Source organism: Colletotrichum navitas (assembly GCF_030913465.1).
Source record: "Colletotrichum navitas strain CBS 125086 chromosome Unknown LY79scaffold_174, whole genome shotgun sequence".
Lineage (NCBI taxonomy): Eukaryota > Fungi > Ascomycota > Sordariomycetes > Glomerellales > Glomerellaceae > Colletotrichum > Colletotrichum navitas.
Genome location: NW_026850720.1, coordinates 1 through 52979, shown reverse-complemented (window position 1 = coordinate 52979; position 52979 = coordinate 1). Strand labels below are relative to the sequence as shown.

Sequence of the window (52979 nt, the reverse complement as noted above, 5' to 3'; positions counted from 1 at the left end):
GATATTATAATTCTATATCTTATACTTTATAATTATATTTTATATAAGTGTAAACTAGCCTTATATAATTATAGGATCCTTAGCTAAGGCCCTCTAATAGTTAATCTAACGTTAAAATTATATTTTTAATTAAGGTTATTATTATATAAAGTTCTTTACTTATTAGGGTCTAATATATGTCCTATTATATACATTAAGGAGTTAATTAGCTATATCTTGTATATCTTCTTGTTGTAAAGGAAATCCTTGATTAATTAGGTTAATAACCCTTTTAAGAATTACCTCCTCTTTAGATATAGTCATCTTTATTAATTTTAAATATGTCTTAGCTTATGCAACTTTTCTAGCGCGTTAATAACAGAGTGTAGTTTTAGGCATATTATAGATAAAGGCTGCCTTTTATACAGATAGATTTTGGTCTTTTTAGATAGCTGTAATTACAAGGATGATTTAGCTTTCTTAAGAAGAGGATTCTATTGTTGTACATAGAAAAAGGTTAATGTAAGGATAAAGCTAGTAGAAATAAGGTGGACGTGCGCTACTCACTATAATGCACTACTTACTATACATATACATTAAGTCTATATTAAATATATAGGCCTATTCTTTATATTCTCTTAGTACTATAGCCTTTATATTACTAGCCTTACTAGCTTTTTTATTCTTCTTTAGTATATAAGTAAGTATCTTTAGTGCTTTCTCTAGTGTCCTATACCCTAGGTAATAAATTATAGAGAGGTCTATAAAGACTACTTTAGTATTTTTTAAGGCCCTCTTAACTACCTTTTAGCCTTATATAAGTTAAATATAGTTTTTATTTAGTAAATAAGTCTAGCTAATTATTTTTTACTTAAGGTTAAGCCTTATTACTTACCTCTAGGAGATCCCTAGGATAATATTATATCCTCTTATATTATTTACTTATAAAGTATAGCTTTATATCTTTAATATTTTAATATTATCTTTTACTTTTAATACTATCTTTTTTAAACTATAGTCTAGGGCTTTATTTCTCTATATACCTTATAGTAGTAGTCTCTCCTTATAGACTACTAGTAGCCTCTTTATATATAATATTCTTTAGTATATAAGGTTTTTATTTACCTTTAAGTTAATTAATATCTTTTTTTTTCTTTATATACTATTTATTTTAGTATAAAAGTCTACCTTAAATTAGTAGTATAGCCTTTTTTTCTAAAGTAATTAAATAGTATTAACCTTTATTACCTTTATTATATACTATTTACTTAAGTGTCTAGGCTAACTATACCTATAGTACTTTTTTTTAGTATAACTAGTTAATAAATACTTTAGCTTACTATAGTTAAAGTAAGTTAAAAAGTACTATAGCCTAGTTAAAAGTAAATAGTTACTTTTTTTTTTTTTATCCTTAAGGCCTTTAATATTAATATTAATATACCTTAGGTTATTATAAGTATAAATATAAAGTATATAGACTAAGGCTTTATTATAAGGACCTTTATATTAGAACTTAGTAGTATAGCTAAGGCCTACTAGTCCTTTTACTTTTAATTTTACCTCTACTAGTCTACTAGTTTATTCTTAGTATAGGCTTTAGCTAGTGTCTTAGCCTATTATATAGTATTATTAAAGGCTTATTATATCTTTAGTATCCCTTAGGCTAATATATAGCTCTTTAGATTAAGTAATAACTAGTTAAGTATATAAACTACCTATTACTTTTTAGCTTATAAGTTAAAGTACTTTACTTTAATAGTCTTATACTTATTAATAAATTACTAGTATAACTAGTTAACCTTTTACTTTATATTATTAAGCTTTATTATTATACTAAAGGCCTATATATTAGTATTAGTAATATTATTTTTAACTAAGTCTTTATTACCTCTTAGGTTACTTTTTTTATTTAGCTATTATAGTAGGCTTTAATATACCTTTATTACTTATATACTAGGTTACTTTTTAGTATAAAGCTAGTATATTATACTTTACTTTAGTTATTTTTAAATTCTTTTTTTATAACTTTAAACTATCCTTTTAGCTTAAATAAAAAGTCCTAAAGGTTATTTTATATATTTTTTTTATATTAGATTAAAGTAATTACTTTAATAGTATATTAATATAGTAGTACTTATACTTTAGCTAAAGAGTAATAGCTAAGCCTAGTATATTATATACCTTTTTAATAAAAGCCTTATTTATTAAAGCTAAAATTTAGTTAACTATTTTTCTTTTTTTAGCTTTTTTTATTTATTTCTTTAAGAAGTACTTAAGCTTTTTTTTTATTATTTTTTTAAAGTTACTTTAGAGCTAATATTATACTAATAGGCCTTTGTTCTTTACCTATGCCTAGGTATTACTACTATCTAAGGTTAATTACCTAGAGGTAATACTTATACTTTACTAAGTAATAGCTTAAGTATTAAAAGATAATATTATAGCTTTAATAGTTAGTACACCTAGAGATAAATAAAGATTAAAATATATTAAAAAGGTTATAGTACTAAGTAAAGAAGTCTATAAATAGTATAGTTAAGGGTTAATTATAACTATTTTTTAATTTACTTTCTCCTAATTCTTTTGTTTTTATAAACTCTGCTTTTATATAACCCTTAGATAATAGTTTTCCTAGTTATAGCCCTACAGCTGGTGGTCCCCTGGTGCCCCCTACCTTAGGCACCTGACAGTAAAGCCTTGCTATACTTACTATAGCTCTAGCCTATAATACTATAGAAGCAGTAAGGTAAGGCAATATTTGTTAATATTAGTAATAACTATAATATAAAGCTAACTAGGAGTAGGCTGCCTATAGTAGGCAGAGGCTGGCCGAGAAGGAGGTAGAGGTGGGTCACGTGACCTATGGGCTTCTCTACTAACATACTTAGTCTAAGGAGGGTTATGGTCATGTAGACAGCGCTTGACTGATCTTCTAAGGGACAAAATCAGATGTTGTTAACTTTTTAATGGACAATAAAGATTACAGTGCGCTTCTAAATATAGTAGGCCTAACAGTATAAGTAGTAGGCCTTGTGTTGCCATGGTGGAGATGCTGATTTTAGGGTCAAGAGGTGAAAGAAGAGAACAGAAAGGAAGGACTAGTAGGAAGGGGGCAATCAATGGCTTTGCAGCTACTCTCTTGGTATGAGCAAGATTGTTGGTGGTTTGGCCGCGTTGGAAACGCTGTTGGACCAACCAATCATTCGTGGGCAATGAGGAAAGGGAACAGGGGTTCATTCGGTGGTGTACAGCGGGTGTGAAGTTAACAAATAACGGAGACTAGCGGGAGATCGTGGGTAACGTTTGGGGAAGACGCCATCTGATATACCTATACCGGTACCTTGGCACCTAACTTTATAATTTCAAGGTCGGGCCCCAGCTTAATTATAACTTATACAGGATACATTTGTCCCTTCCATACTATGTTGCACACCGTAACAGCTTAACTGGTGCTGATTGCTGGCTGCCTCCCCCTCCTCCAGGCCAAAGGCCATAATCTTACACATGCATCTAAGGTTCGGATCACGCGATGCGTCGTTCAGTACACGAAATCCAGGTTCGAGCCACGCCATCGGCCTAGCTCTTTCCATTTCGCCGTCCTCTCAATGGATACCGCCCGCACGCAAGCGTTGTCCGTTCGTCCTTTCTGGACCAGACTCTACATAGGTTATGCCTAAAACTGCCAAGAGGATTTAGGTGACTGGATGGCAGGACAGCTCGGGAATTCTTTTAGGACTTCTCAGCTATGAACTTTTATGGAACTTTAGACAAGCAATAACCTTATATAACTTATACTATAGTTCTTCTGTTCTAAGGAGTTATCTATCTATTAACCCTAGTTATTCTATCTATATAAAGACTATACTACCTGTGGTTCTAGCTTCTACTAAGGCTTATATTACCTATAGCTTGTCAGGTTACAATGTAGAATCTTTGTAGTCTTACTAATGTATATGTAAAGTAAGTTGTCTACTTCCTTATTATACCTTAGAGGATACTTGCTTAACTATTTTTAGTAGTCTAAACCTTATTTAGAATAGACATAAATTTATATATAGATACTAACAAAAGTAAGAAAGTAATTTAGGCTATAATAGTAATAGTTATAAAGTAGAAAAAGTAGTATTATTATTATTATCATTAGAATTATTATAAAGAACTTACTCTAGTAGTGGCCTTAGTTAAGAAAAAGAGAGGGGATAAATCTACTTGCTCTAATTAGCTGGATTTAATAATGGTGGGTCCGGCGGTCTTGGCATTATGGGCAGGGTCTTTTGTTAGCTCCCTCTGTACCGGTACTACTACTCTACCCCCTAACTTAGGGCCAAATTGACCTCGCAGTGTCGGGCCCTATCCAAATATGACCGCTGCCGACCAAGCTACTTAAATTGTCGCGCCACTCCTCATTGTCCGCTAGCATTGACTTGCATCCGCTTCTTGTGTTAGCACTATCTGTGCCGCTAGAGTTTAACCAGCAACTGTCAGGGTACCCGCCGATGACCCAGTTCACAGCCGCCGCCCGCCGCAATGCCAGATGCCATGAGAAGGTTGAATCCCTGACGCCGATGAAGTAGCCTGAGTGCTCCAGGATCAGCATGTCCACGAGCGCCTGCTGGTCCCAGGTCATGTTGCGCAGCGACGCGCCGGCAAAGGTGTCCTCAGGTAGCAGCTCATTCTTGGTCACGACGGTGATTGGCGCAACATCCTTGGCGAGACGGGCGATACTGTTGGCGTCGCCGCATGCGACGTAGAGCACCGACTTCTCCGTGTCCGGCAGAGTCATGTCGGGAGGGTGCGTGGCGTTACCATTGCGCTCCCTTAGCCGCTGATTGAGGTAGTCCAATTGATTCTCGTACGACAAGTAGTGGTAGTCGGTGGCGTCCTTCTCGACACGCAGGTGAACGCCGATAAAGGCGTTGTCGCGGACCCTCGGCTCGTCGCTAGTCCGGAAGTCGACATGCGCGTTGTACTGGTCCTGCATCCGCTGGAGCGCTGCGGCGGCCAGAAGCTTGATTTCGTCGCGAGGGCGTACAAGCCCACTGAAGTGACGCGCCATGGAGGGCGGGTCATACGCCACCGGCCAGCCGAACATGATGGAATGAATTCCGAAAATCACCGGGGACTCGGCCGACGGCGGCTTCCCTTCTGTTGATGATTCTAGCCACTTATCAAGGGCCGGAGGCCATTGTTCGGGCTTTGCAAGCATGTTTTTGCCGGGAACCTGCCACGGCTCAAGGTAGCTTTCGAGTTGCAGATCACCGACTGGGTAAACGTTGGGGAGACGGCGGATTCGCGCGTCCTCGTACTCCGGAGGGTGTATGACGAGGTTGGGGCAGTGTTTTCCTAGAGTCTTCAGGAAGCGCGATTTATCAATCAAATATTCAAGTCCGACACGATCGCTTGTTCGAAAGTCTGATACATCGTCGGCGTTTCGACGAGCAACTTGTGACAGCTTCATAGATACTGGATGAGAACGTAGATTACTTTAGTACTTTGGTTGTTGTAATAGGGAGAGTATAATGGTGGGAAAGAAGGTTACCTCTGGCCTCGATAACGTACCGAAGACACTGCAAGATGTCTAGGCGAACATTACCAAAACCTCCCTCAAGTGCGGAGCACTCGATGATGATATTGGGATTCCACGGTCTACTCCCCTGATTGCATAGCGTAGCGAGATCGGCGCCGGTGTCAATGCCGGTGATTTCTTGACGGGACCATTCTGGATGGCAGCAGGTCTTTATTAGCCAACATCCAAGCTCAAATGTCCGTTCCTTGCCCGGTGGCCACGGTTTCTGTTTCCATACCTTGCAACTGGCTCTCATCCAAGTTTAAGTCAGGCTTTTTGTCAAGTTCTCCCGCCAAAGACAGCCCCTGTCCTGGCTCGGGCGCAAGCAAGCTTTCACTAGTGTAGCTACTCGGGATACCCACGTTCTGCTCTTCTGGTGTTGTGCTAAGGTCTCGTACTGAAAGGCCGTAGGATTTCAATACGAAGGCAATGATGACAGTTGCGACGATCGCCTGGATGAGAATAGTGCGACATTGGCGTTGGGATATTGATCGCGTTGTTGACACGATGGCTGGTGAGACCATCTTGCCGAGGGGCTGAGGGGAAGGGAAGTACACGAGAAACTTTAGAGGAACTGCGTTGAGAGAATTATTGAGAGGGGGAAAATGATTGGAATAATAAGGAGCAAAGCCGGGAGTAAAAACGTGCAGTAAAAGAGAGGGTTACCTAGGCACTGGCAAGGTGTTAAGTAGTGGTGGATGAGGCATTGAGACCTCCTCTCTTGGTTATTAATGTGCATTCCACTGGACTGGCCCCTGTCTGAGGAGTGCCGGGAATAAACCCGTCAAGTCCCCTTACTCAGGGTAAGGACTACCGAATCCGGGAAAACGTCCCATGAGACCCCTTATCCCTAAGACAGGCCTCACAAATTGTAGCAAGAGCCATGAGAGAGCAATCACTTACCATAATGTAAGGACTATGGCGTCCTAGAAAAGTACCCTTGATCCGTTCCCTACTCTAGTAAGTTCTCTTGTATAACTTATGCAGAAAGAGTTTAATCTAAAGAGTAATATATAAACATGTACCTAGTTAAATAAAGTCCTAATTGCCCTAGTATCTATTGTCTAAAGTGGTGAAGGCATAGTGTTCATATAGAACATAGGGTAAAAAAGTTCACATTAGGAAAGAAAGACAAGCTAAGAAAACTTACACAACTGAGGTACTGATACAAGGCGGTCCCTCTTGAGGTTGCACAGGTGCTCAATAGTGACCATACGCAGTGGGAAAAAACACTGTAAAGGTACTATGCTTGGTTCTCAACACAAATTCACAAAACCACTTAACATGTCACCCTAAATATAAGGGATATATTCCACTCAGTTATTCCAGATAATCCCTAGTATACATACTAGTCAATAAGCTAAGCGATTTCTGGCGGCCAGCTAACGCAAGCAGGCTGTTTATCACATGCCTCACTGGAAACCGCTTAGGGTACACTAAATATACTAGTTAACCTACCAAGCTTAGACGTGTCTTACACCAGCCATACCTAACATCACTAAAAATATTTTAATAGCTGGAATTCTAAACTTTATACTCAAAAGTATCTTAAACAGGGCCTACTTGTGCTTAATGCTACCATAAGAGGCATTTTAGTATAATGTTATTAAAATTACCTTAAAGTAGCTGAGAGAAGATTAGACTGTTTAGTCTGCGTCTTTAATATTTGAGAAGCTGTCACGCAGGATATTGCCGCCCGATACCGCCTTCCGGAACGAGGTCGCTTATCAATCCAACCCTCTCTTCTGAATACAGGTACTCCGTACTCGCGGCGGAATCCACCAAGCGAGGCAATATTTAACAAACGCGTACTATAGTATTATAGCTAGAAGAAATAAGCCACTTTCAACTACATGAATTGCCCCCCAAGCGCCACTACTTGATGATAGAAGCACCTACACAGAAAAGTCGTAGAAAAAGGCTATAGAAAGAAGACTTTGCAAGAAATAAGGCCAATTGCCTTCCGGAGGCGACCATAAGGAAGAGGGCTATTACGCAATTTTCGGCTAGGAATACTCTCCAAGTCTTCTTCCACACAAATAAGAGACTCCTCCTAGTGCGAATGCACTTCAAATACCGTCCTGGAAGAGAGACTTGGGGGACTTTCTGTTGTTTAGTTATTCCGGTCACAAGCGGGCACGCAAAGGTAGCAGCTAAGAAGTTGCACAAGAAACTCAATGGCTAGAGACGGATTGATATTCTAAGTACTGAACTATGTGGGAAGAAACAGTCGCGAAAGATCTTTTTGATAAGTTAATCATCCAGGTCTTGGCAGAGGCCGTCGAGGCTCCCGCACAGCCTCTGGCGCGCTCTTCCAAACCGCTCTGAGATTCGATTTTGAATCTTTCATCATTTCCTCCGGATTCTGATCGCCTGAGGCTTTTATTCACCCCATTGTTTGACTTGTGGTGCTCTTGTAAGCGACATTCCGTTTTAGGTAGCTAGTCCGGAAGGCAAGATCTAAAGGTGTAATGTTGGCGACATGAGGTTGGAAAACCCCTCTGGGCTCGCAGCCAGTCGGAACATGGCCAGATGTCAAGGGCCACTATTCGATAGTGAGCTTGGAAGTAACAAGTCGGATCTTTTAAAAGAAAGCCAAGAATCCGACCCTACTCGTCGCTTGCCAAGCACAGGACGAAGCTAAGAGCGGCACAATGATCTAAGGAAAGGGTTTTTTCTTTCCTAATTTGTTTCCGTTTTTTATAAAAATTTATCTGCTCGCTATGAGGGGTCTACCCAAGAGTATTTTCAGAGGGAAAAGAATGCCTCTTTGTATACTCATTGAACTCTACTTCATTTCTTTAACAATCTGTAGCTTTTGCCTACACAAAGGAGGCATGCGACCTCTTACTTCAAGATACTTGTTAGTAGCTAATCCAGACGACCATGAACTGGCGTCCGGATTTGAAAGCGAAGGCAGACCGACGGAGTTTGAGCCAGCTGTTCCAGAAAAGCGGTGTAACCTGAGAAGCATTAGGTTGCTTCGAGTTCTTCTAATCGGCATGGACATCGCAACCGCAGTGATTTCAGCTGTTAGCTTGGATAGAGCTTGATACCTTGAGCATTGCTAGAGCAGCAAGAGCCGCAGTGATTACTGCCGACCGGATCTTAACGGTGTTTTGAAGATGCGTTCAGCTTTCTCTAAAAAAAAAAAAAGAACACCTCTTTTTTCCCCCTCTCTGAATATTAGGCCAACTTGCAAAGGACTGATCCTTGACGCCCTTGATTTTCACTTAGTCTTCTGAACCTTAAACAGGAAGCTCTGAGACAACTCTTCTATCTAGAGGCAGCCTCTGTTAAAAGAGGTCTACAAAGCTTAGAACTAACGTACATGTATTATTATAGGCTTGGCTATAGAAGAAGGTATAAGCAGAGCCCTGTCAAAGCGTGTTAATTAGCAATAGGTAATTGGCCAGCAGTCATTGCATACACATACCGCTTCAAAATATCATTTGTATAGCTGACGTTGGCATTATATCTCACAATTGGGTTTACAACGAGCGTATTCCTGAACTAAGACAAGGCTAATGCCTGATTTGACTTGGTGAATAACCCTAAGACTTTGACGCTATCTAGGAATGGGCTCGGGAAAACAGCATTAAAGACCTTCCAGCGATGTGGAACCAGTTCAAATGTTCTCCTAAAATGAAAATTGTCTCGGGTGATGGCTATGCCTGACTTGATATGAACTAACTTTAGCTTAGGCTGAAGTAGAGTACAACACCAGACATCGTAACAGCTCTTTAGCACAATCGCCTTTTAGCGAGCTTGATTACCGTTGACTGCTTAAAATATGCATGAGTTGAAGCAGCACGAAGTCCGATCTGACTTCTGTCAATCGTTGGAGGGCGATAGAGCGACGGTGACGAACGCGAGCCGGCCCAGCTCGCCACTAAACAAACAGGAAGACGCGACCCTTGCGCACAAAAAGAAGACGGTTGCGCCGCCAGGGACCAGGACTGGCCCAGTAGGCCTCTTCCATTGTCTTTGACAAGTTGACCAATGACAGGTGGAGATACTTGTCAGGAAAGGGAGGCCCTCTAGTCGAGGTAGACCACCAATGCTTTTCTCCCTTCCCTCGTCCGGGACAAGGGTCGGCCGATTTAGAGCAACTCTACAACCGCCCGGACTTCCGTACCGCTAGCCAAAGGTCCTTACCAAGATGCTAAGTGGTAGTTTTTACCTATTACACACAGCATTAAGGGTGAACAACGGAGTCACGCATGTGTCGCATCTCGCCTTTATTAACCACTACTTTACACGAAGCGCCTGCGACAGTATCAAGTCGTATTAGCTGCTTGGATGGTGTAGTTAATTAGTAGACTTGCTATCAAAACACCGAAACCAATACTCGGCTTTTGCACGTGCCCAAATAGTAGTATCTCTACTCTTGTAGAGCCTCACGCATCTTCGCTTTCATTTCGGCCATCTGAGTCGTGACATTCTTACGCACATACTCTCTCAGCCGTCCACCCAGATTCCCGTCACTCTCTTTGCCCATGTACTCGCTAAATAAATTTTCAATATGCTCTTTCACCAAGTCGCCCAAATGCTCCATCGAGTCGCCCATGTATTCTCCCCACATGTCGCTCATTTTGACCCTCACCAAGTCTTCCAATTCGTCCGAGACATTTGGAATTTGCTGGTCCAGTTTGCCGCAAAACCCTTCCAGCTCACCAAAGTGAACGTCGAGGCTCTCCAAGGCCCCCTCAGCCTGATCTTGTCGTTGTGCAAGATCATCATACATCTCCTCTAGCGCACGATAACGTCCCTCAAGGTCCGTATTATACCGCCGCAATTTTTCGACGTCATCCTGTAGTTGCTTGATGATTTTTTCTTGTCGTCTTTGCTTGCTCTGTTGGTCCTGCCGTAGGTACTTTATCTGTTCTTCTTGCTGTTTAATCTGACGCATCAAGTTACGAAGCAGTATATGATCATTGATGTCCGCATCGTCTGATTCAGGTCTCAGCTTTGTTTCAAGGCGTCGAGCGTTTCCCATCGCAGCCGGTGCAGATATCGTGGTAAATGAATCCTGTGAAAGCACTCTTTTGGGGCTTGGGTGCAGGAGCACGTCCTCATTTCCACATTGCCATACGCGTTTGGAAGCACCTGACACATTGCGCGACTGCTCGGTCTCGCTGTACTTCGGCGGTGCACAGTCAACAATGGACTTTTCGACGAAATTGGCTGCATCATTTGAGATCGTCCGGGATTTCTTTCCCTCGGTGACGCATTCGCCGTACTCAGGGGGTGAGCCCTGATGACGCGGGACGGTGTCGAAGTCGACTGTCGTGGCACATGACTCAGTAGTCACTGGTGAAGTAGATCTGTTCCGCTGCTTATCTGCCCGGGCGCTACGATTGTAATCACCAGTGGCGAGCACCTTGCCACCAGTACCACGGTATAGTCTATGCAGATCCACCGCTCGTTGATATGACGAAAGCTCTTTGCCTGTCAAGGTCGGAAAATTCTTAACAGCATTGACGCAACTATTGAGCAGCTGCTTCGACAGTTTGTTGGCCGGAAGATACAAGGAGAACGACGGAGAGACCGCGAGCGAGGCGACGATATCAAAGGTGCATCGAGCCGGACTGTCGAGAGCCTCATAGTCAGGGAAATTCTTCGGCACGATAAACTGTGCGTGAATACTATCACGCAGCTGGAACCGAAGACGAGCCAGGTCGCCCTTGCAGCCCTGTTGACGACGCACACTGTCCAAGTGTGGTAGTCTTGCATCATTCGATCTGCAAAACTCAAAGCTCATCGAATCGAGATGTTCGGGTGTGATTTGCAGGTAGATAACAGTGTCATCGCAGTCACCACCACTGACAGTATCGCTGAGACGGAGACAAAATGATTTTGGCGCTAGATGCGCACTGCTGAACTTAAATGCCCGGTCGATGAATTCATGCTGTCGTCCGTCTTTGTCTTCGCACACCGCGACGACGTCGAGAGGCGGTATTCGTAACACAATGCTGGATGACATGTCGCGTTCGCTTGCAATCGATCTCCTAGACGTCCACAGACTGGGAGTAGCAAGCAGGAACCAGGTGGGTTGGTACTTGTACTTACCGTGATTATAGCGCTGTGCTTCCCTGCCATTTGACTCAGTCCTTCACGCGTTGCTGTAGACAAGACGGGTCCTGGCGTGATCACGATCCAACTCGAGGTGCATTGGGGACTCTTCTACAAGTAGTAGAATGACCAGAGCGACGGGTGACAGATCCAAGCCGGACGCTATACGAAGGTCATGGCTTGGATGGGTTCCGGCGGGTTCTAGTCCTGCTCGCGCAAAGAGTCAGGCAAGCAGTCAAGAGCAGTCGAACGACCGGGACGCCAGGGACAGGTCAGTCAGTCGACTGTGAGCGTGTGCGCGCAGGACGAGGCGGACAGAAATGGAAAACGAAACGCTGGCGTAAATGGAGATGGGGAAAACGGCGAAACATAGAAGGCAAAGGAGAGAAAAATACAGGCAACAACGGGGGCTGGCAAGCGGAGTTGGGTGGTAATCGGCAATACATTATTCCGTTAATGAAACCGCAACGCATACTGTAGGACGAAGGGCCAACCAAATCTTGCTTGATGAGGCTATCGGGCCCCATAATGGATGATTGGCCCTGAAAGGAGAAACCGACCAGCAACGGAGATCCGACATATCTATGCTTTAGCGACATACCATCAAAACCCCCGTTGTTGTATGGTATGATCAGGCATGTTTTCCACGTTTGATAACACTCCTTGGGGCCAAAGGGATTGAATCCTGCATGTCGGTTTAGGGCTGTTGGAATTGACTGCAAGGCTCTCTCACTAAAACGTGCCAAGAATCAATTTGGTTTGAACCAGCACCGATGCAGGTAGGCGGGCACTGCAAGCAAGTATAAGCAGGACTATGTACCTCCAGGTAGAGGTTGGCGAATTGTTCCTAACTGAACTGATAATACTGGTTTGTAGTACCTAGTGAGCGAAGAACGCCTGCTCCGCCACGATTCAATACAGCGAAGGAAACCACGGCACCCGATTGATTTTCAGATCTCTCTAGGGGCGTGATCCTGAAATGTGTGAGTAGCGTAACGCCCAGGCCGCCCTTGATCTTCATTCTGGCCAGGACATGTCGGGTAAAAGCTATAAGTTGGTGTAGCGACTCGGAATGCATCTAGGTGTATAGGTCTCAGGAGTCTGGACGCTTCGTAGACCCTTGCAATCATGAGGGTGCATGCCCCTGCGCTGCACAGTTGTCGTGATGCCTTCACCGGCCTCACGAGCCGTTCGTTTCGGAACGGGTTTTCTTCGGCACAGAAACCCAATTTCTCCAGATGGGTTCGTCCCAACACGAAGGACCCACTTGAACAAATCTATTTCTTCGTGCCACAGACCCTGTTTAAGTCACAGAAAACTAAGTCGTTTTCTTATGCCTTTTCCTACCCCAAAAGTACCTCTACGACAACAGGACTGTTGCCCAGCGTTGTAATACATCGCACAGCGCATGCTCCCGCTACACAACCGCTCGGCTTAGATGGCTTGTTAATGAAGCGATCCCGGCCAAGCAAGCAGTGAATATTTGATTATTGCAACACAATGACACAGAAGCTGCAGCCAAGCCAATGGTTAGCTTATGATTCCACTACCTGTTGGTGAGGATGATCGCAGCTGCAAAGAAGTCTAGCTATTCTCGTCGAAGAAGGCGATATGTGAAGGGCTGATTGGCTCTGAACTGAGGCTGTTGGCATATGGGTGATGCGGCCGGAGGCGGTAGGTCACGTGACACACCGCCTACCGGCAGAATCCCCCACCCTTGCCTATACGCAAGGGTGCTGCTACACTTGTGCTCCTACTTTACCTTGTTAACTAGTTAACTATTAATAACTATAAATTTAACTACCTTTTCTTAACCTTTGTAATATTACAAGATATAGGATCCTATTAATTAACTAGTAAAAACCAACATTAATTAATAGTTAATTATTACTAATAACTAGTAATTAATAAGGCTTACTATTATAGAAGTTTACTTAGCCTACTATAACCTAGTAGACTACTAACTAAGTTAAGTATTATTAAGGCTACTTTACCTCTACAAGAAACACTATAGTATCTATTACGCTATTAGAACCTCTTTAATAAGCAAGAATCTCTTCTATACTAACTATAGCGCTATTAAGAAGAGACACTTAAGTAGTAATAATTACTACCTTATTTAACTTTCCCCTTTATTTTTATATTTACCCCTTTAGAAAATCTATCCTTATTTACCTTATATATATAAAACTAACTAGGCACTATCTAGACTTATAAGTGTAAGTTATATTAAGAAGAAACTTACTACTTAATTACTACTATAAAAGTTATATAGTAATTACTACTAATTAACCTTAATAACTAACCTTATAATAAGTTAATCTAGTAGTACCTTACACCCTAAGGTGCCTACCTTTATAGTAAAATATATTAACTATAAGAAGTATAGCTAAGAAATCCTTCTTAATAAGTAAACCTTTCTACTATTTACTTCTACTTTACTTATTATATAGCTAAATAGGCTAAATATACCTTTATAAGTTATAAACTTTAAAGGGACTTTTAATATTACTTTAATAAATAAGATAAAGCCCTCTTTAGTGCTACTAGTAAAACACTACTATTAATTTTTTATAACTTCTTTCTTAATTAAGGCGTCTATATACCTAAAGACTATTAATAAATTACCTTATACCTTATTACTATTATTAATAATAATAAGTTTTATATTTAAATAAATAAAGAAGTTAAGAAGGTATAGTATAAGTTAGTAATATTTAATAGGCTTATTAAAATATATAATAGCTTCCTAAATAATATCTAACGTAGTTATATTAGCCTAGAGTAGTATAAGTAAAAACAGTAATAGTAACCTATTACCTATATAACTAAATAAAGCCTAGTAATATTTATAAACCTTAAGTAATAACTAGTAATAATATAGGCCTAACTTAATAAATAAGTGTAAAAGTTATAGTAGTAAGAGCAGTAAACCTAGTATTACTACAGTAGACTTAATTTATATAAGATTTACTACTTCCCTTATATAATATAATATAAGGACTATCTTAATAAGGTAATAGTCTATTATCTTTCTTTGCCTATTATTAATTATAGTAAGAACCTTTTACTTACTTATACACTAATCCTATAGAACCCTAAGGATAGGATAGCTACTACTAATTAAGAGTAATACTATTAGTAACTATCTTTCTCCTTAGTAATTAGGCACCTTAACTAAGATTATTACTAATAAATCTAAGTATACTAGTAAGATATATAATATACTTAATATTAAGTTAAACTTATTCTATAATAACTATAGTAAAATTAGTATTAAAAGACACTAGATAGTATTAGCCTTCTTATTAATACTTAAAGGCAAGGCTTTTACCTTTTATTTTACCTAAATTAGTAGTAGAATATCTAAGACCTTACTACTATAGTTACCTAAATAAGAGCTTACTTTAAGAGCCCTAAAGCTATTTAGATATACTTACTAAGTAGTAAATACTACCTTTTACTATATTATATATAATAACCCTAAGAAGAGTAAGCTTAAGTGCTTAAGAACTTATTAATAAACTTACCTTATCTAGTAAGTGTTACTTAATAGCTACTAAATAATAAAGTCCTTTAATCCTAGCTATTAAATACTTACTCTAGAGTTTATAAGTGTAAATTATACCTATTTAATCTAGCGCCTATATTAGAAGAAGTCTATAACTAACTATAGTTATTAGTAAGTACTATAATAAAATATAATAATAAGGTTAGCTAGTACTAGGTAGACCTTAATAATTAATACTAGGTTAACTATACTTACTATAGCTAAGGGTATAACTAAAGTTTAGTAATAACTATAGTAATAGTAACTATTAAGTAATAATAATAGTAACTATAATACTAAGAAGTACTATATCTACTATAAGCCTAGTTATTAGTTAATAAAATATACTACTAATAAGTAATATAAGGTATATTAATAATTTAAAAATAACTACTAGGTAAAAGACTCTTTACTAACTATATATTAAACCTTTCTTACTAGCTATAAAGTAGTTACCTATAGGAAGAAGAAGGTAATAAAGATAATAATAAGGACCTTAGTTACTACCTTTAAGGTAACTATACTCTTAAAAGCAGTAAAGATAAACTAGAAGGTAATACCTTTTATACCTCTACTATATTCTTTAGTAGTACTACCTTTAGTAGTAATAAGCTTACCTTTAGCCTAGCTAACTAAGCTATCTATTACTATTAATAAAGGATAACCCTAGTGTAGTATTATTAGATCTAGCTACCTCTTTTATATTAGATTATTACTTATTAGGTACCTTTTAAGGTATTTTGCCTAATATAGGTGTAGTAACCTTCTCTACTACTAGTTACCTATAAGTAACTATATTATATAGATCTAACTATTAGTAACTATTAATATAGCTACTACTAGCTAAGTAAAGATCTAGTTTAGTAGTAGTAACACTATTTACTTAAAGGGCACTATTATAGTTAGTATACTATTTAGGCCTATTACCTTTTATATAATGCTTATAAATATACTCTTCTTACTTTACCTAGTAAATATAGATTAACTACTTATTTACTTTAATAACCTTATAAATATACTTTAATAAGGTAATATTATAGTACTAGTTATATAAAAATAAAGGTATCTATAAATACTTCTTAGCCTACCTAAACATAGCCTTACTAGTTACTACTTAACTAATATAGAGTTATAATAACTTTACTAATAATTTAGGCACCTATTAGTCTACTGTCTTTATAAGGTTTTTATAAGGCTAGTTATAAGGTTAAGGTTAAGGCTATTAAGCACTTAACTAAATACTACTATTACTACTAGCTCTATAAGAAGGCACCTTTATAATTTAAATTTACCTTATATAATAACTATTCTTTTAACTATAAGGTTATTATTAATATTATATACCTTAAAGATAACTAACTAGTTCTTTATATTATTAATACTATAACTACCTTTAATATAGTGTACTTTCTTTATAATATTTCTATAAAGACTATATAGGAGGCACTTTATTACTGCTAGATTAACGTCTACTAAGGACCTCTAGACTAGATTATTACTAACGTAGGCAAGAACTTTACTATAACTAAATTTTTATATAAAGCCTATATAATAGGCATTAAAGTTAAGATTATCCTTATTAAGGTGTACTATAGCATTAAAAAGGTTAAATAATACTATGTAGTACTTTAATAGGCCTATAAAATTATATATAAAGAGTGCCTAACTACTAACTATAAATCTATCCTTTAAAGTGTAGTTAAAGTAGTTAATAACACTATAGGCCCTAATAGCCTTATACTAACCCTCTTAGTATTTAGCGCTTACCTCTATATAACTACTAACTTTACTTCTTTACCTAATATTATTTAATAGGTAACTACTATCTAAAAGGCTACTAATAACCTCTACAAGAGCTATATAACACACTAAGTCTATAAGGCACTTAAGATATATAATAGCCTAGATACCTCTGCTGTTAAGGACCTACTGTTAGGCAGCAAGGTATAAGTATAGTGTAAGAAGGGCAAATAGTTTAGCCTACACTGCCTACTATTTATTAATAGTAAGGATTACACTATTAATATTAATAGCCTATATAACTTCTATTCTACCTTAGTTAAACCTTACTACACTAAGAAGGAAATAAATAAGCCTACTAATATAAATCCTTAACCTAACTAACCTATAGATACTAACTATACTAGTAAATATATAAAGAATACTATTATTATTACTACAAGAACAAGAAAACCTATCTAAACAGTAACCTCTCCTCCTCTATAGTATACCTATAGGTAACTACACAAGACCTTAGTTAATATACTACTATAGGAAATAGATAAACCCTCTAGCGCCTTTCTCTTAGCTAAAGAGGAAGTAGACCTAGCACTTATATAACAACTATATAACTAAGGCATTATTACTACACCTAGTAAGCCCTTTAAATAGTTAGGCAAAAGCAAGATCTAAGGCCTTATTAACTATAGTATATTTAAGATTATTATATATAATCCTTCTATTTACTAAGGCTATATCTTTAAATCTTACCTTATTAATAAAGTTAAAGGCAAAAATAACAAGCTATATAAGAAATTATAACTTATAGTATAAGGTTATAGTAATAATAGTAAAGAAACCTTACTAGTTTAGTTACCTATAATTTAGAAAGCTAGCTAGTGTATAATTCTTACACTTACCTTTTCCCTTATAGCTAATAGTAAGGTAATATAGCTATAAGACATAACATAGGCCTATATATAGTTAACTTTATAACTTAACTACACTATCTATATATAACTTCCCCTTTAAATCTATAATTACTACCCTTAAGGCACTATTATAAAGGTAGTAAAGCTATTATATAGCCTTACTAAAGCAAGTACCTATTAGTAGGCAACCTATAACTACTACTACTATAAAAAGCTTAATATAGTTACTACTTTATATAACCTATGCCTACTCCTTTTATCTATAAAAAACCCTAACTTTATAATAATTAAGATATAAATAGATAATATAATTAGCCTAACTAGTATTAATTTCTTTAACTATAAGGATAATAAGCTTACTAAAGTAAAGCTTTTTATAAAAAAGAAAATTTTACTTATAGAGAATAAACCTCTAGTATTTAATAAAGAATTATCTTATTAACTTTAGCTAAAAACACCTCTATTACACTTTACTAGAAGGGCTAAGGCATAAAGCTAAGACTTATTAACAAGAAATTACCTATAGCCTAGTAAGACTACATCTAGTAGTAAGCTTAAGGCGTATATATTACTTCTATCTACTAGCCTAAAGCGTACTTTAACCTATCTACTGTAGCTTAGTATAAGGAGCTAGACAGTAAAGCTATTTAATAACTTAACTAAAGAATCTAGTAGTAAATAAATATACTTAACTATAGCTTTACCTTTATTCTCTTAACCTACCTAATATAAAGCTCTTTATATTTATTAATAGATCTTTTATTAATAATTATAACTTAACTTTATAGTTAAGATTTATTATCCTTTTTACTAATAAAGAGGTTAATAACTAGTAAGGTAAGTTTACTCTCTATAGTAATATCCTCTATTTCTTATTAACTAAATCTAAACAAGTAATATAAAGTGTTCTTACGTTAAAAGTCTATAGTATAGTTATAGGCGTTAATATAGTATATACTCTCTCTATAACTATTATAATAGTAGTAAATAAGCTTAGTAACCTATTAATCCCTACTATTACTTACACTAACTTATACTTACTATATAAGTGCTTAGTAAAGTTAGGTACTACCTATAAAAAGCACTTAATAATTAATATTATAGCACTATAATAATTATATAAGTAACATAAGCTCTTTAAGGTATAATAGATCTATAGTAATAATAACTTTACTAATAGGTTTATAAAGTTCTTACTAAACTAAGCACTTAAGAGTCTTATCTCTTATAATAAAGTAAAGATATAAATAAAAGGATAAGTTATATAAATATAACAGGAAATAATAAAAACAATAGGATATAAGATAATAAGCACTTAGAGAAAGAAATAGGTTATATAAACTATATAAATTAATAGTAGTTAAATCTATTTAACGTAGGTATATACCTCTAATAGCTATAGCTAAAGAGAAAATATACCTAAATAAGATAGTATAAGCCTACCTTTACTAAGTAATAGATAAATAAATTTATAGCAGTATATAACTATAAAAAGTATAATACTTTTGCTCTTCTTGTTTTTATTATGTTTTTAGGCTTTTTAGGAGGAATAGAAGTACTAGTAACTTTTATTACACAAGAAAGTTACTAGTGTTAGTATATAAGTAATATAGCTAGAGGCAGTAGGTTATATAATACACTGCCTACTAGTAGAATCCTTTACCCTTGCCTATACGCAAGGGTGCTACTACACTTGTGCTCTTACTTCACCTTGTTAACTAGTTAACTATTAACAACTACAAATTTAACCACCTTTTCCTAACCTTCGTGATATCACAAGATACAGGATCCCATTAATTAACCAGTGAAAACCAACAGAGGCAATTGTCATTCAGGAGTAGTTTATATTTCAGAGCACCGCTTAGAAATCCTACCAGGGATAAGTGATGTGTTGTGATGCTTAGAGAGCAAAGTAAGTAAAGAAGGCAAAGAGCGTCTAAGATTCTACTTCATGTCAAGAGTCAGAGCGCATTAGTGGCAAGCCTTTCGTAGACCTACGCCGAGGCATGATTCTCAATCGCTGCTTAGGGCTGTAGCGTCAACACAAAGGCCGTGTGCAGCATGGCTTTGAGGATGGCCAGAATGTCACCAAATGAATATAACGTAACATGATATACCTAATCTCTAGAAATATATTATCTGGATGGTTCTTCTCAATCGTGATGTGAAGCTGCTGGTGAGGCTGATCTGCATTGGTTTTTGGAACATGGTATTTTCTCCTTGTTCTGACGTCTCTTCTTCACCACTCGAATGAGAAATATCGCGGGCCTGGTTCAACCAAAGATTACAGCAACAGGGGGAGCAATGGCCTTTGTTGACGACTTTGCCGTAAGTGTGACCAGAGAGGCGGCTGGAGTCAACCGCAAAGACATCAGACCATTATCAACGGCAATCTTGGTTTGGAAAGAAGCAACCGGACCACATTCAAGGCTGAAAAGTTGGCGAGCATTTGCTTTATCTAAAAAAGTGAATGTTAGAACCACAAGCTTACACCATAAAAGGACAAGTCGTTCAACCTTAGGAACACCAAGATTCTTGACTTGAATATGAACTCAGAACTCATGTATAAAGAGCACATCGCGACATTGTCCAAGGGGCCGAAAGTGGCAATGGAGTTGCAACGACTCAAGAGCCTTTAACCAGCGACAACAAGGTAACTCTTCAAAGCTACAATTACGCCAGTGGTGGACAACACTTTCAAAGTATGGGATGCACGCGCACAAGGGCAGACTGGTAGCACCTGTCAACAGGATACAGAGGGTATCCGCAAAGTCGATTCATCCCTTACGGTTGCAATGAGCATGGCAGAAGTGGAAGCACAGGTACGCACTACAAAGGAGCGCTTCTGGAGGAAATCAATCAGCATGTGGACGGACATTCCGCACTGCCGAAGACCAGGTCTTTCCGCAGAATTATGACCCGCATACGACAGTTTAAGAAATACGGTTCAGCACTCACTCAAGTAGCAGAGGTACTAAAGGCGATGCCGATAAAACAGCTCAAAACCAGTAATCCGCCTACTCCATCACCCTACGGGGAGAGAATCAAGATTGCAGTGGACGGGGCGAGAGTTTGTAGCTACTATACTGCCATTTTATCACAGTATTAATACCTAAACCTACCTAGGGGTGTTGATTGTACTACAAAGATTTACATAAGACAGGGGTTCGGAATCAATAGTGGGAAACGCCATTTTTTGGTGTCTGTTATACAAAACGTCTATGTGGGGAAACGTTATAAGAATTATTGTACTGGTAAAAACTAGAAGATATTTAATTGCTCGCTCTATTAGCTTACATAGGACCAAAGAAGAAGTGACTAATTCTGAACACCTAACGCGATAGAATCCATTTAGGTTACTAGGTCATACTAGCAAAACAATGTCTTATCGAACATGATCTAATAGGCCGATGATAAGAGTCTATATAAACACAAGCAATGCTTGCTTCATATGAAGCGAATTAAACCTTGTCCATTTCCACTACTCACCAGCTAAGGCCCAATCCTGGGTTTAAGATGAATACCTGAGGTAGCTGACGTCTACGTAACCGGCATTTGACCGCTTGTTGCCACACTTCAATAAGTTTTGGGCCATTACTAATAAATACGTGATTATTCGATCAAATATTGTATTGGGTTGAAGTGCATTCTGGACCGATCAAATGTCGCATTGGTAAGTATTCGATTCTTTATCGTGTACTGTCTTTTCAACTTGGCTCACCTACGTAGGTCATATCCATTTTGCCCTCGTAATAATTCATCCACGCCACACAATCTTAATCGTGGCAAAGAACGTCAGGGGGTCAGCGTCGACCTTGATCACCTCGAAACGCTGGTCCGCATTCTTTACGATGCTCCTGTACGCCTCGACCGGGCGCTCCTTGGCGTTGAACAGGGCCATCATGCGGAGGTCGGTGGCCGTGCCCATCTGCTGGACGGACCGCGGCAGCGGCGGGCCCGCCTTCTTTTCCTCCTCCTTTTCCGGGTCGCGCGTCGCGTCCTCGTCGACCTTGCCAATGTACTCGATCACAAGAACACGGTTGCCCGGTCGGAGCTTGGGCACTAGGTTGCGCAGAAGCTGCGACGCTACAGCCTCCGGGTAGTCGTGCATGATCAACTTGAGAATGTAGATGTCGGCCTCGACTGGCTGCGGCTGGAGGATGTCGTGCTCGACATACGACACGCGGTCCGCGAGCTCGGCCGGGAGGTTCGCCTCGAAGATGGGCTTGACCTTGGGCATGTCCTCAACGACGAACGTCAGGTCGGGGAAGTTGCGCGCCAGATTAAATGCGTCGTTACCGGCTGACCCGCCGATCTATGAGAGGCTTAGAAGTGCAATCATTCAATCAGGGGTGCGTGTCTCAACTCACATCGACGACCTTGGCCTTGCCGGCCGCCTCCCAGTCTGTAGCCTTCAGCACGATGCCCTCAAGGCGGAAGATGTCCTTTATGAAGGTCATGAACTCGACAAAGTATTTCTGGCGCCAGCCGCGCCGCTCGCCCTCGCCGTGGTTCTCGAGAAAATCCCACGAGTTGGCGTGGCGACCGTCGAACTGGCCCCCCTGGTGCAACAGTGCAAAGGCCGTCTCCTCCATCTTGTCCGTCAGGGCGGGCTTACCGGCGCTGTAGCGCTCGAGTGCCTCGTTCAGCAGGAGCAGCGGCGCGCTCGACGTGTCTAGCACAGAGTGCACAAGAGCCTTGAGACCAGGCTTCCGCGCTAGCGCCGCCGACCGCGATGTGTGCCGTACGCGTGACGTCGCGAGCCCGGGCTCCGTCTCAGCGAAAAAGCGCAGCGTAAAGGCATGCTGCAACACGCGGTATGCCACGTCGAGTGGCAGGTTCGTGCGCTCCGCGATTTCGGCGTACGATGCCAAGCCGTCGATCGGTACCGCCGCCCAGAAGTCAAAGTGGTTCAGTACATTGAGACAGGAGGCGTCGGGCATGGCCTGGAGTGGGTCCGTCAGCACCTCGGCCGGTCTTTGCAGAGAAGGAGAGTGAGGAGGGAGGTCGCACGTTGTGGACGTAGTTGTAGACACTCTCCGTAGGGCCTTGGGAAAGAATATACATGTCGTTCAACGCATCGTTGAGCGTCTGACGCGTGATGAACATCTCGCCGGTGATGCCCTCATAGCTAGATACGCTGTCGGCGGCAAAGGTCGCCTGCGGGATATTGTTTGCTTGAAGCTGTTTAGTGAAGGCTGCCGCCAGCTCGGTGATCTTGGCAGCGAGCTCCTTGAGGGTGGGCTGTGTGTCGACCATCTTGACAGACAAAGATCAGAGTTCGGTCGCAAGTCCGTAGAACAGTAGCGTGCTTGTCAAGTCTCAAAACGGGCGCGACACACGAGAGGGGCAGCCAATCTATTTGAGGCCTGTTCAAGGCAACGTCCAACCGAAGAGGAGGCCGCCGCTGAGTGCTCTCATCCACTCCGGGTGCGAGCCAAGGCCGCTATCGGCCAGCCCTCATCCACTTCTGGTACGAGCCAAGGCCGACAATGCTTTCTCTCTCTGTGATATCGGGAAGGTGTGGAGGATGATGATCTAATCTGATAAGATCATCTGATTAGATCAATCGCCCCTTGGCGTGTAGGCCAATTGACAGACGTTGCTCGAAACTGGACAAAGCATGCCAAGTGTCAGTTGCAGTTGGCCAGATATTGATGGTGTTGTAACACTATGCCTACTGGCTAAGTAGCCCTATTGTTAACTTCTTCACATTGACCAGACCCTGACGCCAAGCGACTAGCCATGCCAAGCCATCTTGGCCCGGCTGGATTCAAGTGTGGCCAAGAAATAGATTTCCGCTGTTCGCGCGGCAATTGCTTCTTGTGGGGAGGGAATCTAGCACAGGTTGGAGAATGTGAGAGAAATGGTCTATACACAATACAGTGGGCTAGGTGCGCATGGATAGATCTTCACCATCGGCTACACTTCGACGCGGGCCAACCTGGAGCTGGCGTGGCGACGCACATCCCAGTCAATGTCAGAATAGCCGCAAGCTGCAAAACGTCCCACTTAGTGGTCTTGGGTAACACCTCCCTGACCATTGCTCAACAATGCAACATCATTGTAGCCCAATTCGATATTTCCTGAAACCTGGCTTTGTACTGGTTTGTGGGTTAACACCTATGCCTGCGTGGCTGCATCGTATCTCAAACTCAATAAACTGCCATGCTTTATTTTTATTATGTACCATGCTAGGCCAGTATTTGATGATATAAATTGGACTCTGCACAATCTTGAAACATCCAGCCGACCTACAGCTCAGGCTTTCTTCCCCTCGCAAGCAAGATGGTCCTCTCAATCTCGAGGGGCTGCCCCTGGTACTTCTTCTCTAGAAACGCCCTCAGTGTCGGCATCAACTTCCCTTGCAACTTGTCCCTCTGCTCTCTTGTCCAGAACCTCTCTATAACGCCGTGCATAAATGCTTGGAAAACCAAACACCACTCATCAACTCCGCTGTACCGCACCCACTTGGTCACGACGTTCACCTCAACGTCCACAAATCCGGCGGCCGTGAACATGGACTTTACGAATGTCGGTGACTCCCACGCGCCAGGGCCCCAGAGGCTTGTAAGCTCTATAGAGGACTGCGGCCAGGAGACTGGAGGCTGACCAGGCAGGCAGAGGGAAGCGACGGCATCGCGTGTATCGGGAATCCAGCCTTCCGTTACCCAGGTCGAGGTCGCGAGAGTACCGCCGGGCTTGGTGACGCGGTAGCATTCTACTTGGGTGTTAGCACAAGATGTCTATACTTGATTGAGATCGCGCCTCACCATTCAACGAAGTGTAAGGGTCCGCAACGAGCATCAGCGCCATAGCAACAATGATAACATCAAAGTGATCCGAGGGAAACGCCATATTCTACCGCCGCGTTGGCAAAATCCTCAAGCCATTCAGTCGGCGAGTGCGCACGTACCATGATATCAGCCTGAACAACCTTACTTCCAAGCCACCCCTCCTTCGTAATCTTCTCCTTCACAATCTTTAACTGCGCCTCGCTCGAGTCCGCGCTCGTGAGCCTCACCTTCTCCCGTTCCGCGGGGTTCATCTCCCGCATCATGGATTGTATGTAAGACGACACGACGCCTGTCCCACAGCACATATCCATCACCTCCAGCGGCTTCCTCGCCGCAGTCACGGCTTCGGACAGCCGCGCGTGCTGCACTAGACATGGCGTTATAGGAAAGGTGCCAATCTCCGTGTGTTTGTAGATACTGCCTGCATCTGGGTTTCGCCAAAACTCGACAAGGTTCGCCTTGTCGCCTGGCGAATTTAAGGGTTTTCTGAGCAATGGTTTCTTTGTTGCACCGCTACCGGGCGACGAGTCAGCTGCCAGCTTGTTGGTGATCTCGGGGCCCATCGGGAGGGGTATCGGAGTCCTTAGCGTAGAAGACATTGTTGAAGACCTTGAGGAGGTGGTAACGAACAGTGAATAACTTGATGACTATTGTGGCGTTGTAGAAGATGATAATAGAATAAAGCGATGATTTAAGTCTTGTGCTTATCTACAAGAAAAGAGGAGTTATTCTATAGTCTATTTATACCGTAACCTCTCAACATTGAAACTCTGTTAAATTCATCGCAAGTGGTTACTCGCGATTTTTTTATGCTTTAGATTATGCTCAGATATTGAAACAGGATTTCATCTACTTAGCGAAACCTAATTGTCCTAATGCAGTCTACGTGTGCCCAAAGCGGTAGGATAGGTAGCAGTTAACAGGCAGACACTTTGCGGGGAGTGATCAGACAAGCTGATATTGTCCCCCCCCTGTCAACCTGAGAGTACCGTGCGTTCTAGCCTATGCAGAGTCCAGTAGACAGTGGATTCAGGTGATAACACAACTATCTTAGAGGCAAAAGGGATAGTCTTGGCCCATCCCAACCCAGAGCGCAGCATAGGAAGCAAGGTAGGTTAGTACTATTCTAACCCTCCCCGGCGGAGCCGTTTTAGAACTTAAAAAATCTAAGAAAACTAGATTTAAACTAGATTTAAACCTGCAGCCTTTAGGATATAAGGTTTATTGCTGTTATTGCTGTTGTTGTGCATAGTACTCTTGGGTTAACAGGGGGGGGACAATATCAGCTTGTCTATAGACTCCTTTGTGGGGCAGTATTTAAATCATCAAAGTATCTCTTAAAGTATCTCGCTTATTCTACATAGACTTACGTATAGACTAGCTTTCCCTTCTACTAAGAAAAAAAAAAGAAGAAAATAGAGATATCTATAAGCTTAAAGTGTATCTAGAATATAGTAGTATAAATTAACTTTCTAGAGAAATTTACCTCTAGAAATACTACCTTAAATTAAAGGTAACTAGGCTATGGTCTATACTATTAGAGAAGCTTTTTTTCTCTTTTTATTAACTTAGGAGTTAAGGATTTAGAGTTAAGGATTTAAAGTTAGTGGTGTAGGGACAGAAGTGACTTAAGAGGAGGTAGGTCAGTACTTTAAAATAGTCTGAAATGCTAAGGTTTGACCTACAAAGTGTCTGCCTGTTAACTGCTACTAATATTCTAACTGCGAGGACGGAGGAGAGCCTTTTCTGGGTATTCCGGAGTTCAGTCTAGTTGTGATATCACCCAGAGACCATGTGGGATTTCAGGGAACGACGGCGTGATCCTAAATTTGAGTAAGACGCATAATTCCGAAAAAGGTAACCTAGCGCCTGCAACCCGATTCGGCGACGATGAAGAGAGACCGTGGCCATCATGACACCTGATGAGTCTTCATAGCCCGTCTCGTGCCTCGCCGCATCTCTTTCTCCCCCTCCGCTCCCATCCTCTCGCCACGAGTGACCGACCTCCTGGCAGTCTTCCTGTCTATAAGCCTCCAGTGCGGCACAAGTCACTGTCCAGTCTCTTCCTCATCGCTCGGTCTCGGGCGTCTTTAGTCCTGAGACATGCGGCCCTCTTTGATCGGCCTATTGGCCTGGCCCGCCCTCTCTGTTGCGGCCAACTCCAACTCTTCCCTCGTTTCGTCCAATAGAACAGACGCCTTCAACGTCAGCGAGGCCGTCGAACGCGTCAAGGCAGAGAAAGACGCCGAACCCAGCTTTCTCCTCAACTCTGCCTTTTCCATTCTTGGTGTTGACGCCCCTGCTGAGTTGCTAGAGCTGCCAGTCGGCACCTGTAATGCCGCAACGCCCTGTGTCAACGGCGCCTGTTGCAGCGGTGTAAGTTGAAGCCCCACCACTGTCTTTCTCGAAATTCACAGAATCAGATCAAATAGCTGGTCGTGTTTCAATGCTGTTCTGACTTTCTGATACCAAGCTCACTGGCCTCTGTGGGTATTCACCATCAGAATGCGGTGTCGGCAACTGCACGTCGAACTGCGACGCCAAAGCCGAGTGCGGCGAATATGGTGTTCCAGGGAAGCAAATCTGCCCGCTAGGCGTCTGCTGTTCTGGAGTCTGGGTACGAATGGACTGTCTCTTTGACTTGCGGAATAATAGACTGACAACATACGCAGATTTTGCGGTTCAACCGACGACTTCTGCGATGCCGAGAAGGGTTGTCAAAAGGAATTCGGCGGTTGTGGCCCCCCTAAGCGCCCCTCTTACAGCAAGGACGGCACAAGTAGTAAGACGACCCAATCTTTTTCCCGCTGAATTCCTTCTAAAAACAGTTCGATTTCAGTCAACCAGCGATCTATCGGGTATTACGAGACTTGGGCCAACACACGACCTTGTAGTTCCGTGTCCCCTGAGCAACTCAACCTCCAGGGCCTGACTCACGTCAACTTTGCCTTCATGTTTTTCGAGCCCAACACCTTTGAGCTTTCGCCCATGGACAAGAATGCGAGTTCCCTCATTAGCCGGTTCACCAGCCTGAAGGAGCGGAAGCCCGGGCTGGAAACATGGGTTAGTGTCGGTGGATGGCCCTTCAATGATCGTGAGTGTTCCGAACTGAATACCTTTAGTTCAACACTAACAGATGCAACTCACCACAGCTGGAAAGTATCAACACGCCTTCAGTACCATGTCAAGTACCGCCGCAAACCGCAAGAAGTTCATCGGAAACTTGATCAAGTTCATGGAGACTTACGGGTTCGATGGTGCGTTACTGCTTATGCTCTTGGGCAACATGAGTCAACCTCAGAGATGCGAACTGACCGCCTCACAGGCGTGGACTTGGACTGGGAGTATCCCACTGCAGACGACCGTGGTGGCAAGCCCGAAGACAAGGCCAACTTCGTTCTTCTCTCCAAAGACATTAAGGAGGCCTTCTCGGAGAAGGGCTACGGCTACTCTCTCACGCTGCCCGCGTCCTACTGGTACCTCCCACACTTTGACCTGGCGAAGGTGCAGCCCTACGTTGACTGGTTCAGTCTTATGTCGTACGACCTGCACGGTACCTGGGATGCGGCCTCTTAGTTTGTGGGTCCTTACGTAGCAACTCATACCAACCTCACCAAGATCAATCTGGGTCTCGATCTGCGTTGGAGAGCTGGTGTAAAGTCTCAGAACATCGTTCTTGGCCAGGGATGTGAGTAATCATGCGTCTGTACATACTGCCAAAACCTCATCACCTAACCTGACCTCGAATAGTGTACGGACGCTCCTTCACCCTTAAGGACCCGAACTGCAACAAGCCCAACGGCGAGTGCAAGTTCTCCGGCGGAGCAAAGCCGAGTCCCTGCTCGAGCGCATCGGGCATCCTCAACCTGCAGGAGATCTTCGGTATTATCGACGACAAGAAGCTCAAACCCACCCACGATAAGGAGGCCGGAGTTAAGTGGATGAATTGGGACAACGACCAGTGGGTGTTATATGACGATGACGAGACGCTCATGCAAAAGCGGGAGTTCGCTGCCTCCCGCTGCCTTGGCGTCATGATGATCTGGGCGCTGGATCAGATCGATCAGGACAGCTCGATCGGCGGCAGTATGACCCCGGAGGAGATGGAAGAGGCCGAGGCAATTTACCAGGACGAGGCCGCCAAGGGCGTCTGCTACACGACCATGTGCGACGACAAGTGCCGCACCGGCGATCACGAGGCGGCGCAGATGAGGGGCCAGCCCGGGCTTTTGTCCACAATGTCGCGCTGCCCCAAGGATCAGGTCCGCCGCCTCTACTGTTCTAAAAGAAGGACTATGGGAACCTGCAAGTGCCGAGGCTTCCGCGGGCTAGAACTGTCTTGCACAGGCGGTTGCGCCGACGGCGAGACTGAGGTCACGACTAACACCAACCATCGCACTGAAGACGAGAACCAGACGTGCACGGGCGGCTCGCAGAGCTATTGCTGCTCCGGTTTCAAACCGCCTATTTCGAGGAGCAGATCGGCGAGTAGTTCAAGGACGAGGCCGCCGACCTGGCTCTCGAGGCCGCCGAGACCCTCGCGCTCGAAATCGCCGCCAAGGACTTCTGTCGTGTTGCCATCATGGCCGCGACTCTGCCCCTGCGTCTCATCCCTTTTGTCGGCTGGATCGCCTCTATCGCTCTTCAGGTCGCCATGCCGGCGCTGGTTAAAGTCTGCGCCAAGGGCGTTGCCAAGGCCGGCAAGTCGGTATTCAAGTTCAAGGGCAAAGACTACGAGGTTAAGGTGGACAAGCCGCTTACGAGCAAGGCCGACCGGCCTGCAACCAAGTCACCGACCAAGGCCTCGGAGAAGCCGAAAACTTGCAAGACCAAGAGACTCGCAGCCAGGGCCTTCCGCAACCTCAAGTCATACGGGACCCCCGAGTACATCGCGGCCGGCCGACAGATCATAGAGCGGAGGTGCAATGGCGAGAGAGCCAAGCAGGCTTGCTACAACTACAGCTCCGTCATCGCCAGGCGACGTGACTTGCAGTCCCTCACCTGCCCATCCAACAAAGCGCTCAGGGCCCCGCGGCCCATCGTCGGCGTGTGGAACGATCAGCACCACACTTCCTGGAGTAGTGGCTGGCTACAGCAAGCGGACCTTGAGTGCGAACGCGACGAGTACCCCGGCGGGTCCGTTTGGCAGGCTCGCGACAACAGCGTGTGGATCCGTCTCATCCCGGCAACCGACAACAGCAGGGCGGCTTGGCTATTTGGCGGCTGTCCGGAGCACGAGCAAGAGCGCCTCGTCGGCGAGAGGTCCATTACCACTAAAGTTGACGGATGCCGAACCTACGACGTGTGGCAGAAAACCCTGCAGGTTATGGAAACCATCAACGACATCCAGTTCACGAGAATGGGCAACATGCCGCCGGACTTTGGCATCACCACGAACCCCTGTTGGCCCAAGACGCTGGTCGACGACCCAGGCTTCGCGCTCCTGACGAACGATTCGTGGTACCGGCAGGGCAACAACAGGGGTGCCTTCATCCAGTTCTACGACGACGAGCCCGGCCCGCAGTTCACCAACGGCAAGGTCAATCAGTACAGCTGGGGCTACACCAAGCCGAGGGCTCCGGCGAACAAGAACAACAACCCGCCCTCAGACGACAGCGACACCGACATGCCAGACCCTTCCGACGACGAGGACGACGACCCGAGCTTCCCCGGTCGTCGCGCGCTGGACGAGCTCGACCACGGCAAGAGATCCCCCGCCGAGCTTGTCATCCGCGAGGGGAACTCCACGCGCCGGCCTACTGTGGAGGAGCTCTTCGAGGACCTCGGCCTGCTGCGATGCACGGACTAGCATTGCCAGAGGGAGATGGAGGAGCTGGGATACGCGTCGCTCCCGGTCATTCGGGAGACGGCAACGTCGCCGGCGACGGCGGAAGCTGTCGCTACTCCGTCCATCACCGGTAGCTTTCCAGAGGCGAGCATCGAGGTGCCCGCGTCGTTGAGCTACGCTTTGGAGGTCGCCGCCGAGATCTCGGACGCTGCGAGATCAATTATCACGCCTGCCCCTGGACATAACCCTACCATTTAAATCTCTTTTTATATTGTCATGATTGAGTTGGATATGCCTAGTAACATCGAGGTCCCTTTTGTAAACTTATGAGTTGAGGTGTCACTTGACTGACACCCTTTACCGCTGTAGCACACCTTAATAGCTATCAGGGGGTTAGAGAGGCTGGCGAAGTTACAAGTCGGTAGGTAGATAGGTAGGTTTACTGCATTCTATAATAGGACTAGCGTATGGCCTGTGCAGATTTTATATTTAAAGAGAGGATACGTCCCTTGTACCTTTAGTAACTCCTAATAAGTGCCCTTTTCTATCACCTTGCCCTAGGCAAAAACAAACATAATGTCGGCGTTCTGGACCGTTGCCAGCCTGTGGGCGATATATATCATGGTGTGATCGTTGCTGGCGCGCTCGAAGGCGGCCTGGACCAGGTTCTCCGACTCGGAATCTAGCGACGACGTCGCCTCGTCAAGGAAGTGAATCTTGGGGTCGCGTATGAGAGCGCGGGCGACGGATCTACGTTGCTTTTGACCGCCAGACACAGACAATCCATCAGAGCGAGTGTCGGTATGAATAGTAGAGGAAAGAAAAGGCGAGGTCTGGGATTTAATTAGAGGTAGAACTAGGCGCGGTGGTGTATCTGGAAGCTTAATATATGTCCTTGGTATCTCATTACATAGTAGATGGCAGACTGAAGCTACTAAGGATTTATCTGATTTGTATCGAGGGGATCATCTAAGCTTTCAGGTTGTATCCATTCCATGAAACACTTCCACCCGAGAAAAGAAACACGAGAGACAGTGTCACACGCTCACGACCCGTTAGTGCCCTGCACGTACGCCTGATCGTACCTGTACGGCATGGGTTGTGTGTCGTAGTAGGGGTCGTACGTCAGCAAGGCGTAGCCCGGGTCGGCTGCCGCAATGCCGCTGGGCCAGCACTGGTTGTCGTTGAGGCCGTCGTTGGCAGGTGGGCTGCCGGAGTGGCCGTACGACGCGATGGTGAATTCGGGGTGCGTGTTGACGCCGATAGCCACGTACGTGCGCAGTAGCTGGGAGTTGGGGCGGCTGACGTGCTTGGCGCTCGCTGGGGCGCGGCTGACGGCGGCGTCGAAGTTTGCGTCGGACAGCTCCTTCAGGGTGTTTCCAAAGCAGGCGCCCTTCCACATCTGGCCGGCCCTCTGATTCTCTGTGTTCGGGATGAAGCGCACCAGCTGGCCGGTACGGTCGACCCCCGAGTTGACGAAGGCGGGGTTGTTGTCGTCCAGCAGGTAGGCCGGCGGGTACTCGTCGCGGTCGCAGCGCGGCCACTGGCGGTTGTTCTTGTCGATCCAGCCGGAGCCGCGGTGCTGGCTGCTCCAGGTGGCCGTGGCGCTGGCGTCCTGACGATGGGCGGTGGTGGCCGCCGCCTGTGGGCACGTCAGGGTTGCCCAGGCCTGGTTGTTACGGATGACGCTGCTGTAGTGGTAGCAAGCCTGAGACCAGGCGGCGCTGCAAGTCGCCTTCACCTGGGTGGCGCGGGCGCCATAGGTCAATGACGTGACGATGATCTCCTCCTTCTGCGTCTTGCTAGCCACGCACGACTGCCGGCGCATGGTGTTCTTTGCCGCGCCCACCCGCAGAGTCGACTGCGACCTGGGCACGTTGCACTTCTTGCGAATGCCACCGCTGCCCGGCTGTGTCTTGCCCAGCCCGTTGGCGCCGCTCCCCGTGCCCTGCTTGGGCTTGGACCTGTCGATAGGGTTCGCGTCGTCGCCCTTCTTGCCGCTGCCTTTGGGCGTCTTAGGCTTCTTGAAGCTTGACACGCCGTCCGCCACCGAGCTGAGGATGCCAAAGATCTTCTTGATCTCGTCCGGCACCAACTCGGTCCCGCCGCACGGGCTGAGCCACCAGGAGAAGGCGCCCTCGGGGTCTTGCTCGTCGGGGTACAGGTATGTGGCCATCTGGGCCGCCGTGGTGGCCATGTCGAGTCCGGCGTCCAGGATCTTGCCAACGCCGGGAATCAGGCTTGCGCCGACGTCCAGCACCAGCTTGAGCGACGACATGAGCATGTAGCAGCTGATCTGGGCGATGATGGGCATGGCCTCGAGCACCGTGTCGGCGATCTCGTTGACCAGGTAGTTGTCGCACGAGCAGGTGCCGGGAGCCACGTAGAACGAGGTGCCCGGGTACTTGTCCCAGGGGATGCCGTCGGGGTAATCCTTGGTCGAGAAGAAGCCGACGCAGCCGTAGTTGGAGGTTCGGCCTTCTTCCTTGGCCTCGTCTAGCGCCGACTTGCAGTACGAGTAGCACTGGAATTGGGCCTCGTCCCTCAGCTTGGCGTTCTGGTAGATGAGGCATCTGTTGGCGTTGGCGAGCCGCGCCTCGGTGTAGTTGAAGTAGCTTGGGTTCTCGGGGCTCCAGCCGACCTCGATGACGCCGCCGTCCTCGTCCTCATCGACCACGGCCGTCGTGCAGACCTCAGACGGGCAGTAGCCGTGCGAGCAGGCGAAGCGGCACAGCCGGTTCAGGTCGACGTCCGTCTCGTCCCAGGCGATGATGTCTCCCTCGACCGGGTTCTCGGCCGGGACTGGCAGCATCTCACCCCTCGTGACGCAGTTGCACAGCGACTCGGGGCAGAAGCCGATGGAGCAGGTGAACTCGCATAGGTCGCCCGAGTTCGTCGTTTTGTCCTCGCCCGACACACAGCCCTCGTCGCCCGTGTCGCCGCCGCGGTCCAGGGGGGCCTTCATGTCGTCGTCGCCGAACATCTGCAGGTCGACGGCCCAGTCGATGCTCCCGGCAAAGTTGAGGGCCTTCCAGTCGTCGCGACGCGTCAGCTTCGTCGTGGGCGTCATGTAGCTGACGTAGTCGCCCTTGTACAGCAGGACGTCCGTGTTGGAGTCGCCGTCATGAAACATCTGCGAGTACGACCCCTGCGTAATAATCTCGTTGATCTCGGCGAAGGAGATATATCCCTTGGTTGCGGTACACCGACCGAGGTTCGCGTCCGACTCGGTGCGCGTCCCCGTGAAGTCGCACAGAGGGCCCCAACAGCCATCAACAGCCATGTGAAACGAGCGGCCGTAGCTGGCCTCGCCGACCATGATCTTGTTGTTGGCGACGCCCGCCTTGGTGATGATGGACAGCGTGTTGCGCGTCTCGGTCAGGTTGACGTGGCTGCGGATGCATTTGCCAGACGGGCACGAATCGAAGGCGTTGACGTTGCCGTAGTCCCACTGGCCATGCAGGTCGTACGTCATGTACACAATATAGTCAATGACTGCCGAGATGCGGTCGATGGGGAAGGCCTTGAGATACCAGTAGGACGCGGGAGCGGCAATAGAAACCGACTTGTCGGTGCCCAGCTTCTGCTTCAGCGAGGTCAGGAACCGCAAGTATGCCACACCGTCCCCGGCCTTCCCGATCGGCTGCCCGTCGACCATGATGTCGGGGGCACCCGGGTACTCCCAGTCAATGTCGATGCCGTCGATCCCCTCGTCTTTGACGAACTGGGCGAGGTTAGTGGCGAAAGTCTCGCGGTTGTCGATAATGGCACGGCGGATGATGTTGTACGTGGCCGGCTCGGTCGAGTAAGCCCAACCTCCAAACGACACGATGCGTTTGAGCTCGAGCTTCTTGAAGGCATCCCACTGCCCGTGCGGGTCCTTGATGAAGGGCTTCCACGTTTCCGGATCGATCTCGCCGAACCCCCAGTGCATATGGGTGTAGGTTCCATCCGTGTTGGACTTGTCGGCCCGCAGCCAGAGGCAGTCGCGGTTCATGTTCCACGACTCATAGTAGCCGACGCGGGCGAAGTCTGCTGGCGGGCCCGAGTTCTGCTTGATCTCGTTGCCGCAGTTGGACACACAGGTGCTCTGGAAGCCGGGCAGCTTGCTGCCGGGGCCGCCGCCTTCGGGGGCGTGGATGTCGCAGTGCTCCGGGAACGGCCCGCAGAAGCCCCAGTTACTGCAGCAAGCCTTGAGGGGACACGGGTTCAGGTCGGCAATGGACGTGCCGTCCGTCGGCTGTGTCGTCCCCGGCACCAGCGGGCCGCACTGCGCGCCCTCCTGCGGCGGCGGCAGAGGCGCGTTGCCGGAGCTCAGACACATGTTGTAGCCTATTAGCATGTCCTTACACTCGGTCCACGCCCACGTCTTGCCCTTGTTGAAATCTTCGATCTCGTCCACTGTCAGGCCGTACTGGAGGGCCAGGGAGCTGCACGTGTCGCCGGAGGCAATGAGGTGTGTGGCGCATGTTCCGTCATCGCCCGGCACAGGCTTCCATCCCCCCGGGTCGCCGGCCGAGCAGCAGACGTACTGGTTGGGCTGCAGGGCTGATGGGTTGCCGCAGTCTATAGTTGGGTTGTACGTCGTGAACTGGGAGCCCCTGATGCCGCACTTAGACGCGAGCGTCGTGCATGTGTCGCCGGACTGCACCTGGATGTAGGAGCAGGCGTCGCGGGAGTGTAAGAGCTTCCTATGGCCCAGAAGCGCAGTTGTCCTTCTTCTGCTCTGGGTGGCCAGAGTGGTATTGTTGTGCAATGTTTCGTTGTTCCCCAGAGTGTCGTTGAGCCCAGCCGCCCCCACAATGTCGAAGATGGCCACCGCCTTTAAGTCGCCCGACGGCACAAGCTTGGCATCAGCGGCGCATTTGCCGGCGTGCCAGTCTGCAGCCGTTTGTTGGACGGCGGCGAGGTTGTTCATGTTGTCCACAACGACACCAAACACGCCTGATGGCTTGTCGGTCTCGCAGAGCTGCGTCACCAAGCGGTTGGGCACGCGGCCGTCAGCCTGCAGGCGTCCGACTAGAGCGTCAATGGCCGGACCGACTGTGAGCTTGCCTAGATCTGAGCCGATATAAATGCCCGCGATAGTCTGCTTGTAGTAGCCGAACAAGAACGTCTCGTCACAGTTGTCAGTTGCGTTGAAGTAGGTGCTCATGGCCTCGAGCAGACGCGTCGCATTGCCCACGTTGCTGGCCCCGTCGCCGTCGGCGCTGCTGGTGGTCGCAACCGGTAGAGTCTTGATGACCTTCTCGCCCGGAGCCACGCACGCCGGGGCCCGGTCCAGAGAAGACTGGAACAGAGTGTCAGACTTCTTGGGGTTCTCCATGCCGGCGGCCGTCTCATTGGCCATCCTTGCGGCCTCGGTCGTCGCAAAAGAGGAGTTGATGGTGCCCGGCGACGTGATAGGCTCCCCGCCGCCTGGGCCGCCGAACGTGCAGCCACGGATGAGCACGTTGGTGGACGGGTCGTCCAGCGGCTGGGTGGGCGAGAACTGCAGCAGCATGGGCTGCTGGCATCGCCGGAGCCGGTTGACCGAGAAGTAGGTGACCCAAGTGTGCACGTTTTCAAGGTGGGCACAAGGAAGTGGGCAGTCGTGCTGGTCCGGCTCGTATGTCTTGATGTCGCCGATGGGCGAGGGGTCGCCGTCGCCCACGGGGGCAACGGCCTGGGTGCCGTCAAGATTGACGGCACATTGCACAAGGCTTGACCCCAGGAGGAGGACAGCCGTGGTGTAACTCCTCATTCCGAGTGGGTATTATGTAATGAGCGGCACCACCTGCAGTCACTATGTCACCAGAAAGGAAAACAGACCGGAGGTTGAAGATATGAACTTTACCAATGTCCAGCAGACCCAGCAACACTACGGTGCTTTATAGCTCATCTAGGACCGTTGTTAACAGATCCGTCTTCTCTTCTGCCTACACCTCTACCTAGGTATCAAGCTTCCCTTTTCAGGGTGTCTACACTTACAGGGTCGAGGACCTCCATGTGCCAGAATGGAGTCTCGATCTAGGCCCATAGGGGCCGAACGTGAAGCCAAGACATATGCCCTAGCGCTCATGGACTCGAGCGAGTGCTTAGCCTCAGATGTTTACCAGGTTTTTACTTTAAAGACGGTCTAGAGTCTCCACATAGATACTTGTTTTGGCCGTAACTAAGTGCCCTGCACCTGTATTACAGTACTTCTTCGGTCTTCGCAGTCCGCCGTTCCATGTCGCAAGTCACGATGCAGTTAATCATGCGGCACTACTATGTAAAATATGACATGTCATACTGTAAACTATTGGAAGGGCTGCCCAATAAGGCAGGGCGGAACCGGACCGTTCCTGGTTATCAAGCCGTGGGTAAGACTGCCAAGCCGCCGTATGTTGTTGGCATTGGCCATCGCTAAAGCTTGATTTAAAAAACATGCAGCACTCGAGTCAGGCTGAATCCTTCCGAAGCTTATACATTAGCATCCTCGGAGGGACAACGCGCATGTACAGATACACGTCTCAATCCGGATATGACTTCCGGTGCACATCTTCTTTGTTATGCCCATGGGAGTGTGATGAGTGATATTAAAGGTTCTACCCCGTAACTAGGCAACATTCGAGGGTCGGCCGAACGCTAAGGACTTGGCGTAGAAGGCTCATGCTGACCTGACCGGGAAATAAAAAGGGGACCAGGATCGCCCCTGATAAGGTCGCAATATGACTGCTTACCTAAGACGGGTAGCACACACAAAATTCCTTGTCCACTTCTGGCCTTTTCCGCTCTCGCTTTTCATTCTTCTCAATCACGGTTGGCTCAACTCCCGGTCAGAAAATACACCTTGATATCACTCCTTCTGCATAACCCAACAAAGCAGAGGTGATACCGGACACGCCGCTAGGATCCTGGACCGCAACACGAGGACGAGATGCCGACGCTTGACCAAGTCGAGTACTCGCAGGAAGCCACGGTCACCGCTGTGACCGACTTCTATGCCTTCCTGACCAAGATGTACCTTCCCGAGTCAGCTGTCGTCCACCCGCCGCCAGGGGGGTGGCCGACGTTGGCCTCTGATCTACAGGACCTGGGCAAATCGGACGAGGTGCTGAGCCTGCTTTCGCACTTACCGTACGTGCGCGAGGATCTACCTGACAACGAGATACCCCAAGTTACCCCGGGTGGGGGTTGGGCAGACTGGCGTATGTCCGGTATCTGGGTGCGCGAGGGCCGTAGCGACATTGATGGGCTTCGTACCGTCACCGAGGGCCCTGCCATCATGGAGCACGTGCCTGAGAGTGTCGTTGGGCTGACGATGAGCGAGCACCATGTCTTTTTGATTGACACGGAGCTTGGGGTCGTCTACTGGCCCGAGTGTCCTGGTCGGCTCCGCGACGGGCCCCGCTGCATCGAGGACGACCCGTACGACTACTGTGACGACGATGACGAGGCCGACTGGCGTGCCGACGGCGCCGCCTGGTCTGTCGTCGACTTCTTCAAGGTGCTGAAGGCCGAGTACCGCTCGCTGCGCTGGGTGCCGTGGAACGAGTACCAGGTTTTGGATTCGGAGACTAGGAGGAGGAGGAATCCTATCCCGGCCCTACAGGAAGTTTACAGGCGTCACGGCTGGCCTAATCTGCAACAGTATCGCAAGCAGGAGTGCCTCGAGGAGACGAAGGCGGTCATGGTTGCAATGGAGCAGGGAGGGGATGAGGCGGGCGCTTAGAGTTAAAGCGGTTTAGGTGTGTTCGTTTACTTTCCGGGGCCCACTGGCAAGGGGTCGTGCGGGTGATTGACAAACGGCCAGGCAGAACAAGTTACTACAAAGAGGTTAACCTTCGCATCCATGATCAATCTCGCCGTGCATTATTCCCGGAGGCGTCGGTGGTATTCGCGGCCTTGGCGAACTGCTTTGGGATTCCGCCCCGAGCCGGCACAGCGCAAATCAAACCGAATCCACTTGTACTCTGCTTGGCTAATTTCCTTCGCTGTCAGACTGATCGCCAACAGGCCTTTCCCTTTACATGTATACCTATGGCTGCAGTTGACATAGACGCGAGACTACCGGCGCGGCATTCCAACGTCGTCAATATTCGTCACTCGCGTCTTCGTTGGACCCCCCCTTCTCTTTTGTCTTGATACTTTGCTCTTCATTTTCACCAACGTCCTCCATCGCTCGGCCATACCATCACCGGCTTTTTGCAGCAATCATTTTATCGTACCCGACTCCAATCTCAACCTAATGATGAAGGTGGCTGTCCTCGCCATCCTAGGCGCCTCCGTGGCAGCCGTCTCGGCCTCGACCATCACCGTTGTGGCCCCGGGAGCGACGACGGCGCCCTCGTTGACCTCAATGTCTGCGCCGCCTCTGACGACGCCGGAGCCTTTGCTGACGCAGCGCGACCCGTGGCAGTGCGCGACGCAGAATCTGTCGCAGTACTTCGACGTGCCCAAGCCCTCGGGAACGCTGAGCAAGGCCATAGACATGTACGTCGACGAGCTGGTCGAGCCTTGTCTCGAGACGGCCACGGGCACTGACCTGTTCAACTGCCGGGTCACCGAATCGTCGCAGCTGTGCGGCTTCACCACCTACGCGTCGGCGACTCCCGCCCTGATCACGGCCTTTGCGTCGTACGAGAGCGCCGCCGCCTCTTTCTGGCGCAGCAACAGCGCGAGCGTGAGCTCGCTCTCGGTCGAGTGCGCGTCGGCCTGGGGCCACTTCGGCGAGCTTAACCACGCCTGGCTGAACCAGACCATCGCCTACGCCAGCTGCGTACTAGATGACATGCCCCCCGTCAGCAGCACCGTCACGGCCGGTTCGTCGTCTTCGGGGTCCGGATCGACTACAGCCCCAGGCACGGGTGTTACCGGGACGGCAAGCAGCGCAACGAACACAGCTGGATTGGCTGGGAAAAGGGATATGTGGATGCTTGCTAGTACTGGCGTCATTGTTGGGGCTGCTAACGCCTTTGTGTGAGGGTGGGCGTTTCAACGTCAGCTGCGGTTGGGATATGGACATGTTGTCCTCTCCTCTTCCTAAGTCTGTATTGGTGATTGCATGCATAAGAAAAGGACTCGGTCAGACAAAAGCGTATTCTCTTTCCCCCCCGCACATATTGAGTACGGAACCCTGAACCGATAGCAACACTCGGGTATATACCAGACAAGAACATATACAGCCAGAGCAGTGCGATTGGAAACCACGCCATCAGTCTCAAATACCATGATCTGTCTATATTATGTTACAAGGTGATTTAAGCCACAATTGCAGCATGTCACTTGCGGATCCATTTTTTTGCCTCTAGATCCTCATTCTTACTCGTCCCAGGCTAACATATGGTACAAGCTGGTGATGCCATTCCCGTGATGACCACGAAGAAATAAGCCGAACATGAAAGCGAAAGCGAAAGAAACGGAGACCTTTACATCCTCGCGGCTCACTGTACTCGCTAGTAAACCACAGTGTGGACTCACGTCTTCTAATCTCGCTTCCGACTGTCATTTCGAGGTTGGCTGTGTCCTCCGTGGAAGCGCCGTGGTCTAGAAGTGTATGGCTTCCTGGCCGCAGGCTAAACGACATTAACCACACTCATTTTGCTCAATGTGGTTAAAGGCAGCTAAAGAGCTTGTTGCCCACTCGAGGTCTAGCGGCTTGGCGAGCGATTTGTGCCTGACGCCCTACCCGCACATCGCTTGCTTGGCAGTACCTATACTTCTCCATTTGCTGCCTAGTTTTTCCACCAACTGGGGTCTGTCGATGCCTAGACCTTTTGGACCAGTCGGAAGTCGACAACAAGGGTCCACGCCTGGATCTTTGACAACCCTTCGATGTCAGCTGCTCCGGAGATGTGAGTGGCCATGGATTGTTGGGAGGTATCCACCAGTCAAGAATAAAACTAAGCATAAGACGATGCTACGTCTGGTAGCAATATTGGATTAGCTGACGCCCTGCAGCTGTTAAATGATGCAGGGACTCCCAGGCCGACAACTGAATCAGAACTGGGGAAGCTTATGATGCCCCGCAATGCCCTTTTGAGCAAGTTACTACGTAGAAAAGCCCGCGGTATTAGTGTCTTCCAATTTAGGCTTTCAGATCGGGCAGGCTGACCGACCAGGATACCAGGTGTGTCGTCTGCCTAATCGTCCGTCCCGCTAGGAAATGGATAGGGATATGAAAGGTTCCATATATACCTACACTCTGGACCGTCATGTGTCGTCGGGCAGATGACGAGATTGTCCACCCATCACAGTAGTCCATTATCGCTAAGACGCAAGACAATAGCATCGGTGTCAACGCCATCATCAGGCAGAACTAACAACACCATGCTGCCCTACGTGCTGCCCTCACTCCTGCTCGCCGGCAGCTTCATCGACGTGGCGCTCGCCGGCGTGGCTCATGAACGCCGCGATGGCTCAAGCCCTTCGTTGACATATGATGCCAACACCACCCCGTACTGCACTTGGTGGGTTGACTTGACCTCGGCCAAGACTTGCAGCACCCTGCTAAGCGAGAACGCCATCGACTTGGTCTCCTTCCGCAGATGGGTGAGACAACTCAAGTTTTCCCTCGTGAAAGTTTCCTGCTGACAAGACTGGCCAGAACCCGTCCATCACGGACACATGCGTCCTGCAGACGGGCCACTCGTACTGCGTCGAGGCCTTCTTTGAGCCCCCGGTCAGCACGGCCGGGCCAACCACGACGTTGACCAGCAAGACCACGTCATCGACCATACCATCGACCACCACGACGTCAATCGGCAACGGCGTGTCCACGCCGATGCCGACGCAGGCGCAGATCGTCAAGAATTGCAACAAGTTTTATTTTGTGCAGTCGGGCGAGTCGTGCTCCAGCGTGGCCAGCGCCAACAGCATCACGCTGGCCCAGTTCCTGGAGTGGAATCCGTCCGCCGGCAGCAGCTGTGCGGGGCTCTGGGCCAACGCGTACGCCTGCGTGGGCATCATCGGCGGCGCCACGGCCACAAGCCGGCCAACCGCCACCACCACCACAGGCAACGGCATTGCCACGCCCACGCCCACGCAGCCAAACATGGTCGGCAACTGTGACGCCTTCTACCGAGTTATCTCGGGCGACACGTGTGCCGCCATTGCGAGCAAGTCTGGCATCTCGCTATCGCAGTTCGTAGAGTGGAACCCCAGCGTAGGTGGCTCGTGCAGCGGGCTCTGGCTAGATGTATATGTCTGCATCTCCATTGTCGGCCATACCCCTTCGCCGACCAACCCGGGGAACGGTGTGGCGACGCCCGCTCCGATCCAGGACGGAATGACCAAAAACTGCAAGACGTTCCACTTCGTGGTTTCGGGTAACACCTGCGCGACCATTGCTCAGCAATACGGTATCACTGCCGCCCAGTTTGTTTCTTGGAACCCAGCCGTTGGCTCCTCCTGTACTGGTCTGTGGGCCAACACCTATGCCTGCGTGGCTGTGTTGTGATTGGATTGATGCGAGTTTAGACGTGGGTGGTGTCTTGATATGGGAAGTCTTAATAATTACATGCTTAGAGGTAGATCTTGATGTTACTCACCGAACAAAAATGCTTTTCTATTGCCGTTGGATATGTTGGTAATCGTAACTTAAACTAGTTTCCTTCAAGAGTCTTTGGCAAGTGGTAACAAGATACAATATAAGCGGCACTTCTGCCAGCAGCGCTGCCGTCAATTCAGTCAAAACAACTCAACAGCCAGCTGAAGTAAGCAAACGAAGCCATCCATCGCGACGGCTCAACTAAGCAAGTATAGGTACCTACCTAATTACTACTGCTCTCTCCCCTAGCTAGGCTGCAGCCTGTTGTCTCCTCCCCCCTCCCCCCCCCTGTACCTAGGCCTAACCCTACCCAAGCGGTCCGGTTCGCCGGGTCTACTTTATCACTAGTAAAGTATTTTTATTATCTTTTTTTTTTAGTAGTAAACCTAATTAGCTCTTAACCCAATATATCGCTGTGGTCAGGGCTAGCGCGCGGTGCTGGCAGTGGTCTAGTGTCTGGCGGCGGCTGTAAAGCCATCGCGGAAGGTCTCCAGGGACAGGAAGTAAAAGGTTTCCAGCTGTTAAGAATTAGAGTGAGGGACCACTTGTTTCACTAAGAAAAGATGCCAAGAAAAATTAGGCAAAAGGGAAGTTGATTTTACGTGGTAGTGTCACTTTGTTCTAGGTAAAATTTACTACTGTTATAGTTTACCAGATTCTTTTTAAGTCAAAGCACCCACTTTCTGATCACCCCCACATTACAATCACCTAAAAACATCACTATTATAATAACTACTACCTTATTTAATTAACTACTAACATTATCTAGATACTACAATAATATAACTTTTAGCCTTACTAGGTAATTTAGATACACTAGATTTATCTATATTACTTTTAACTTTATTTACCTTTATCTAGGCTTACTATACCTCTTTAATTATTATAAACTTTATATTAGTATTTATATAAATAGCCTTCTATTTCTTAGATATACTATTAGTAACCTAGGCTTCTAAAAGGCTAATTTTTTACTAAGTAATAGCTAGCTTATAAGACTTTTCTTAGAAGCCTTTTTTAACCTTTTTAAATAGTTAGCGTTATATAGTAATATTTTATTTTAGTTAACTAAAGAGCTATAGTTAGTCCCTAAGGTCCTTTATTTTCCTTAGTATAGACTACTTTACTATAGATAAGGCTAATACTTATCTCTTTATATTATAGGCATCCTAGGCTATATAGGTATCTCTAGTAGCTACTTTAAGTAGTATTAATAGTATTATTAATAATAATATTACCTTTTAAACTAGTAGCCTATTTATAAGTAGCTTTATAGTACTAATAGGCTATAACCTAGTGTATTTTTAGCTACTTTTAATATTACTAATAGTTAGACTAGCTAAGTAAGCTTTTTAATAGTAAAAAAAAAAGTTCTTTTTACTTATAATAGTAAAGTTAATCTACTAACTAAAATATTTAAGCTTTTTCTAATATACTACCTTAATAAGGCTAAAGACTAACTAGTTAAGTAGCTAAAAGATATAAAAAGTATATAGTAGTAAAAATAATAAATAAATATTATTAGTATAGTATATTTATATAAAATCTATTATTATATAGCTTTTATACTTATCTAAGATAAGTAGTTTAGCCTAATTAAGTTAAAAAGGCTTAGTCTAAAAGAAAAAGACTTTTTATAACTATTTAATAGTAGTATTATTAGTAGTTTATTTATTCTCTATTACTATAAACTTTTATTTATTATATAAGGTAAAATTAAAAAAAAACTACTACTACTAAATTATTTTACCTTTATATATAACTAAAGGATAAATAAAAATACCTTTAGTAAATATATACTTAATAATAAATACCTAGGCTTATAATCTAGGCTACTTTTTCTTTATTACCTTTATTATAGCCTTACTTAGCACTAGCCTATTATTACCTTTGCTCTTAAGGATACTAGTTTTATTTATATTATATTTATTAGCTAGTTTAATAGCCTAGATATAAGGTATAGTAAAATATTTAAACTAGTCCCTAATAACCTTAGTAAATACCCTATTAATACACCTTAAATTAATAAATTAACTTTTCTAGACCTTAATAAATAAGTTCTTTTAAATAAAGCTATCTACTTACCTTTTACCTAGAGGTTAAGTATCTCCTATAGTATAGAGGATATAATAAGTAAAATCCCTTAGTTATTAATAGGTTAGTAGTAGCCTAAGGTTAGCCTAAGTAGTTACTTAACTAGCTAGGCTAGCCTCCTAGGTAGCTAGTAGTTACTAGAGGTCCTTAAAGGCATTAGCCTTCTTTTAGGTACTAGATAGATAGTTCTAGAGAGTAGTAAATAGGATACTATAGGTCTTAGATACTTAATATATACTATTACTAGTAGTAATAGTATCTGTTGCCTAGGTAATCTTTAACTTAGTATATTTAACTATAAGGTAATAAAGAATAAATACTAAAAAAATAAAGTTATTTAGATAAGAACTATAAAAGTGGTAATAGTATATATATAGTGGTTAGTGGTAGCTAGGGGTAGATATAAGGTAGATATACATAATTGTAATATAGGGGTAATTAGAAAGTAGGTGCTTTAACTTAATTGTTAACGTTTTCCCTAGACTATGTGTTTACGCTGCTGCCCTTTCTAGTAACTAGCCTACTTATCTAGACTTTAATGCTATTATGAAATCCTATTATCCCGTGTCTATTTTTTGTGACAACGCCCCTCTTAAAGAATAAACAATATCAGAACAAAAATCACAAAGAAGATTATAACTTGTACAAAAGCTAGGGGCACAATAGAGTAAGAGTCAGCAGTCGTCACAGTCCTTAGAGCTACATAAACGTTATTATTAGCTTTCTTAAGTCTTAAGTTAATTATACGCTTATAGGTGTGCTTACATGTGCTGTCAGGGGCTTTTAATCCGCCTTTTAAGCTAGGTCCAGGACCAGAGCCAGAACCAGAGCCAGAACCGGAGCCAAAACCGGAGTCAAAACCGGGGCTAGGGCCAAAGCCAGCACCACCAGCAGGAATTATAATAGGCGTGGCCTGGGGCTTAGTAATAGGGTGGGTTACTGTTGCAATTATAGGTGTTTGGCCGCAGGTGTAGCAGGTCTGAACGTCCCTAGTGAAGCCAAGGGGAAACTTAGCAGAGAGAATTGTAGGTATAGCAAGCATGCCCTTATATGTTTCAGTGCACGTATACGTCTGTTGGATAATACCAGTAGAGCAGAAGGCCTCGTACTCAGTAGTAAACTTGACAATATAGGTACATATGTTACAGCCACAGCGCTAGCACTCAGGTGCCTCAATCTGGACGCAGATAGGTCCGCCAGTAACAGTAGGCGGCTGAACAATTGGAGCCAGTAAGCAGCCGGCACAGGTAGGGACTACGCCGCCAGTAGCGGTGACACACTAGGTGACAGTAGTAGTACGTATGGCGAAGATAACCTGCTGAGCTGCGGCGGCGGAACTTAAAGCGACGATAGCCCCCAGGAGAGACATAGCTTAATACATTGTGAGGTAGTTGTCGCCGCCAGAAACTGTGTGGTAATAGAGATAAATGAAAAGAGTGGTAGGCCAAAACAGCCCGAGAAAGACAGGAGGCTTCAAGAAAGATAATAGAAGATTATTATGTAGCAACAAACTAGAGTTATACGTAATAGAATATTCAGAAGCAAGCGTGTTTAGACAAGTGGACAATGCTAAATAAGCACACGATGACTTAAAATATTAACGTTAGTTACCCTAGACGCGTTTTGCCTTGTCCTTCACAGTAATGGGCCGGTATTAAGTAACATGATTACATCAAGAACACAAACATTCACAACAGCCTGCTAACTCGAAGAGAAGATAAACTACTGGGAGGCACCGGAATTATGGTGTGAAAATACAAAAACAAGATGGGGGAGAGTTGCAATAGCTGCGAAGATCAATAACCACAGCTCCTGGTAATTCCATCAAAGAATATGAAAAACCAAGAGTGAAATGACAGCAACAATAAACACGATCATAACAAGCCATAAGGCGGAATGAAGTAAGCCCCTGTGACTGGCCGAGACGCAAGTCCTGGTATGTAAATAGGGAGTGTTCTTGGGCACTCTTTGCTTAGATACGACTGTCGGTTCAGGCCCACGATCCGCGGCTTAACCAAAAGACTCTATTCTGTTTCACTTAAAATTTCACCTCAGTCTTTTACACAAGTCCAGGTCTCTGTGTTTAAATTCCAGAGTCCATTCGCGGGAGCTCCGAGGGAGAGAATTGCCAAGCTATAATTAGCCGAGAACTTGCCCCTCAGTCTAGCGGCCCGAGTCGGAGTAATGAATTAATAGATCGATCGAATGTGGCTGATTGCCTAAGCCTTGTGTCTTGGGTACCAGGAATGCCAGCCCCCATGAATCGAACGCAGCCGACTGTCCAGGTTTTTCGGCCCGAGTTCCAGAAAGCGGTTTCGGATCTTTATCGCTTGGCTTTATATCTCACCTCAGACCGAAATTACAGGTCTCTGTGTTAACATTCCACACTCCATTTTAGGGTGGTAGAGCGTTCCTAAACTATAGTCAAGAACTTCCCTATTGAGTCTTGCGACCCAGAGAGGAATGCCATCTCGGACCGGATTTGACTGGCTGTTTCTCTCCCTAATGTCTCGGTTTGTCTCGGATTGCATGTCTGCAAGACCAATCCTGCATGTGCTATATATGATATAATGTCGAGCTTGTCAACAGAATCTTTTTGTTGCTGCGTAAGCTTTTGTACTTAGCTTATCCAAGTATCATCTTTTCGATTCCTAATCAGACAAGAAGGTGTAATCATCTACACTCGCTCAGCATCCATTCGCCCATTTTCTCACCCAATCCCTTGCATCTTTAGATTTCATCCGTTTCCCCAGCTTACTACGTCCGTACTATTTCCGAAACAATGGGCAAAAGACATATACTTTTCGTCCTCAGCCTCATTGCCCGATTCGGCACAGCTGCCCTTGACTCTACAGAGCTTATCAGGGCCTTGCCTGAGGCGTATTGCTTTACCTACCTGTCGACTTTCCTTCAGCTGGTTCCTCTCCCGACTAGCGACGTCCCCCCTGGTGCCATTGTGACTGTCATCGGCGGAACTACTGTCACCATCCCGGCCATAAACTCAACGGTACCTGATACCGTGACCGTCATTGGGGGAACTACTGTTACCGTCACTGGCTCTGGGACCACCCTCACTGGCTCTAGAACCACTGTTATAGACTCTAGAACCACGGTTACAGGCTCCGGATCTACCGTTACAGGCTTTGGAACCACCGTCACCACTACCATAACGTCTCGCTCATCTGCCTCAGCCAGCGCCACTTCCAGTTCTGTTATCTTTTTTATTAACCCTATGCCTGTCATCACCAAGCGAGGTCTCCAGAAGAGGGACTATGGTGGCTTCCTTAACAACAAAATTACTAGCAATCGCGGCAGTTGCAGCTTTGCCACCATCTTCACTATCTCCCTAGGCAAGCTCCTTGACGCCGGCAACCCCATTTTCTACAGCCCTAGTGAGGCTTATAAGGAATTACGTAATACCGGCGTCCCACCCGCTAACACTATAACCGACACCTTTGACGATAACAACGGCGTCCTCCGCTTCACCAACCCGAGCCTCCCAAACGGCCAAGCAAACTTCTGCCAGGTTTCGACCGGCCAGGTCTACCTCACATTCAACTCTACAGGGCCTGCTGGCTGCCAGCCTGTCCTTCTGTACGCCTACAGAAGTAAGTTTTAGACCTATTACTTTCGGAGACGCATGGTCCTGGGTGACTCCTAAGATACATAGCTGACATGCTTAATCCTAACAGCCGATGAGTGTGTTAACGGCCAGATCGTCGGCGCTTTGCTTCCTACGGGATCATTCCTTCTGCCCCCATCCTTGTCCACATCGTCTGTAACGTTTACTGGCTCTGCTCTGACGTCCGGTTCCTCCACTACTACCTTATCCCCTTCTTCTACGACATCTGGTTCTTTAGCATTCGGTTCTTCTACGGCATCTGTCACTTCCACAAGTACCTCATCTGCCTCTTTTGTTAGCTCTAGTTCTACTACAGCATCTGTTACTTCTACAAGTACCTTATCTGCCTCTTTTGTTAGCTCTAGTTCTGCTATAGCATCTGTCACTTCCACAAGTACCTCATCTGCCTCTTTTGTCAGCTCTGGTTCTAGTCCTTCTACAAGCACGTCGCTTGACCCTACTATAATCTCTTCTCAATCTCTCAGCAGTAGTAGCTCTACTAGTCTAACAATATCTTCACCTTTCACATTAACATCTATATCCTTAACATCTACGTCTTCATCCTTACTATCTACGTCTTTATCCTTACCCTCTACGTCTTCATCCTTACCATCTACGTCTTCATCCTTAACGTCAACATCTGCATCCCTGACAACTACATCCCAAACATCTATATATACATCCTCAACATCTAGTCCAACCCCTTCAGCTCAACCAGTGAGACGTGCTCCCTGTTTACAGCAAACAGACCCCTATATTCTGTCAAACGGACGCCAAGTTCACAGATACTGCCAAAATCTGTATCATGGATCAAATAGCCGATTAGTACAGGTTTTACCCTGGAACAGTGACTATGGGTCATGCGCTGAGTACTGCGTAACAAACTACCCTAGTTTTAGCGTATTTGTATATTCATCTCCTACGGATTCAAATCTTTGTGAGTGCTGGACTGGAAGTGCTTTCTATTATGGGTCTTATAACTACTTTGACACAGGAGTTCTTATATAGCCCTAGAGCTTTTCGTACTCAATATACTACAATGTGATTATATTGCGCGAGATATCTAGGTGGGAAAGTGATGAAGTTAACAATGGTCCCTCAGGGTTTGATTGTGGACTTGTGACTAACGTTCGGATTGATCTACTCCTCTACTGCTACAGCTAGCCCTTCCTACGATCTTCCAATAGTCAACCAGTTACCGGTGTTTCCAAGTTAACATCAACAAAAGGCAAAGATCAAGGGATCCAAAGACATAAACCACAGCGTACTGACACTTAGCCAGAGCGTAGAAATAGAAACAGTAGGTAGGTTGGTATGTAACTACACAACCACTTGACTATAACACCACTACTGAGTCAGTGCACTCTAGGTCGTCTGACAAGGAGTGACTAACATAGGCTTGCACCAAGGTTAAATCTGTAATGGTTCTATCTAAATAGGAATAATTAGGCCTAGAAAGAAGGAATCAGTAAGATTTGAGGACTTGGCCACTGGTTCAAAGGGGGAAGGGGGGTTATACTTATTATATCTCGTATAGTTTAGTATAAAAAAAGTAGAACAGGTAGTTCTAAGTCTAATCAGGTCTATAAAGACATTTAAAAAGCTATAGAAATGCTATAAGGTATTTATATAGAGGTAGAAATTAATTATATAATTAATACTAGAAATAGGCCTAGCCTCTAAACTATAGTATTACTCCTTATCTTAAATAAGGGTTTTAAAATAAAAAGAAAATAAAAGATAATTAAGCCTATACAGAATTTAAAGAATTTAGAAATATTCTATTACTATAGATATAGTAAATAGCCTTACCTATAATAGTCTAAGACAAGGTATATTTATAACAAGCTATAGTAACTATATATAAGTATCCTAAGATAAGGAGAAAAAAAGGGAAATCTACTAATCTAAGCTAACTAGTAGTCTAATTAGGTCTATACTGTATAGGCTAATAGGTGCTTAGCGCTATAGGCTCTAGTACCCTAGTTAAGGTTATAGTAAGCTAAGAGGTTTAACAAGGCCTTATATAGGCCTAGCCTATTATAATACACCTTTTCTCTCCCTCCTTTATAAAGTAGGGGCTTCTTTACACTGAAAGGTAGCCTATACTACTGTATCTTTTAAATTATCTAGTAGTTCCTAAGTTAGTTTAGTATAGCTAGTCTATTTTACTAAGACTTATTATTTTTACCCCTAGGCCTTAATTTTAGTATTTCCTAGACCTTGTATTCTTAATTAGGTTAAAGTCCTAGTGTAGTAGGTTATTTATTATCTTACTATTATAATAAGAGAAGTTATTCTTTATATATCTTAAATATTAAAATATTAATACTAATAATTATATAACACCTAGTTAGTTAACTATAAATAGTTTATAATTTAAGCTTAAAAGATATAGACTAGATACTTAGCCCTTAGTTATATTCAGAGGAGATTATACTTTATAGTTAGCTAGAATAACTTAAGTTATACTTAGGTAGTATATAGCTACTTATATAATAATAGTAAAGTAGACCTATTTAGTTACTTAATAAAAAGTTAATTTATCTCTATATTTAATAAGTATATATATATATATATAAAAGTCTATTTAATACTAATTAGTAGTTATATAGTAATTATAAATTAGTAAAAGTAAAGAGGTAAAGTTATAAATCTAAAAGAGATTACCTTATACTAAGAGCCTAGATTCTTCCTATTATTTACTTTATAAAAGTAGTACTAGATAATAAGAGGAAAAAAGACTACTTATTAGTCTATATACAAGAAAGTCCCTCTATATCTACTACCTAAAGGTAAAGCATCTAGGCTATATAATAAAGAAAAAGAAGAATAAGAATATATAAGAAAAGTACCTACACCTATAATAATATCTAATTATAATAATATATATATTACTAAATAGGTCTTATAATTCTTAGACCTAATCTATAAAGACCTAAAAACAAAAGTATAAATTAATAAGGTAATTATAAAAGAGAGTTAATATATACACACCCTAGAATTAATATATAGGTATACCTCTTATATAGGTATACCTCTTATATAGGTACCCTTATATATACCTCTTATTAGTCTAAAAAATCATTATTAGTATAAGTAGATTCTACTAGACCTATATAAAGTAACTTCTCTTTTTTGTTCTCTTTACTACTTAATTAATTTAAACTTAGTTTTATTTATACTATTTACTTACTATAGCTTTAGAAGGTATCCTAATATATAAAACTTAACTTATTTACCCTCCTAGTATAAGGTATATTTTTTAAGACCTATAAGTAACTAATCAGTAAGAACTACTACTATTATCTAGTAACTTCTTATTATTTTTTTTCTTAGAGGCTAGCTATCTTAGTATTAGCTAAGCTTATAAAGTTAAAGACCTTTAGAGGTAATATAACTTTATTACTAAGGTTTTAGCTAATATCCTATATAATATATAACCTCTTTTATACTATAAACTATATTACTTTAGTATAAAGCTAATACTTTACTTTATATACTACTTTTTTATAGAAATATAAAAGACCTAGTAGACTACTCTTATATAACTTTCTCTAGGGCCTAGCCTCTCTTCTCTAAATTAAAAGTCCTAGTAACCTCTTTATTTTAGTGTATAGTAGTTTAATACTACCTTTAACCTTATTAAAGAGGCTCTTAGGACTACTTAAATAGATAATAATATATATTAAGTAGCTTATAATTATTTATATAAGTAAATATAAGTAAATATTAGAGATAGCTAGTAAATATAAATCTATATAGATAGTAGATTATTATAATATATTATTTTATAATAAATTCTTAGAAAAATACCTATATATATATTTAATCTAATAGTTAAAAGATAATTATAAAGAATTAGTAACTTACTAACTTTAGGTTAAGTAAAGTTTTAACTAAATATAAAAAAAAATAAACAGTAAAACCTATATAGCTATACTTTATATCTAAGGCTAGGTAGTAAAAACACTACTAGTAGAGATACTTATTAGCTAAGAATTTAATATTATTATAGGATAATATAGCTAACCTTTGGATTTACTTTCTTAGCCTTACTAGTAGATCTATTAGTTAGGCTAATATCCTACTGACAGCTAGTGCCCTACTAGGCCCTACCTGTTGCTAGTCTATAAGACTAGCTGTTGCTAGCTATAGCTCTAGCTCTTAGTTAGTTATTAAATTTATTACCTATTTAACTATATTAAGTAGTAGTATAACTACTAGTTATAATACTATAGGTAATTAACCCTCTACTACTATTAATATTAATAAAAGGTAAATATACTAAATTACTATTAAAAGCTATTTAATTAGTTATCTTAAAGGTAACTAATTAAATAAAGGTATTTACTTTACTAGCCTAGCTACTAATATATACTTACTAGTAGATTTTCTTACTACTACTAGCCTACGCTAGACTAACCTATCTAGCTAGATCTACTACACCTTTAGCTACTACTACTACTATTACTAACCTTTACTTTAATAACCTTACTTTTTTTACTTTTCTTTATACTCCTTTATATTAGTTATTTTACCTCTTTATACATTAAGGTCACTACTACTAGAGCTACTATTAATTAAAGCCCTTAAATAATAATAATAAAGTTACTAGCTAGAGCCTTACTATAAGTGTAGTACTAGATTTCCCTTAAGATCTATACTTTTTTACTATATATACGCTAATAACTATAGCTAATAATATTACTACTAACTTTACTATTAAGACTTTATATTATAAAATACCTTTTTTTGTTACCTACTAGACTACTAGCCCCTATTACCTTTACCTTTAAAGCCTTTACTACCTTTATTATTAACTTTACTATTACTACTATTAATAATAACTATCTTATTACTACCCTCTTTACCTATAAGTAAATAGTCTATATTACTAGTAGTATTAACCCTCCTCTTAGCTATAAAATTTTATGCTACTGTTAAGGCCTTTACCTAAAGGATAATACTAATCTAGAACTAGGAGGATATAGTCTAATAGGAAAATAAATAAGCAAAGGATATATAAAACCCCTAGCTAGTAGTAAAATACTTAAAGCTACTACTGCTAACACTATTACTAATATATACCTAACTGTACTAGCTATACTAATTACGCTCTCTTAAGCTATATTAACTATACCTTAGTTTTAGAGGAGGTAACCTACCTAGAGGTAAATCTTATATCTACTAATAACTTAAAGAATAAGAAAAGGAAATCTAGTCCCTTTAACACTAAGTCTACTAGCTACTACTACTACTACTACCTTATAAAGCTACCTAGTACTATAGTTAAGATACCCTAGATAAAGATAATAAGAAAAAAGATAATACTACTAGTTACA

The 52979-nt window shown here is 44.4% G+C and overlaps 13 protein-coding genes across 13 annotated transcripts; 6 read left to right on the top strand and 7 right to left on the bottom strand.

The window, feature by feature from the left end:
* Positions 1-4122: 4122 nt before the first annotated feature.
* Positions 4123-6218, bottom strand: LY79DRAFT_573048 (uncharacterized protein). Its single transcript, XM_060559429.1, has 3 exons — positions 5784-6218; positions 5519-5698; positions 4123-5442 (listed from the first exon to the last, which is right to left on the bottom strand). Exons 1-3 carry the CDS (start codon positions 6067-6069, stop codon positions 4298-4300), a joined length of 1611 nt encoding a protein of 536 aa, XP_060407216.1. The 5' UTR covers positions 6070-6218; the 3' UTR covers positions 4123-4297.
* Positions 6219-9770: 3552 nt separating this feature from the next.
* LY79DRAFT_573046 (uncharacterized protein) lies at positions 9771-11992 on the bottom strand. The gene has a single exon (XM_060559428.1). It carries the CDS (start codon positions 11529-11531, stop codon positions 9930-9932), a length of 1602 nt encoding a protein of 533 aa, XP_060407215.1. The 5' UTR covers positions 11532-11992; the 3' UTR covers positions 9771-9929.
* Positions 11993-21124: 9132 nt separating this feature from the next.
* LY79DRAFT_573037 (O-methyltransferase) lies at positions 21125-23317 on the bottom strand. Its single transcript, XM_060559427.1, has 4 exons — positions 22835-23317; positions 22192-22767; positions 21553-22136; positions 21125-21496 (listed from the first exon to the last, which is right to left on the bottom strand). The coding sequence occupies exons 1-3, from the start codon at positions 23078-23080 to the stop codon at positions 21579-21581; spliced, it is 1380 nt and encodes a 459-aa protein (XP_060407214.1). The 5' UTR covers positions 23081-23317; the 3' UTR covers positions 21125-21496; positions 21553-21578.
* Positions 23318-24075: 758 nt separating this feature from the next.
* On the bottom strand, positions 24076-25181 carry LY79DRAFT_529687 (S-adenosyl-L-methionine-dependent methyltransferase; the record flags this gene model as incomplete). Its single annotated transcript, XM_060556134.1, has 3 exons — positions 24076-24545; positions 24595-24682; positions 24738-25181. 3 exons carry the CDS (start codon positions 25179-25181, stop codon positions 24076-24078), a joined length of 1002 nt encoding a protein of 333 aa, XP_060407213.1.
* A 1455-nt stretch (positions 25182-26636) lies between these two features.
* LY79DRAFT_654199 (glycoside hydrolase superfamily) lies at positions 26637-28314 on the top strand (the record flags this gene model as incomplete). Its single annotated transcript, XM_060562638.1, has 8 exons — positions 26637-26823; positions 26851-26994; positions 27092-27235; positions 27274-27400; positions 27458-27712; positions 27771-27875; positions 27920-28171; positions 28214-28314. The coding sequence occupies exons 1-8, from the start codon at positions 26722-26724 to the stop codon at positions 28312-28314; spliced, it is 1230 nt and encodes a 409-aa protein (XP_060407212.1). The 5' UTR covers positions 26637-26721.
* Positions 28315-28655: 341 nt separating this feature from the next.
* Positions 28656-30664, top strand: LY79DRAFT_595175 (uncharacterized protein; the record flags this gene model as incomplete). Its single annotated transcript, XM_060561754.1, is given in 10 exon segments — positions 28656-28991; positions 29111-29284; positions 29303-29326; positions 29336-29362; positions 29372-29502; positions 29539-29754; positions 29782-29896; positions 29942-30165; positions 30283-30379; positions 30428-30664. Coding segments are annotated over 10 exon segments (1581 nt in total).
* Positions 30665-30963: 299 nt separating this feature from the next.
* On the bottom strand, positions 30964-31182 carry LY79DRAFT_529680 (P-loop containing nucleoside triphosphate hydrolase protein; the record flags this gene model as incomplete). The annotated part of the gene is made up of 1 exon (XM_060556133.1): positions 30964-31182. A coding segment is annotated over one exon (219 nt), but the record flags the coding sequence as incomplete, so codon positions are not given.
* Positions 31183-31320: 138 nt separating this feature from the next.
* LY79DRAFT_573034 (glycoside hydrolase family 18 protein) lies at positions 31321-36456 on the bottom strand. The gene has a single exon (XM_060559426.1). It carries the CDS (start codon positions 36147-36149, stop codon positions 31452-31454), a length of 4698 nt encoding a protein of 1565 aa, XP_060407209.1. The 5' UTR covers positions 36150-36456; the 3' UTR covers positions 31321-31451.
* A 498-nt stretch (positions 36457-36954) lies between these two features.
* On the top strand, positions 36955-38223 carry LY79DRAFT_573033 (uncharacterized protein). The gene has a single exon (XM_060559425.1). It carries the CDS (start codon positions 37308-37310, stop codon positions 38100-38102), a length of 795 nt encoding a protein of 264 aa, XP_060407208.1. The 5' UTR covers positions 36955-37307; the 3' UTR covers positions 38103-38223.
* Positions 38224-38618: 395 nt separating this feature from the next.
* LY79DRAFT_585099 (uncharacterized protein) lies at positions 38619-39353 on the top strand (the record flags this gene model as incomplete). Its single annotated transcript, XM_060560469.1, has 1 exon — positions 38619-39353. One exon carries the CDS (start codon positions 38619-38621, stop codon positions 39351-39353), a length of 735 nt encoding a protein of 244 aa, XP_060407207.1.
* Positions 39354-40699: 1346 nt separating this feature from the next.
* On the top strand, positions 40700-41828 carry LY79DRAFT_529670 (uncharacterized protein; the record flags this gene model as incomplete). The annotated part of the gene is made up of 2 exons (XM_060556132.1): positions 40700-40921; positions 40977-41828. The coding sequence occupies 2 exons, from the start codon at positions 40700-40702 to the stop codon at positions 41826-41828; spliced, it is 1074 nt and encodes a 357-aa protein (XP_060407206.1).
* Positions 41829-44536: 2708 nt separating this feature from the next.
* On the bottom strand, positions 44537-45546 carry LY79DRAFT_663967 (uncharacterized protein; the record flags this gene model as incomplete). The annotated part of the gene is made up of 4 exons (XM_060562859.1): positions 45328-45546; positions 45196-45291; positions 44778-45132; positions 44537-44553 (listed from the first exon to the last, which is right to left on the bottom strand). Exons 1-4 carry the CDS (start codon positions 45379-45381, stop codon positions 44537-44539), a joined length of 522 nt encoding a protein of 173 aa, XP_060407205.1. The 5' UTR covers positions 45382-45546.
* A 1076-nt stretch (positions 45547-46622) lies between these two features.
* Positions 46623-48682, top strand: LY79DRAFT_573028 (uncharacterized protein). Its single transcript, XM_060559424.1, has 3 exons — positions 46623-47620; positions 47705-47889; positions 48010-48682. The coding sequence occupies exons 1-3, from the start codon at positions 46795-46797 to the stop codon at positions 48640-48642; spliced, it is 1644 nt and encodes a 547-aa protein (XP_060407204.1). The 5' UTR covers positions 46623-46794; the 3' UTR covers positions 48643-48682.
* Positions 48683-52979: the final 4297 nt, after the last annotated feature.

Bases quoted from the DNA above. Each gene is read 5' to 3' on its own strand.
- LY79DRAFT_573048 (XM_060559429.1), bottom strand. From the start codon at position 6,069: ATGGTCTCACCAGCCATCGTGTCAACAACGCGATCAATATCCCAACGC. The intron at 5,699-5,783 runs GTATGGAAACAG...GCTGCCATCCAG, and splicing joins GGATGAGAGCCAGTTGCAAG to AATGGTCCCGTCAAGAAATC. The intron at 5,443-5,518 runs GTAACCTTCTTT...GTTCTCATCCAG, and splicing joins GTACGTTATCGAGGCCAGAG to TATCTATGAAGCTGTCACAA.
- LY79DRAFT_573046 (XM_060559428.1), bottom strand. From the start codon at position 11,531: ATGTCATCCAGCATTGTGTTACGAATACCGCCTCTCGACGTCGTCGCG.
- LY79DRAFT_573037 (XM_060559427.1), bottom strand. From the start codon at position 23,080: ATGGTCGACACACAGCCCACCCTCAAGGAGCTCGCTGCCAAGATCACC. The intron at 22,768-22,834 runs GTGCGACCTCCC...GACCCACTCCAG, and splicing joins TCTACAACTACGTCCACAAC to GCCATGCCCGACGCCTCCTG. The intron at 22,137-22,191 runs GTGAGTTGAGAC...AGCCTCTCATAG, and splicing joins GCAAGGCCAAGGTCGTCGAT to ATCGGCGGGTCAGCCGGTAA.
- LY79DRAFT_573034 (XM_060559426.1), bottom strand. From the start codon at position 36,149: ATGAGGAGTTACACCACGGCTGTCCTCCTCCTGGGGTCAAGCCTTGTG.
- LY79DRAFT_573033 (XM_060559425.1), top strand. From the start codon at position 37,308: ATGCCGACGCTTGACCAAGTCGAGTACTCGCAGGAAGCCACGGTCACC.
- LY79DRAFT_573028 (XM_060559424.1), top strand. From the start codon at position 46,795: ATGGGCAAAAGACATATACTTTTCGTCCTCAGCCTCATTGCCCGATTC. The intron at 47,621-47,704 runs GTAAGTTTTAGA...TAATCCTAACAG, and splicing joins CCTTCTGTACGCCTACAGAA to CCGATGAGTGTGTTAACGGC. The intron at 47,890-48,009 runs GCATCTGTCACT...AGTTCTGCTATA, and splicing joins TAGCATTCGGTTCTTCTACG to GCATCTGTCACTTCCACAAG.